Raw genomic sequence first — 72089 nt, forward strand, 5'->3', positions numbered from 1 at the left:
TCCATAAGTCATCCTGTATACGGGTACTCGTGAATTTACCACCCTGACCATGACTGGTCTACGATGAGAATTGTGTACTATCATTTTATTTAATTAGTTATTTCTCTAATCGCTGTCGACAAGTTCATCAATAAGTTCTCGATAGATGTGAGTATCCATGATGCCGCCTTGAAATAATCGCTGACAGATATCAGCCGCTTCATTAATTATTTCTGGTGAGTTATTTCCGGCACGCCTTCCTCCTAAGAGAACTTCTAGCCGTGATACATCATTGATGATATTATCAGGACAAGTAATGTGACCACCAAGACCACTACCTGTAGTACCGGGAGGTCCCCCTTCTTCAAATTCCTTAGCTAACTCCCGCCGTCGTTTTTCTAATAGTGGCCGAGGTGTAGTAAGTTGATATGAAGACGGTACAGATGTATCAAGCTGATGTAAAGGCTGCAGGGATGGAATACGTTGAAGTGAAGGCGGTAGCTGTCTTTCTACTGATGGCGGAGGTGACTGAGTGGATAGTTGTTGTTCTGCTTGTTTCACTTTCTCATTATAAAGTCTCTCTACTTTCTCAAAAAAAACTCTGAATTCTAAATCATCATCTCTGGCTTGCTTTTTATTTTTATATATACGATATATCCATTTGATAAGACTATCATCGTTTATTTTTTCAAAGCCAGGCTTTAAGATACTGGATTTATTAAATATACTAATTAATGTTTTTTCAGGTAGTTCTTCACTTTTAGTATTTCTAATATCTTCGACAAACCCTTCTCTAAATTTTTTAATCGTTACAACATTTTCTTTTATTGGTTTAGGTGTAAGTTTTTCTTTTGCTCCAGCTACTTCAGTACGAATTTCACTCACCCCTTCAAGTATTTCTTCGCCGACGGGCGGAGGCTGAGCTGCAGCTATATCAGTTGGAAGATTTCGTAAAATCTTTTTTGTCTGTTTGGTTCTTCTTGCAATCTTTTCAGCCTGCGTAGCGGTTTGTTTTAGCACTGGAAGAATACCCGGTTTTGTTATATCACCTGGATCTCCCAATAAAGCTTCTTTGGCGACCGCCGCAGCTTTCTCAGTAGCTGTTGTAACGGGTTTAAATAATTCTTCTGCACCTGTTGCAAATTCAACTTGTGCTTGGTGCCGTGCTTGTAATTTTTGTCTTACAGAATCTCTCACAGGAAGAAATTTTTTTATTGCTTCTAGTCGCTCTCGAGCTAGTCTAGCAGAATGTGCTTCTCCAATGTTGGCCATTATTGTTAACTTAAATTTTCAATCCTAGAATTTTTAAATCAATAGCAGCAGAGAGACTGAGCCACCAAGTGTTTCGTCTACCCCCCCCCCCGGAGTCAAGAAGTATTTTTATAGTTAGTTATTCTTCATGAAATAACTCTTCTAGTCAGCAGAGAAGGCTTATTTATCATAGTTTTCTGAATAGAGGGTTTATTTTGTGAAATAAGATTATCTATCAAGAGTGTTCTCGATAGAGTGTTCTGTTGGACGGAATAGTTGGTGGGCTCAGTCTCTCTGCTGCTATACCACATAAATATTTCAATTTTAAAACTTGCTTAAAGTTGTTGTTTTTTTTATAACAATGTATGTGTCTGACTGTTTTCTCCATGAGAACCTGTTTCTCTTCCGTATTTTGATCATTAATATGGGATACAATTGTACTTACATCCTTAGGGTCAAAAGTTGAAAGAGCAAAGGCAGTAACAAAAGTAGCCTCAACTGAAATCATGTTCACAATAAATTTAATTTAAATAAAATCTTTTCAAACTAAATAATCTTTTGAACTCATACATCAGCATTGCTGTTGTTCTTTTTTTGTGGAGGGTGCTCTCTCCTGTTTGATCTTTGCAGACCAGGTAGGGAGGCCCTCCTGGCCTAATTGTAGATGATTGCTATATATTATTTGTTTTTGTGTTGCATGGTTTTTCATATTGTTTCTCAAATAGATCGATTTATTTGGTAATTTATTTATTTTTTTTTTTGTTTTTCTTTTATTTCGCTTTTTTAATATATATTTGTTATAAAAAAAATTTGTCCCAATTTTTAATCTAACCATTCATCATTCGCCAAGAAGAATTCTTCTGCCATCCTTGCGTTTTCTTCTTCTTTCTGCCTTCTTCTTTTCTCTTTCCTCCTAATTCTGTCCTTTTCTCTTTTTTGGAAAGAAGTTTCTGTAATCGTCGTTGCTGATAAGTCGGGTATCTGCTCTTTCCTATTTTGTTCGCCTTGTGCCATTCTCTTCGATAATAGTCTTTCCGTATCTTGGCCCTGTGTACTAGTATGTTGCTTTTGTTTTGCTATATCTTTACTCTCTGTCATTTTTCCTGCTGATTTTGTTGATGTTCTTGGTTCACAGTTAGATTTCCCTGCTGTTTCAATCTCTATTGTTGTTGTTGTTTGTGGGCCTTGTGCCTTTTGTTGTTTCTGTTGTTTCCATTGTTGGTTATTTTATCTCGTTTGCTGTTGTTGCCGTTGGTTCCCTTGGTGTTGTTGTTGTGAGTGATGTATTTGATCTCTCTGCCTGGTTGGTGTTTCTTGCTCTTGTTGTAATCCAGGTTGCTGTTGGTGTAATGGATTTATTGCTTGTAGTATTCCTTGATTTTCCTCTCCTGCCGTCTGTATTTGTTCTGAGATTATTATTGATGATTGGGCTTTTAAAGTTTTTCTTTTCTTTGTTGCTGGTGCTGTTAACATTGTTGTTTTGGGTATTGGAAATTTTGCAGTTTTGCTTTTGCTTGTTGTTCTTGTCTCTTTTGATTTTCTTCAGATTGTTCCTGTTGCCGTTCTACTTGTTGTTGTGGTTTCCATTGTTGGGGGTTTGGTTCTTTTATTTTCTCTTATTGTCTTTGTTGTTGCTGTTGTACCTTCTGATTTTGATTTGAAGTTGGTTTTTCTTGCTGCTGTTGGATTTGTACTATCTGTTCAGTGTGGGTTTGTTTCTCTTTTTGTTGGTGGCTTTGTTGTTGTTGTTATTTTGGGCTGTGCATTTCCTCTATTTGTTCGTCTATGGATATTTGTTGTTGTTGTCGTCGTCTTTGTATTACCTGTTCATTTATCCTTGTCGTAGTCTCTCGGTTTTGGGGGCATTTGTGTGTTGTATGTCCAGTTTGTTGGCATCTGCTGCACTTTCTGTGATATATACACCCTTTGTACCACGATTTGGTGAAAAAACCACGTGGGAAAAAAGTTCTTTTTACTTCCGTCAATTCGCTTTTTCTATTTCCAGAATTCTTGTGCCGTTGTATATGGATGTCGAGAGGATTGTATCCATCTAGTCGTGATGAGATAACCTTTATCTTCAATTTTTTTCTTAAATTTTTGGATTGTAGCCTTCAAATGTATTTCTAATGGAATGTCCGACAGGTGTAGCTCTCCAGTTTGCTTTTTTATTTTACGCAGAATTGGTGTAGGTTCTTTAATTACAGCTTTTTCTCCAGCGATCTGAATTTCTCCATAAGGTAGTACTGGTTTTGTCCCTTTTGGGCGTACTATAAATACTTGATATCCCTTCGGGTTGATCGAGTAGATTTTTTTTCAAGCTGTCTGGACGTTGAACTTTAATCGCTATCATAGCTGAGGCTGCTTCCTTCACTCTGTCTCTCGATAATCCTAACATGTCTATCTCTTGGGCTCCTTTTTTGTACGTACATTCCAAGAAAGATCCATCATTTGTCTCTATCCGTCTAGTGTTGAAGTATTTTTCTAGTTCCTTATTTCTTCGTTTGCTCGGTGTGACACCATTTTTTCTCCATTGCTGTTGTTCAGGCGTTTTAATTGTTATGCAAGGGCCGGTGCAAGGATATTTTGCGCCATAAGGGAACATTCCATATTGAGCACCACCCCACTCATCTCGAGGCATCGCTTATTATAAACTGTTCATTAGTATTAATGCACGTTTGGCTTGATAATTTATTGATTTCATTATTTAGTCTACTTATTTACTGATAAGAAATGAATAACCTGACAGTGTACTTAGTTTTTGGCGCCCCCCAAATCTTGGCGCCGTAAGCGGCCGCTTAGTTCGCATATTGGGTTAAAACGGCCTTGGGTCATGCCCTTGACAATCATCTGAGGTGTGGCATGTTTTAAACTCTCTCCTTAGGTTAACGAAATCGGACGAGATCTAACAAGACTTGCCCACTATATCGATGCTACTGGGTTCATTAATTGTCCCGTAGAAAAGTATGGAAAACGAAGATTATCCCCGTCAAAAATTGTCGAGGGTTACTTTCATAAATGAAATTGATCTTAACGAAAGAAAGAAGGAAACGTAATTTTGCATGCTTCTTCGAGGATGGGAATTGCTTCATGGCCCTTACCAGATCAATGAAGCCAACTCTATCGTTATCCGTGAGTCGCATTCTATGGAAATACTGTTCGTAATCCCTATAACAACAAAAAATAATTTGCCTTAAGTTCATTCCATAAAACGTCATCTACTAATGCTTTATTTCAACCCATAAGCGGTGCCACGTTGTGGAGAAAATTTTCTAAAGCTTCATGTATACACATATTTTCTTATAGTTAATTCTTAGTTAAGAACATATGGAATAATGTCAATACGTATTATGTAAGATTTCTACTCTAAACCCGATTCTGGACACAAAGAAACTGCCTGTCTATTGTTTATCCATTACGCAACAACCCATTCGAGATAAATTCAAAGGGAATTCTACCACCGGACCGACAAGGTAGAGACTCATCTGTTTGTTTTACAATCAGTCAATGATGTCACGACGGGCTTGGAACAAGTTCTTGCTTTTGGAGACCGGACATCCGAGAGAAACAAAAAAGTGCTAATTACCCCAGGGCATTTTTCTTCAAGACCAGACCGTATCCAATCAAAACTGAGAGATTCAAAATCTAGGGCGAAGTCTCAATAAGCAACCGCTTAGGTTCGGACCAAATCCATTTTCAATCAGTACTTGTGAACCTCGCCAAGGGTGGATCATGGACAAGTTGAGAGGTATTAGATTGTGCTCGTAGCAGCCGAGTTGTGCGCTCGTTAAAAGGCGGGAAAGAATTCTGGCTGTTCCCCCCCCACACACACACACACAAGTTAAAAGGCGGGAAGGAATTCTAGTTAAATTCTAAGTTTGGATTTGCGGACAAAGGCTTCTTGAAGTTTTCCGAGTGGGTGTAGATTCTTCATTCGAGGATCGGAGAGAGGGAAGACACCTGGAGAGCATGTGATGAGCGTTAGTATGGCGTCAGCAGTTTGTGTGCAGGCTTGTGATATAGAGTACCGTAAGTGTCAGAAGAACGGATCTTTAAGTACCAGGAGAGCACGTAGTCAAGGGTACCAGAAGTATCAAAAGAGAAACAAGAGGCGGACAGATGAGTAACAGAGACAACACTGAAAGGAAACACTCTCGCTTAGGACCTTTAATGCATATGATGAGATAGTAATTGGCAACTGAAAATAGGTCATTGACTGTTTTTGTTCGAAATAAATTGCGATTAAGAAATTTGTCGATGAACATGTTTAATACATTTGACATATTTTATTAAAGGGTTATACCTTTCACCTTGAGTTATTTATACACCTAGACCGTCGGCATTGCTAACTGGGGGCTCTGGGCTATTTCAATTTTAATTGTCCACCTTCTCTGGTATTAGAAATAATACCGTAGGAGGCACGTGACAAGCGGTTTGCCGGGAATATCTAGTGCTCCGTGTTTCGTAATTTGGACAAAGTGTGTAGGTCTCGTTAAGTTTCATTTAATTTCGTCACTGAAAAAGAGAAGTTAAAACAGGCTCTACGTCTGAGGAATGGTCATGGGCCTTACCTATTTCGTTCACCTAACAACAACAATGCCGGTGTAGAAGTCTGAGAACACGGATTGAAAATACTTCTTTAAATTTAAAACTACTTCCTTTACTTTCAAAAGACATTTTAAAAAAGGAAATTGAATTTATTTAAATTATTTATTTGAATGTTTTGACTTCTAGAATTTATTTGTAAGCATTGTTGCAAATGAATTGTCGGTGATTAAGAATCTTCGTGGAGTAATTTTTTAAAAGGTATTTAGTTTTAGCATGTTGACTTACATCAAATGCCATTGAGTACGTTCATTTTAATCCAAGCCAAGAGCGGCTTGTGGCGGTAGATCTTTATCTCCATGGTACGTAATTTGAACAACACGCATACGTGTGCGGTAAAGAGCAAGAATTTACAACTAACTTAATAAAAGTGTTAAGTAAAGCCCTGTGCCATCACATGTTCCCACAGTATACATTATATTGTCTTATGCATCAACTACTTGTCACGGTTCATTGTTGCACACACTAACTGAATGTATACACTTTCTTTCTCTGTTTTTGGTTGTTGTTGTTTAATGCGTGCTTTTTTTTTTCTTCTTTAGTTTCCCTTGTAGAGGCGGATCAAGTAACAGTATTTGAATTTGAGAATGGGTGGTTCGTTTTAAGGAAAATGGACACATTTCTTTTTTTTTTACATTAAATATACTTGGGTTTGGGTTTTTATTACTGGAATAGGCGAATCTTCTGAACCATGTTAGAATGTTGAAAGGACTAGGAACTTAGATGAAAAATTCTCATATATCAATAATTAATTTCAATGTACCATACAATATCATGGTAGCTTTAATTTATTTATTTATTTATTTACTGGCATCTGCCAATCTTTATTGACATTCTAATAATCATCCAATTTGCATGGATTGAATCACAAGTATAACATCATCGTAAAATTAAGATCATTTGGAAACGGCTTATGACTTTAATGAATGCCATAATTATGGACTCTTAAATCCGTTTCGCCTCCGAAATGATCTTCTTATGGTGTCTCTATGCCTCATGATACAGCTTTGTGATTTATTTCGCAATAGATTTTGTCTCATCTAAATGCCATGCATATTATGAAATGTAATGGTGATGTGCGTTTTGTTTTAAATGAAAGTAACATTTACTCTATGACAGATAGGCAACTAAATCTTCACTTTTAATCTTTTTGTTGACTGTACTCACAAGATGAATGACGACTTTGGCTTGATTAATCCAACAAGCATGACACGGACACGAAGCCAGCGACCGGTAAAGTGACTGTAATATACAATAACTGTGCCTGTGGGCCATTGTCAGTCTTCCAGTCTTAAAGACTCGATGCACATAAGCTTTCGTAGAGCAAGCCAGCTACTGAGATACCTGTAACGATAGTGAATATCTCTAACTATAGTGGGCACTATGTTCTCGCCTCGTGTTTTGACTACTTTACTTGTCATCACTTGCATTCAAGTAAGTATTTTGTTTTAAAATTACTTTGTCCTTATATCGATACATTTAAACAGGATACAGTCTTGTTCATCTGGGACTGAGGACATGCTACAATGCGAATGCCTTGTCTTCATGTTGTTGTAATAGGTCGATTTATCATATCATATACGAGGGAGGTAAATAGCCTCAACTGCCGTACATTCGATGACGAGAGACTATGTCTAGTCTTAACCTTATATTCTCTAAATTACTGTCTGCTCTAGTTTTTGTTTCACTCTCATGAGCTCTGTAACCACGGATTTGAAAATTTCAGGTCATATTTGGTCTCTTGGCACAAGTGGAATTGAGCTAATAATAATAATAATAATAATAATAATAATAATAATAATAAAGAAAGAAAGTTTGAAATTGAGCCATTCTGAAACTATTCTGATTAAAATTTATGAAAACTGATGCAGTGGCCTCACTAGGGATGGTGTCACCCAGTGCGGTAACGCATGGTGTCACCACCATTGACCTCCTTCCTGCACAAAAATTCAAATTTTTGTAAACACATTCATTTTGGTGTCATCCCTCTGATTGTGTCACCCGATGCGTTCCGTACCCCTGCCCCAGTGACGCCACTGAACTGATGTTCATAGTGAATTAGTCAATGGTAAACGTTTGTGCTTGGTACGCATTTTTTGTTTTAATGGAGAAAAAGATTGACGTTAATGGTAATACTATCGGGAAATTTCAGATTTACGTTGCAGAAGGTTGATTAATTGATCGCCTTTATCATCTCCTATGAGAGAGTTTACATACATACATACATACATACATATATATATATATATATATATATATATATATATATATATATATATATATATATATATATATATTCTTATACTAATTTGATTTTAAAGTCGCCCTAATATAGTGTCATCGTAAAATAATTTAGTACAGGAACTTGTACGTGTACAGGATTGTGCGTTATAGCTCTGGCGTTCAGTTTCTCTGGCAAGCACAGAATGGTACTACTTTATCTGGTAAGTTGCCACAATCAACCACGCCGACCGTAATGAGCAACGAGCTAAAATGTAATAAAGACTATGATTCTAATGAGTCGTAAGCAGATTGAAATATAATAAAGACTATGATTCTGCTGAGTTGCAAGCAGATTGAAATGCAATAAAGACTATGATTCTGCTGAGTTGTAAGCAGATTGAAATGTAATAAAGACTATGATTCTACTGAGTTGTAAGCAGATTGAAATGTAATAAAGACTATGATTCTGCTGAGTTGTAAGCAGATTGACATGTAATAAAGACTATGATTCTACTGAGTTGTAAGCAGATTGACATGTAATAAAGACTGTGGTTCTGCTGAGTTGTAAGCAGATTGACATGTAATAAAGACTGTGATTCTGCTGAGTTGTAAGCAGATTGACATGAAATAAAGACTATGATTCTACTGAGTTGTCAGCAGAATGACATGTAATAAAGACTATGATTCTACTGAGTTGTCATCAGATTGACGTGCAATAAAGACTGTGATTCTGCTGAGTTGTAAGCAGATTGACATGTAGTAAAGACTATGATTCTAGTGAGTTGTCAGCAGATTGACATGTAATAAAGACTGATTCTGCTGATGGTAAGCAGATTGAAATGTAATAAAGACTGTGATTCTGCTGATGGTAAGCAGATTGCTAAACCATTGAGAAGCATATGTAACACCCAGAAAAAAAAGATATTTCTAACGTGTTGAAAGCACAGAGAAGCCACATTATTAATGTCAAAACCATGTCATGTAGCGGACAGTGTCCTGTTTGCTAGCTATGCAACCAGTGTGAAACACTGAAACAAATGTCAAGCTTGGTTTGTTCTTGTGGGATTTAACGTCAATTTTTAGCACATGATAAGGTATACTTGACGGTCAATATATTTTTAGCGGAAACCTGGGAAGAAGGACCGATACACGGAAGCTACTTGCAAGCTTTTTTCACATATCCGCGTTGAACGAGTCCAGATTTGAAATTACGGTGACAGAGATGAGTTGTGTGAGTGATCTGCAATGAATACTTCATTAGGACAGGTTTTGCTGCAAAATTTATAATATTCTGCATTTTGTTAAAAATTTAAATATAATATTTCATATAATTTTAGAAAGTTACTAGTCAGCCTGAAAAACGTGCCAAAAACACTGCGGCAGTGCAACCAAAACACTGTTAAACCGGTTTCCAGCCCAAAGTCTATGCTGTCAGTTTCCTATCTTTAAATACGCGAAATAAAATCAGATATTCCAGTTTTATACCCCACACTTCCAAAAAAATAATGGTCTTTATTTTGGGGTAAAAATACCAACTAAAAAACACTATTTAGTAAAAGAAACTGAACGTTGTGGACGAGGAGATCTTAGAAATATAACTGCATACAAAGTTGTGGATTTGGTAGAAGTTGGCACACAACCATTCTTTTAAGTGTAAGAGAGGCAAGAGTTGTAATAATTATGAAACATGAACCGTTTTTAACTCTAGCTGGTTTTTACAACCTCGGTGTCATTGAAAATAAAGCAAACAACGTAGATCTTGAATGTTTGAAACGCAACTCAAAAGTTTTCATTGCTCCGAGTAACGCATGCACGCTGTACATTGTAAACTACAATGGTAAATTGTTTTCAGTTCCGTAGCCAAAGGTCTATACAGACTACTAAAGCAATTACAGTCTGGAGATTTTTGAAAACGCAAGATTGATACATTTTCCTTGACCAAACCCACGACACAAAAAAGTACTTAGATCATACACCCCTTAAAACTTTGTTAATAGTGACTTTGTTTCTTACAATGTTAATAGTCATTAAAGGTAATACAAAGAGGTATAATATACATATTAAATATTACCATAAAGGATGAAGATAGAGAAGTAATTCGATTTTGACAGTGTGCCATTGGACTGAGTAGATGGTAGGGCCTATGCATAACATGATACGGTGTTCGTAAAATGTCCTGGTGATTATATTCTATCTGAAGAGATATAAGGAAAAAGATGCAATATTAGGTCCATCAATTGACAATGACGTATTACCTATATATTATTCACTTAAATGACAAGATAAACAGTGTTAAACTTCAAGACTTTTATAACGAGCTACATACAATACCGAAATAGATCAAATGAAAACAGACACAAAACAAGGCAGGTTGTTGTTGTTGTTGTAGGGTTTAACGCCATTTTTCAGCACACGATAGGCTATACATGGCGGCCAGTATTAATGGTAGAGGAAGAACCCGGGAAAAAACCGGAAAGAACCACCGACCCACCAGAAGCTACTGGCAAGCTTTCTCACATACCCCCATTGGCTGAATCCAAGACTCGAACCCACGCAGACAGAGGTGAGATGGCAGTAATCCGTAACGGAGAACGCTTTAGACCACTCGGACACTCGGGGCCCCCAACAAGGCAGGAATCAAGAGCTAGTTCATAATATTAATGAGTCAGAAAGCAGCTAAAATATATAAACTGAGAAGAAAAAAAAACATTTCAGTCGTTTGGAGCAAATGTTTACAACGGAAACAGGGGTAATATCAATTTTGTCAAAAGACGTTTGCATTAAGAGAGTAAATCTATTGTGAAAGATTGACTTTAATGAAAAGACACAAAAAAAAGCAAACAAGTGTACAATTTGTAATATGATTCTCATATCACGAATGAAAAGGAAAATAATTTATACAGGGCAAGACAGGCCAACTATCAGATACGCACACCAGTCAGGTATGCTGCGGGGAAATCCGTTGTAGAGTATTCAGCTAATATGAACAGGACAAAGATACGAGAAATTTTTATCTGCCAAAGGCATTAGTTATTTTATTGATGTGATCTGTAATATTTATAAAAACGATGAAAAAAAACTTTCAGTCTTCACAAAATGGAGTTGGTCGTGGGTGGGGGTGGTTTGGGTGAGAGATAGTTTAGGACGTTTAATATGGACCCTAACTGATCACAGTCTATATGTATTCTATTCACTTCATTACTTGCGACGATCATTCACCACGACCCCTACCAATCCACCACTCCAAATAAGATCCTGTTTTAGATACGTACGTGTGTATGTAGTGGAGTTTAACGGCACGTCAGCACATTAACGGCTTTATGCTGCTGACATACATATCTTAAATATGATCTTATCAGTAGTGGTGGATTCGGCTGTAAATTATTTTAAAGACATAAAAATGGAAATATCGACAGCGGGCGTTGGAACGCATTTACGACGAAACCTGACTAATGGGTTTGTAGCATGGGTGGTCAGTTAAATTACTGAACCAGAGAAAAGACATCACTGTCACTGTCTTTCTAATGGATTCTCCAGATAATGCAGGTGATAATTTGAGTGGAATGAAACAAGATTCGCACAAATTTTGCACACAAGAATTCGACTTGGTTGTTTTTTTTTTATTAAACAACGATCTTTTCAAAGACCATTTGCCATCGAACAATTGATGTTTCTGCGGTGAACCAGAAACCACGAAGCATTTTCTCTTATACTGTAAAAATGTTACCCTTAGAAACCAAACAATAGGAACTTTGCCTCATATTATAGATCTAATTCGTTTTTAATAGATAATCACTTATAATCGATTGAGGTCAACCAGATAATCCTCAATGCAGACCATATTTTCATAATTACAACCAAGACATTTGCATTTTCACTACTTATGTCTTCGCTTATGTATTTTGTTATTAAAAATATATAGTTGAAGTTAAAAGTCTTTTATTCATCCCCCCCCCCCATTCATTGACAGCGGCTTCAAATTTTGTCGTTCTTGTGTGTGTGTGTGTGTGTGTGTGTGTGTTTCTTTGTTTTTTTGTTTTGTTTTTTTTCTTTGGAAGTACATAGTAACATGCTTCTGCTGTAAATGTGTTTAAAGTAACTGTTTGACATTATTACAATATTGTATGTTCAAGTTTCTTGTTAGTACCTTGTTAGTTTTTAGTACCTTATTAGCATGTTTGATTGTATGCAACATTATGCCTTAATTAATCACAACAGCCAGATTGTAAAAGTAAGTATTATTGTTAATTAGGAGAGAGAGCTTGAAATAACCCTATACTTGTTACTCAGTCCTCTGTATCTCCTTTTTTTATTGATGTACTTTTCACGATGACTTATGTAAATTAATACCGTTTAAATCAGGAAAGCTGGGTTGTAATAAAGCAGGGCGTCAAGTAAAGTATAAACAACGAATATAAGATTTTAATATTTTAAAGCAACTTAGAAATGATCATTAATTCCCTGGTACACTTCAATATTCTATCATAACATTAAACGATCGCATGCAAAGGATGTCATGTGTTTTTTTTGGCCTGTCTTTATGAATGTGAAAATAACGGACCTATTTATTTCAATTTGAGTTGTATCTTCATCATGACTGTCGCGGTCTTTTACTTGTCTCCATTATATTGAAAAATCTCTATCCGCTTAAAACTTTTAAAAAAATAAACCCACGAATCTCAAGACATTACACACAGATAAAAAGGTGGCTTCACATAGCTTCCTCCCCCTCGTTTTCTTCCAAATGCTTGGGATGGGGAATAAAACAATGAAAATAATGACTAACATCAAGTTTAGTGTAGTCATCATGTGATGACATATGTATCACATAATCGCCCCGGGAAAATATTACATGAGGTGAGTACAAGACGAATGTTTGTCATTCATCGAAGCGAGTTTCCAAACCCACATACTGATTACTTGATCCATTCATTCGCGTCACATGTTGCCAGCTCATGACTAGTGACCTCGTTTGCAATAATGAATAATATCAGTTTGTTCAGTTGTTTAGGGTGAACATGCGGATACCAGCAGAAATAGGATATTTAATTTGTAATGATCTGCTGAAATTAGCATAATCTACGTTTTTCATTAAATTACTGGCATGTTTTCGGTTTATTTCTGTAGCATGCAGCAGTCGTAAGACGTGATCTACATAAATATCATTGAGGGCGTCTTTCATTGTACGACAATATTATGCACAATAATGGATGACGTCTTATAGTGTTCATCCTATAGTTATGTGTGCAAACTCTTTTTCAGTTGCAATGTCAGTTGGATTCATCTGACCATATTGTCCAAGACATACGCGTTATTTTATGTTTGAATGCATTTCGATATGACACTCAGGTCATAGTCTGTTTGATACAAATGCCACGACCATTTTCAATTTTTAAAATAAAAATATTCAATGGTTGGGCATTCAAATAATCATGAACCTATATCCATGCATTAATTTGTTGGCAAATTTCATTCTGAAAAGATATGTACAGTGTCAAATAGTATAATGTAGCAGATTCAATGTATGTATGTATGTATGTATGTGTGTGTGTGTGTGTGTGTGTGCGTGCGTGTGTGCGTGCGTGCGTGTGTGCATATATATATATATATATATATATATATATATATATATATATATATATATATATATATATATATATATATATATATAATGCAAGCGTACTCTACCATACTAATTGACGTGACCACTCACTGACCTTAGAAGAAACCATTTAAAAGCACTATCCTTTGTTAAAACATGTTTGCCCGTGGGCAAATCCATATCTAACTGTACCACCATTTAGAACAATTTTTAGAACTGTTTTTCAGCTATATTTTGATTGTTCGCCCAGGTTGTTTTATTTCGTTTTGTTTGGACTTTCCTGCCTTGTTTTCGATAATTATTGTCTGGATATTGCCATCATTATTAAATTATTTTATATGTATTCTCGTTTAATATGTCATGGTCAAGTTTATGTTGTGATTCATGTTTGCTCTGAAAATTGAAATTATCTCTTCTGTAAGGATCATATACTTTTAGATTCATTGTTTTATTCAGAAAACCTATCGAACTTTTTTGTTTTTTTTAAATAGCAACGTGAGTGTTATGGAAGACAACCGTGTTATAGTAAAAGTCATACAGTTCATGTAGGTGTGCAGACCCGACCCGACTATTTCCGTAATGATATTTATTAGAACTTTATTACACATACCTTTAAGTGGAAAATATTCACTTTTCTTTGATCCTTATCCAGCCATGTTCCTTTGAAAGGTCATTATTTACGCGCCCAAAGAAATACATACAGAAATCAATGTTAAATTTGGTAGACACTTTTGGACCATGTTAATTAAAAACTGTGATCACAGGTTGAATGTCGGGCGCTGTGATGTCACAATGAAAGCAGCGCGGGTTGAAAATAAACTGTTTATACCCTGTTATTTGTTATCATAGACCCGACATCATATTTTCTTGACCCATCATAACCGGCCACCACTGTGTTAGTCCACAGCGATCAAGTCCACAGCGATCAGGAATTTTATCTGCACATTTTTTTAATGACATTTTAGGGGCAAGACATTCAACAATCAGGATTGAATAGATTTTTGGTTAAACTATTTTAGTCTTAAATTTAAGAAAAAGAATTACTAGTAAATCTACCAAAGTGACCACACTGCCATTAACTTTAGTAGAATCCATGGTCCGATGAGATATTAACACTAACGGTTTGAATATTTATGTATCCTTTCATTGGAAGTTGGATGGCTCACTGGGTTCAATCTATAAGAGAAAACGTGAGAGAAATAATTTCACATCTAGTTCTGCTGGATTTAGTAGAAAAGTTTATTTTCTTCAAACTCTGTGATGAAAAAATGTATGTATGTATTGTATGTATGTATGTATGTATGTATGCATGTATGTATGTATGTATGTATGTATGTATGTATGTATGTATGCATGTGATTAAATGGCATGTCAGCACTGTCGTTTCTGTGTATCGACGATTTAAGGTTTAGCTCAAAAAAAATGTAAAGATACAAACTGAGGGAAACACATTAGGAACATAAACCCTTCCAGATAAAATCTAATATGTAATCAAACAATATAAATGATTAAAGGTAACGATGCTACAAATTTGGTATATAAAAAAAGATTAAGGTACTATATATATATATATATATATATATATATATATATATATATATATATATATATATATATATTATTTTGTTCATAAACCGCATTCTTTGAACCGTATACCTTCTGTTTCACATAGTGTAGTCAACGTACTGGACAAGAATTACATAATTTTATTACATTTAAAAATGTCGAAAAGAAAGTGATTGTAAATCGATAATAGCAAGTTGTATATCGGAGTCGAGGGTCCCCGTTCTGGGGGTCTACATGGATGTGCGTCCTATATAGAAAAGAAGCAAATTTAATATATGCTCAGGTTTGTTTTGTTATTTAGACTGCGGAAATGGCTTGCTTACACAAAGCATTTGCAAATTATATGCTACGTGATTGCCTTCGTCAGTTATCATTACAAGGATCACTAAGAGAATTATTGAATTTCCTGCCTGGAAAAAAATCTTTGCTACTTAGTTAATTGCAGCAGACGTGCTGTCAATAAGGTCACAAATCCGATTTTGTTGGAAGGACAAACTATTTATTTAATAGGAGATGTGGTTGCTCAGTGGTTAGCGTGTTGAACTCAAGATCACTGCGTTAGGGTTTTGAGCCTGCTGAGACCAGCTTGTGTTTGTTGCAGAGTGTGTCTTTATTCGGGATACTTAGTTCATGTATATCCAGCATCTTCGCTAGCCAAGGTTCCGATAACCGCATGTAGTAGATAGGGTTATTGGAACCTTGGCTAGCGAAGATGGTATCTACAGTACCAGCAATTCATTCATACGTTATTGTGCCGTTAAACACCAATCAATATGCACTAAGCAGTCTGAAATATCTATCAATCATTGTCTATAATTGATTTCTTTCTTCAGAATCACTTTCTGCGGATATTTATGTCTCTTTATTGTAAATTTGTGCTCGGAAAGGCTTTGACAATTCAGCCTGATAAGTATGAACGTAGAAGTTTTTATCATGTTCCATTGCTGACTAGTCTGACACTTTGTCCATCTATTTTACCGTTTTATTTGTTCATTCGAAGCAATTTTTGTTTGATAGTAGTGGTGTTGATAGTGGTGGTATGTGTGCGTGTGATTGGGGATAATAGCACATTTACTGCCTTTTTTTAAATCGATTAAACTAATTTAAACCTATATTCATTCACTTCGCCCTTATACGATATTTCTGCATATTGTCTATTGCAGAGTCTAACTGTGACAACACAGTGTTACAATTATCATATAGTTTGCATTCGTAAATGTCCGTCTGACCAGTGGTACAGAAACAGAGCCATTGTGGCGACTTTGCGCTTAATCGCATATATTGCTTTTGTTCCCGCTATGTTGATTTGCCCCATCGATAGTCGCGTGGTTGTTGTTGTTGTTTTACCGCTTTGTTTATTTTGTATCTGTTGATAAGTATTTGGGTTGATACGGTTGTCCTACCATTCTGCCCTCCATTCATATATTGGTTCATGTCCTCCTTACAATACATGTTTGTGAACTTTCTTTAATATTTCACGAATTATGTTTTCGTTTTATTTTATTTTTAATAGCCACTATAGTTTTACTAGTTCTTCAGGGCGCAGAGAAAGAGAAGATTGATGTTGTTCTTTTGCCTGTTATAATGTTATAGTTGAAATCGTACCTGAATTTCCTATGAATTACCGTTTGACTGTGGAAGTCTACTAGCTATATTTATTTTAAGTAAAAACACCCCAATGTAAAAGTAGCCCTATTGAAGCAAACTATCGCGTTAGTATTCTCTTATATATCAGATAAGGTTAAAGTTGGAAGCATTCCAATTAATGTTAAATTTCACTTAATCATTAATTACATGACTGGGTTTTCCAGATGATGATGATAAAGATGATGAAAGCAGCAACAATTTGTAGAAGCTTGTTTCTATCTTTTCCAGAAAAATGCTGTCTAATGTATTTGCAAAACGAATTAAACTTTTGATAATTATTTTTTGTATGTAGAGTCTCTTATCCAGTCACCATCTTTTTTCCCTTGAAATCTTCAGGTTGTGAATGGTGGTGGTAAGCTGGAGGTGAAGTTTGTGCGGTATGTAAACCCAGGAGGTTTGGGAGACAATGGCAATTGTTGTGATGGCTTCTCCGTTTGTTTCTCCTCTTGTGACCACGAGTTTACCTTATGCATTGATGACGTATCTGGGTAAGTACGAGATTTACCATAAGCTGGAAACCTATTTTGATTTTTATCAGGTCATTTCAAAGCTGTATCAGGTAATTTCAAAACTGTATCAGGTAATTTCAAAACTGTATCAGGACTTTCAAAACTGTATCATGACTTTTCAAAACTGTATCAGGTCATTCCAAAACTTTTTTAGGACATTTCAAAACTGTATCATATCATTCCAAAACTGTATCAGGTCATTTCAAAGCTGTATCAGGTAATTTCAAAACTGTATCCTGACTTTTCAAAACTGTGTCAGGTCATTCCAAAACTGTTTCAGGACATTTCAAAACTGTATCATGTCATTCCAAAACTGTATCAGGTCATTTCAAAGCTGTATCAGGTAATTTCAAAACTGTATCAGGACTTTTCAAAACTGTATCAGGTCATTCCAAAACTGTTTCAGGACATTTCAAAACTATCATTTCATTCCAAAACTGGACCAGATCATTAGAAACTGTCCATCACATACCTATCGTATCAGTCTGTCTTTTCTCACATGCCTATCGTATCAGTCTGTCTTTTCTCACATACCTATCGTAACAGACTGTCTTTTCTTGCAAACTAGTTTTTTTCCGTTTCATTTGCATTATGAATATTTGAACACTTTGGTATTTGCCATGAAATAAATTACACGACAGAAAAAAAATACGAGCGCTATCACAGTACATAAATTGATTCTCTACACATAAATTTATGCAGGCTAACATTAGTGTACCGCCCTCCAATGGATGTAGAAATTGATGTTCAATACTAATTTAAATCGCGTCTTTCTGTAATATTGTTAATTGTGGGAAGAATTTGTTTATATCGCATTTCTCGACTGAACACATTTCTGCAGACAACAAGTAAAGTCCAATTTAGGCGGCCTCACAAAGCTGAAAGACGAGTGTAATACGAACATGTTTTTATTGAAGGATTCCACCATCGAGGGAACTGTGTACTCAATGTAGTATTTAATATAATATTTCTTGAGAACTGAATTGTCATCGTCATTCAGGAGATCATAATTGGAAACAAGCAGTCAGTCATTATGTGAATTTAGTAGGTAGGCACGCCGATACAAGTCCGTTCATTGATTTGTATCATTACACGAGCTTTTGATAGATTGGATAGTTTTAATACAGTCACTTCCTTTGATGCACTGCCGTGGTGTGTCCTTGGATAAGGCACTTTGCTCCAATTATCTCAGCACTACTTGTATTGCTGTGCCGTAAAGCACCAAAACCAAACCAAATCCTTTGATGCAAGAACAGGTTAAATGAAATGTTATTATGTCAAAATGTTTTAAATGATAGAGAAAAAACAAAGTTGTATTATTCTCAAAGATTTGTTTTAAAATTATAGGGAAATGTTCTTCGAAAACACGTGACTTTAGCTAAATCCATTGTCTTTACAGTCCGGATTCAGTTAGTATTTGCAAGTATGGTGTCAAGAGATCAGGGGAGATAAGCGAGGCCAATACTATAGACTTCTCTAACAAGGTTGGAATTCAGGACAATCCGATGGTTTTCAGTTTTTATAGCTGGCCAGTAAGTATAGACTCGTCAAAAATATGCAGGCTAAGCAAATTAAATCCAAAGTAAAAAATGATGCCAAACATGCTCGTTATAGGCAGACTGTCTCCTTCAAGTCTCAAAGAACATTTTCTTTACATGTTAAGGTTATGAATTTATTTGCGTTAATAATTTTTGTAAAGATTTTTTTTTCTTTAAAAATTTACGAATATCACTGAATATATGAACGATAACTACTCCAAAGTAATGCAAATTTTGTTGGCAGTGAGTAGTTTTGTTATTTATAATGATGAGCACTCTTTCGGCGGCCTTATCCGTATTTGTAGGCTGTGAACTTTATAAGATTGTATATATCATTTTATGATACACTTGTTGTTTTATTTTGTTTTTGTTTTTTTTGTTGCTGTTGTTTACTTTAATTTGTCAGAATTGTGCAGTATTGTACGATTTTGAATACCTTGATACTGCATGCAAGTGGACGACAAGTGTGCCTAAAATAGAATAGTGTCTTAGGAACTACTTTGTAAACAAACCATGTACACTCATGTAGTAGACGGCTTAGGTTTTAGTTTATTAGATTTGTTTGTGGATGAACTAAGGAAGCTGTTTCGTCTATTTGAAAGTCATGATTATTAAGTGAACAATGTGTAGGTGTTTAAGAGTCACAAATGAATCTTTGAAACAACCAAATGACTGAACATGATATTCGCAATGTCCACAACAAACGTGAGAGACGTGGTATTGAAAATACCATTCTGATCGTTTAGACAGTTATTTAGGAGAAATGTTCGTAACTTTTGGTTAATGGAATGGTTCACACTATGACCAGTGCTCTCTGGGATATACAAAAATAGCATAGAGAAACATAACGAGGTCAAGAGCTATCGCACATCTATCAGAGAAGTACCATTTTAAAGGTGAAGGTACTAAATTCGTGGGGAAAATGCAACTAGAGGTTTTCGTAGAAAAGTTAGGGCCTCGGAGCCAATGAGCCATATCGCTTTTTTGATAATTACAATTGAAAGAGTTCATATTTTTCCAACATTATGATTCCAACATTCAATGACGGAACAGAAACACACATGCAGCTGAGTCAAGACGCGTCCCTCCCCGCCAAAATCAGAGACACGTGTACTTTGTGTGGAATTGATAAAGTTAAGAAACCAGGCAATCATAAGCGGAATTGAGTATAATCGACCAAAAAAGATTCATTCATTCCAGACCAACTGGAAAAGCTGTTGCGATGTTCATTCATGCACAATATGACTCTAAATTTCAATTTTAATTAGACCAAAACGACAATTCTATTTGAAAGTGATGTCGAGTGCGCGAACAAACCTTACTCAATTGACCCTTGCATCTGCCCTCAGAGAACATGCTTTGTGTAAGGTTCCAAGAACAACAGTGTGTGCATTTTAATACAACAGTGATGCTTAAAAATATGTAGATCAATGAAAATGAATCTGTCTTAAACATAGTCTTCAAGATTGCCATGACTTACCGATTGATCGGACAGAGCATTTCTGACCACCCTTAGTAGTGTGTCAAATTGGCAATAATTTCCTCTACTCAACCACCAGGATCCTTGTCTCCACCAACACATGGCATAACTGACAGGAAATGGGTTGCCTCCACTCAGTTACCTCTTATGACACGCATGATGTATCGGGCTTCTACAACACCGAACCATTTCTCAATTGTTCTATAGTTTTACAAGTGCAGCTTTTTGGTCATATGGCGTGATATCTGGTAGAGTTGCGTTGTCCTTTTCCAGGTTTGCGTGCATTTTGGCAGCAAGTCGCAAGTTTCCCACAGTTTACTGAATATAGAAAGGCATATATGAAGGGATGTAATACTTAAATATTTCAATACTTAATAGTTGATATAATCTGGTCCTGCTTAAATGTCACTGGCTCCTTCAGTACAGTCCTTCTTCCCTGAGAGTGAACGTTTTTTTTAAAATTATCTTCAATGTTGATAGAATGAAAATTTAAGGGAACTTTTCTTTACAGTTTTAAATATGGCTGAATTTTCGGAACATTTTTCTTGTAAAGAATGCTTTAATGCATGTTAATGCCAATTTGCTTCAAATTCCTGACAGTACGGTGATTAATTTACGAGATTTTATTAACTATGTTATATAGCTGGTTTTCTAAAAATAATTTTGCTGTTTATTTTTTTGTGTCATGTAACATGCTGGTTTAATAGAAGAGATAGAGTTGTAGCTAGGAAATTATGATCTCCTTTCTTCCTATTGATGTCCCTTGTTGATATACAATCAAGCCATTGGCAAGTTTACATCTTACTAAAGGTCATGACCTTTCAATCTAAATATCGTCTCCCCCGTCGCAGGGATTAGATAACTATCAAGACAGTCATCCATGCATACAAGCTATATTTCAAATATGAACCCATTTTTTCCCCCTCATTTTAAAACTCATTTTAAGCATATCTGTAGTTGACACTTCCAACATGCTTTCTGGTTGATCTATATCACATCTGTAGTTGACACTTGTAGCATGCTTTCTGGTTGGTCTATAGCAAATCAAAAAGTCATCCACGTAAAATGAGGAGTCATGCCCCGAGTTAACACACTGGTAACTCATGTGTTGAATAAGGTGACTGAGGATAAGCTGTCCTGAGGTACAGCTTTCAGAAAGGGTGGTACCTACATTAATTCTGAATTTTGGTCTGTTCAAACAAATTTGATACATCATTATACAGGCAGTCTCTCCTCAGACCTCAAGGTTATTTATTATGCCAACTTTCATGCGGTGTCACAAGTTCTTTTGAAGTCAACAGTGATGGCAGCTTTATAATCTTTCTTCATGAAAGCTTCTATAATAATCACTTTAAATATGATTAGATAGCCTATTGTGTGTCTCTGATGTCTGGAGTCATACTTAAGGTCTCTTTGCTGTCTGAAGGATATGCATCGTCATCCACAAATAACGAGGAGTCATGCCCTGTCCTGAGGTACACCGATATCTGAGGATAGCTTTCAGATTTCCCCCCTCCCCCCATTTTTCAGTTAAGAGTATAATATTTTGCCTGGAAAGGAGAAGTTAACGCCACCACTCTCTGGATCTGGCTCTGCACACAACACGTGTCGATCTTATTATTGTACTTTGTCACTGCAAATTCAAGCAGCTTTTGTTTTTGTGTTTTTCCTTTCTTTCGTTCTCTCGTGTTAACATTACTATTTTTTCTAGGGTGCTGTCAAGATAAAGGTCGATGTTTGGGACTTAGATGACAGTTCTAGCCATGACTTTGTAGACTCCCTCAACCGGCTGTTTGCTAGTAGCCCAAGCCCTGACGCCAACAGGGCCAAGTGGTACGAATTCGAATTAAAGAGAAGAACAACGTAAGTTAAAAATTCCCTTTTTTTAAATAAGAAATAAAAGGGGATTTGCAACATAAATTGAAAATCACCAGCCCCAGTTGTACACATTTTCATCAAGCTGTATGATTATTCAATATGCTATACAATTAGCCCCTTAGAACTAATTACCCATTGCTTGTGAAACAGAGCAAAACTATTTTGTGTGGTCAACTTTAGAGTCTGTATTTACTAACATTTTATAAAAGTGGCCAGGTTAACTAGAATCAGAATGTAAAATACTATTAAAAATAAGATACAACTTTCAAACGAGAAATCTTTTGTTTATATTTTCTGTACTCTATAACCTGAAGGGCATTTTAGATAAATCCCAATTGTTGCAAATATAAATCTTAAATATCACTTGCTACGAGTTTACCGTTTGGTATGGGCCTGTAAAGTCTAAAGGTACGTAAAATAAGATTGTTTTTAAAAAAAAAATGAACAGTTTTAAGCCAAAAAGAATAAAATAAAATGAATGTGTTGATTGAGCTAAACAGCAACATAAACTGAAAATATGTATGCCATTTTCTTTACCCTAGTAAGCCGTCGCTTATACTGAAGCAAACAGACACACAGATATTTGGTTCTGGTGCCCTTTCGAGGAGAGTCAGGGCCCTTTTGAAAACAAAAATCAACACTTGACCTAATTTGGCCCTCAGGTATGAGCAGATCATATTTGTATAGGATTAGGGATATGACCCGGTTGTAAAATTTAACGTTTTGTAAAGCTTTCACTGTTGAAAGGGATTCTGATGATAATGAATAAGCAAATATAAAATATATTTTGCGAAACTTTCATTAATCAAAGGAGGTAATTTCGGATTATAAATTCAGCAAAAACGATTTTTGTTTTGCCACTGATGGAGAAGAATGTTTATGCCAAAGCAAAGGTTTCTCATAAAACGAGAGGTCATTTGACTCAACAAATAGGCTTTCTGAAGGGTCATTTCTAAATACTCATAGATGATGTCTAAGTCCCTGATTTATATCATCTCAAGAATCTTCAAGTGAGATTTGCGATCTGATCTATACATAGTCCATACGTAGTCCAGTTTATATCTAACTAAACTCCTGTATAATCGGAATATGACCTTGCAGTCTGCTAACCAATATGTGTTCACGATAAATTGCATCAAATACAGAGCTTTTCTATATGTGTCCCTGGGGTAACGAGCATATGGAATGAAAGTTAGACTACCTTTATTTAAAAAATTCCCTAAAGATTTTGTCTCCATCACATCAGGAATAATAGAACTGTGAAGATAGAGTTTGGGCTTATTGTGACATTTTTAGATTTCGAAAACTATAAACCATTAAGTTGTGTCCATTCTTGAACACTGTTCAAGCATATCTGTTGTTGACGTTTAATAGCATGCATGACCTTTGATCTGTAGGAGATTAAAAAGCCATTTATATACAATGAGCAGTCAGTTCCTAAATTAAGAGATTACGCAATATTTATAATTTTGATCTTGAAATGGTGATTGACAATATGTTTCCCTGATGTATACCAATATCCAGAGGATAGCTTTAAGACAGGTGGTTACCTGTCTTAACTATGAAATTTCTTTCATAAAGTACATAGTTAGGTAGACCTAGGTTAAATAGTTCTTTCATTATGTCATAAATCATTTGAGGTGTCATAAGCTTTCTCTAAGTACAAAAAAGGTGACAACTTTTTTTCATTCTTTATGAAAGATTATCTGATCATTTCACATCTAACTAGACGGGCATGTGTTCATTCTGGCGACTGAAACCATGCTAAAAGGTGGATGTGTGATACCTGAGAAATCTCTCATTTATCATTTGATGCATAGTTTTGCAAACAAAGATTGTTAGTGATATCGAATATTGCGTGGACGGATCGGGATGGTCTTTTACAGGTTAGGTACTGGTAACACTGTTGCTTCTCCCCTAGACGAATGGAAGTCACCAGTTTCCCAGCTTTTGCCGGAAATATTTAGTAGTGTAATTAGAGCTTTATCAGATAACTGTTCCAAAATCTGATGGAGGATAATACATAGCACTGTTGAAGTGCAGTGGAGTTGACGAAGAGCCTCTTGTCACTCTCTTAGAATCCGATGGAGGATAATACATAGCCCTGTTGAAGTGTAGTGGACTCGACGAATAACCTCTTGTCACTCTCTTAGAATCCGATGGAGGATAATACATAGCACTGTTGAAATGTAGTGGACTCGACGAATAGCCTCTTGTCACTCTCTTAGAATCCGATGGAGGATAATACATAGCCCTGTTGAAGTGTAGTGGACTCGACGAATAGCCTCTTGTAGCTCTCTTAGAATCCGATGAAGGATAATACATAGCATTGTTGAAGTGTAGTGGACTCGACGAATAGCCTCTTGTCACTCTCTTAGAATCCGATGGAGGATAATACATAGCCCTGTTGAAGTGTAGTAGACTCGACGAATAGCCTCTTGTCACTCTCTTAGAATCCGATGGAGGATAATACGTAGCCATGTTAAAGTGTAGTGGACTCGACGAAGAGCCTCTTGTAACTCTCTTAGAATCCGATGGAGGATAATACGTAGCCCTGTTGAAGTGTAGTGGACTCGACGAATAGCCTCTTGTAACTATTTTAGAATCTGATGGAGCATAGTACATAGCCCTGTTGAAGTGTAGTGGACTCGACGAAGAGTCTCCTGTAACTCTCTTAGAATGAACTATTTATTATAATCTTCATCATTAGGAGATTGGAACCTTTCCTTTCAAGTGATTTTGAGAATGATTTGGTCAGTATATCTGAGATTTCTGGTCTGACTGACAATTTCATCAAATGTCTTTAAGAGTTCCAAACAGCTGCTTTCTATTTTTTTTGCTAATTTATTGTTTCATACCATATTCAATATTGATGTAAAAAGGATCAAACAAACGTTCAACCTAGAGACATATGTACTCCATGTTTTCTTTAATTTTACGACGAGCTTTTTGTTGGTTTATACAGTATTAATTTATATTTTCACTTGTTGGACTGGCATTTAAATTTTCCAGGACTCTTTCCATTCCTGGTGGTATCTTGGCATGCATCCTTAAACCATGGGTTGGGACACATTGAGGAGTCACTGAGGGTTTTTTGTTTGTTTGTTTTTAATAGAAAAATGCCTCTTGAAGTTAGACAGCTAAGGCGCATGCTATTTAAGTATAAAACGAATTTCATCAATATTTGCTGAAGGTTTGCATTTTATTATGGTGGCAAGCATATTTATGGCAGTGGTTGAAGTACTGGAATTCCAGGAGTTTGCTCTTGCGTGGTATCAGGGTTCTCTTATATGCTCTCTAGACTTCCAAAGTTATTAAAGAGTTTGATATAAGTACTAGATTCTTTAATTCACTATTTTGTTGAGAGTATTGGTTGTCATTTGCAGATGGTTTGAAACTTCGCATCACACTGTTTATGTGATCAATGGGGCCAGTGGTTATCAGCTTCACATCACACTGTTTATGCGACCACTGGGGCAGATTGTTTACAACTTCTTGCATCACACTGTTTTAAGTGATCACTGGAACAAATGGTTTGCAACTCTTTGCATCCCACTGTTTCTGTGACCACTTGGGCCAGTGGTTAGCAACTTTGCATCACACTGTTTAAGTGATCGCTGGGGCAAGTGGTTAGCAACTTTGTATCACATTGTTGATATGATCACTGGGGCTAGTGGTTAGCAACTTAGCATCACACTGTTTCTGTTAAAATTGGGAGAAATGGTTTAAAACTCTTTGCATGGGATGGTTTGTTTATTTGCTACATGGTCACATTGATTTGTATTATCTTCTTCAATCTTTGTTTTGGTGGCTGCTTGCATGGATTTTGGATGCATTCCGACTTGGAATATGGGTTAACTTTTTGGCCATGTCATAGTGGAAGGTTTCGTCTCCACTTTAACTGTGCCGACGAAGGATTTGTCAACTGTGTTAAATGGAGCTGTGGCTTCCATAAATATCCCGGTCTCAGAGAAACTCACACTTTTCTCTTGCTTCATTCATTGGATCTTGTTATCATGTTCAAAGTACAAGAAATTGCCTCCCTGGCAATCTGATTAAGATATTTTCTCAATTCAGGACCGTCCAATATGACATTTCTGCGCACACCTGTGGCAGACAAATTTCTTCTTTCAGCTAGCTTTGTTGTGGGCCATATTTCTGAAGATTAAAGCACTGCAAGGGATTGAATGCTAGTATCTTGTGCTCCTTGTTCATTTGGCGATTTTTAAATATCACAATTGTAGATTTTATCACCTGTATGTCTTGTAATAGTACAGTTTCAAATATCCTCAATTACACTTTCAATATAGCTCCACCATCAGTCTGGTTTAGTGTAACTTTCAAATTAGAGTCTGAAAATATAAGTACTTTTTAAATTTGTAAAATAATCGCTTGGAGTGGTTCTGGCTTTGTTTTTATTTATTGGTTTATTTTTAAAGCTTGTGCGTGTGAAGGAGAAATGTTCAGAAGCAAAATCACACTCTTATACAAAACGATAATACAAAAAAGTGAGTAGTAGAGTTTGGTTTTAATTTGAGTTGTAAAATATCATAGAGTCTTCCTGGTCTATAATAAATCTTTCTATTATTAGTATTCCCGCGCCTATGCAAGAACATTAGAAATGAAAAATAAAAAGATGTATGGTCCAAAAATGTCATACTGATACTAAGACCAATTTATTTTTCAGACTGAGCGCACAGATTAGAGTATACTGTGATACCCATTATTATGGCGAATTCTGTAACATATCCTGCATCCCAAGTGCCAGCGATGAAAGAGGACATTATTACTGTGACAGTGAGGGTAACCTGGTGTGTAAAACTCATTACTTTGGTAGTAAATGCACCAGGTACTGTGAGCCACATAATGACAGTAACGGACATTATGCTTGTGACACAGATACTGGGGATCTTGTTTGCTTAGATGGTAGGTTTTATTTTGTTGCCCTTGGAAATGTTACTTGAAGCTCAAAGAATAAGAATGTTCTGTTCTTTTCACCGTTTTCTGACTTGTCACATGTGACAAGTTTGTTTATATTGAGAGCATGATCATGTTCCAGCTTATGCTAAGGGTCCCATTAAAAGTCATACAATTCTATAATGCTTTTCAAAAATATTGGATAAATTATGCAAAACTTATAAGAGGTTAATATTTGTGTAGTTGTCAAATAAAAACATTTTAAATTGCTTTGCAGTTTTTAATAACTCAGCAAAATGTACCTTCTGCAGTTCTTTAAACTTGTGTTATTTCCTTATAGGTTGGGAAGGGTCAAACTGTCTTGAAGATATTGATGAATGTGCGTTTAATAACTCAACAAACAATTTCACTGAACATGAAGCAACCAATGGCATTGATGCATGCTCATTTCATGGAAACTGTACCAACCTTAATGGGAGCTTCAGCTGTACTTGTGAGGAAAATTATACAGGTATACAGTACACGTGCATATAATTGAATTCATATCAAAAATCATTGTTACCATGTTATCATCAATTTGTTGGGTTTTTTTTACTTTGGGGTATTGGTTTGAGTCTAGGAACTGGCCAATGTGGGTATGTGAGAAAGCTTGCCAGTAGCTTCTCGTGGGTCGGTGGTTCTTCCCGGGGTTTTCCCGGGTTCTTCCTCCACCATTAACACTGGCCACCATGCATAGCCTATTGTGTGCTGAAAAATGACATTAAACTCTACAACAACAACAACAACAACAACAACAACGGGGTATAATAAATTCTTATGTAAAATCATTTGATTTAAAAATTTGGATATTTTATGAATTCAAAAGTTTTAATCTTTCACCAGTCTTCAAAAGATTTTCTAAACATTAGGTATCAATCAAAGTTAAGGATGGAAAGTTTTGATATGTAAACTGTTCTGTACAGAATTGAACCTATAAATTTGATATCCTCCACAAAAGTGATAAAATAACCGCCAAGACAAAGTTTTTGGGTCATCATTAATTTTATGTTAGTGTCAAAAGTGCAAACAGTTTTAGACTGTGAAAATTTGAATTGCTTCCTTCTTACCATTACTAGACTCTTTTTTTATTATTTGAAATTGATGTTTAATAGAATGCACATTTTGATTTGTAGAAGATAAAACTGTCATCAACATAAAAGTTGCTGTTAAGTCCTGGATGAAGTCATTTTACTATGCTGCCAATTTTGATATTGAAAGGGTAACTGAAAATATGTTGTAATAAGGTACACCCATTTTGTTTGGATAGCAGTCAAAATGCATGGTACCTACCTTTACCTCTGCATATAAAAAGATAAATGGTGACTCCTTCAGCAGAGGTTAAATTCATTATAGTTTTACTTCCATGTGGTGTCATGAGCTTTCTTTGAATTGTAAAAGATGGTTATTACATGTTCATTCTTTTATGAAACTTTTTCAAGTAAATATATCTGACTAGATGGTCAAATCTGCTTCTCAGAAATTCTTAAGTACTTGAAAGGTGTTTGATGTTTTGGTAAAACAGCATTTAACACTAATACTTGATTGTCCTATTAAAGTGTCTGGAATTTTTGTTATTAATGTTATCATCTGTACTGTACATTATTTAAATGGCATTTAATGTATTCATTATAATGCTTCACAAATTATTTGAAACTTGTTGTTTGTAGTTTTAGCTTTTAATAAAAATAAAACACACCAATTTGCTTTTCTCCTGATGATTGGCACACAGAATTTACATTTCAGAGAACAAAATATTGTCTTCCTAACACAATCATGTTCATCTGTCTTGTTTGATTCCATATAATAAACAATTTATTGCCTTTGTTTTGGGGAGGTATGATGATTTATTGTACCTTTAAAAGTAAATGTCAATGATTGGCACTCAGAATGTCATCTGTTGGGGAACAAAATATTGTATCTCCCACAACTGTTCATGTTTCCTGGTCTTGTTCATTTCAGTATAGCAAGCATTGTTTTGGCCCTGTTTGGAGAAGATATGATGACTTGTTCATATGCAATGCCATGTTCCACTTGGGCTTTGCCCTCATGGAACATGTCATGCCTGAGAGAACAAATCTTCATATGTTCCCATTACACTGGCAATAAACGGATAATATACTGAGTACCGGTAAACCAGAACAATTTCAGTGTTGACATAAGCCTATGTTTTTTTTAAGGTTCTAAACTTAACAGTATAGGTTGTCCTCTGTTGAACTGGAGACATTTAAAAGGTACGAGCCATTTGTCCTTGACATAGTCTTTAGAAGTCTGCTGATTAATCAACTAGGACCCTTCTGATAAAACATATACCTGAAGCTGAGGCCGAGGTTAGTATATTGCAGTGGGCTGTCAACAGTCTGGCTTATCTTCCTTTCAGCTATCAATATTCTCTCCTCCACTGACACCAGAGACAGGACTTAACTAGATGCAGAAGGACAATTGGGTTCTATTCTACGTTGCGGAACATGTGGAAAGTGGTTGGTAGATGGAGCATGTGGATTAGTTAGTTAGCCGTTCGAGAAATATGAGATGGAATTCAAAATATCATGCAGGTCAATAATGTCACAAAGTAGTTTTAAATGTGACAAGCTGTCAAAACTCAATTTTTCATATGAAAATATAGTCTGGTTGTGATTAAACAACTATATTTTACCTTTTTTTCATTGACAGGTGAAACTTGTGCTGAGATCAAGTTGTATTGTTCCAACACAACATGTGCCAACAATGGAACCTGTGTGAATGCCTTAGGAGGTTACATGTGTCATTGCAATGACAAATGGACTGGTGAACATTGTGAGATAGAGTTGACACCCTGCACTTATCACACCTGTCATAATAATGGAGTGTGCAATATCCAGGGAGATAGCTATAACTGTACATGTGATGAAGGGTTCACTGGTGATCATTGTGAAACAGAAGTGACTGTCACTACCACATCAGAAAGGGTACAAGTTGCTTCTGAAGGTAAATGCAGAAATACTGTCAGTTCATTTAAAAGTTGGAATTGTGCATAGCTTTAATTTTATTTAATTCTTGCTGATCTTTGAAGTACAGTAATGCATCACAATAATAGAAGTTGTATAACCATAAGAGCATTTATTTTAGTTCTTTCTTTCATCATATTTGCCATTTGGGGTCCAAGTTGACCATTTACATTTAGGAAATCATAAATGGCAGGTCTTTATTTTAAACAAGTATGTCACCACTGTATTAAAGATTCATTTTGTGTCATTGAAAAAATAATCAAATAATAAATACCATTGTTTTAGTTTAGAATCAGTTAGTGTCCATAACTTTGTTTCCAAAGACTGAACATAGTATAAAATAAAATATGTGACTGGCTGTCATTCTGTCAGCCTCATTGACTGGCATATGTCTGTCATTCTGTCATCTTGATTGACTGGAAAGTGTCTGCAATTAAGCATGCCTGATGATAAAGAAAGTTTTGAAGCAAGTTGTGAAAAAAAAGTTTGAAATTTTGAACCATGCCAAAAATTCCCAGTCCTTGCATGTATATTCCATTTTTTTTTCTTCTTCCAGATTCCATAATTGTTTTTCTGGTAGGATATCTGAATGACAGTGACAACAATGTCCTCATAGAAGGAATCAAGAATCTGATACAAGAATATGGCAATTTTAATGGGGATATTACTCTAGAGGTTGTCAAACACAAGGTCACATTGAAAGATGGGTATGTAGACTTTATAAGTAATAATAATAAGTTATTGGAATTACACAGATACTTGGACAGACTCGTCAGATGTGTATAGTTCCATGAATTTCAAGTTCTTATTCAATCACTTTATGTATTTGCAACTGTCAAAATGAAAGTTATCAATTACTGTATATATCATGTGTTAGGACTCTATGATCATAAGTTAGGTAACATAAAGAAGCAAAACCAACAAGTTCTGTAAAACTTAAATAGTTTAATATCAAAGTTTTAAAATGATAGTGTAAGAGGAACTTACAGTATTATGAACTGAATCCAACTAATCCCCAAAAAATTATATTCGAGTCCAAAGGAATCGAAAGTTCTGAATGAATTTCAGATCCTTGAATGTATCACAATTCCATTATGCAGAACTCCTTAGAATAACTCATAACAGTTCCAGAATATTGTTCTAGTCCAATGATCACTTTTTAATTCCAATGAATAATCAAAATAAATGATTCCACTCAAATAATATCTAAACAAAACATTAAACATATCTGCAGACTGACTTTAACATATGAAACAAGATTCTGAAGTAGGAACGAATCCAAAATAGGATTGAATTAATTGCTCAGTTCTCTCCTTATATACATCACTAAGTATCTATTATGTCACAATATGCCCCATGTGACAGACCTTACTACTCAGTCTCATATTTTAAAGTATCTACTCATGTGACCTAACCCATCCAATGAGAAATAACTTAATTCTTCTAATAACCAACTTGACTCTACCAGTCCATGAGAAGGTACCCCAAACTTGTCAACAGGTTCAATAAATAGTTTGAATTTATTTTTTCAAGACCTATTTATAGTTTAATAACTATAATAATATAATCTATACCCATGGACAAAAGATTAACTAAATATTATTTTGTTATTGAAGACAACTACAGTTTACAATCTTCAACAAAATTTATACAAATGGTAGGCATACTCATGTGCCAAAAGTTAAAATTAATAGACAGATAAATAACAGATAAAATGAATGTATAGGAAATAATGGACAGGTAATAAAGTTGAATATCTATGTACATGAATCCAAACACACTGTGACTTGGAGGAATGTTACAAAAATATTCCATAGCTTTGTGAAGAGAAACGTACAGTGTAGTTTTATGATGGGAGTAATTGCAGTTCATTATGAGGTTTATTTAGGATTTACAAATTTAGAATTTTTTTAATTTATCATTGTTTGTATTGCATTAAAAAAATAGTTTTTGACAGCATGTCATGGGTTTTACTTCAGCAAAGAATTATAAAAGCACCTTAAATTGCCAAATTCTTAGATTTCTTGTAAGTTGGTTAAATTTATAGAAAGTTCCATCAATATATTGAATATTAAGTGTCAAATAAATTGACTGGTACATGAATATATGATATTCTTATCTGGTCTGATTCTTATGAATTATATTTGCATGGAAACTATTATTTTTTCTTGAACTGCTTGCTTTATATGTATATATTAATTAACCTGATTAAGGGCATTATCTGTACACCAACATTTTGTTTCACTTTATTTAAAATCTCCACATAAGTATGCTTTTGAAAAATGAATATTTGAATACAAATAAATAGATATTAGCGTTCAATGGCACCTCAGCACAATAATGACATTATTATGCCATATTAAAGTAATGTTCACAAAATGTAAAACTTAAGAATTCCACAAAAACTTTATGAAACCCTTTCAATTAAATGCAGAGATGAAGTTATACAAGATAGAATCTAAACAGTTATGTCAATATTCCATTAAATGTATACAAAAGAAATATAAAGGCAACAAGTCCAACATGCTAGTATATGGTAAAAACTTGTTATATAAATTGTATTCCATCAAAATGTCCACTTTTTCAGGAGGTCCATCATCATAAAGTATTTTAATAAAACATGTATGAATATACAGGAGGAGACATAGCTATGATGGGAGACTTATGACATGTATGAATATAAAGGAGGAGACGTGTGAGACTTTTGACATGATAAAGATATTTCAAACACCATACACATGATCAGTTTTTTCAAGCGGGTATTATTTACCATTTTTGCCAGTGTATTATGCATATCTAAGTCCAAACAGCTGAGACCCAAATCTGTCCTTTGGCTATGCTCTGGCAAATTAGGTTCTATCTTGTTCATTTGAAATCATTTTTAAAAGAAATATCATTATAGACCCTGACATGCCTGCACATTATGCAGCAGCAGATTAGAGTAGACACTGTATGCAGTTTGTTGCATGTTAAATACAAGCGAATAGGTACACTATGACACACTATGGTACAATCTCCTGTATCTACAATACACTGTTCTGTCCCTAATTTCAGAGGAGAATTGACGCAGGTGGAAATTACAGCAATATGTACCACAGCGAATATCGATGGTCTTTTGGCAAGAATATTCAGAGAGCATGCCCAAGAAGAGCTCGATAGATACCTCCCTCTTCAATTGTATAATGGCAATGTAGTCCCATACACACCTCCCCAATACCAAGAGGTTTGTATACTCATCTTTGTACCTTTCTTCATTGTTGTGGAAGCGACATATTGATATTTTATATAACATGATCATACATAGCAAATTATGAATATATGATTTCTTAATATTATCTTTCATGTTTATATTATGTAATGCATATTAAATGCTTGACTTCATAATTGATATGTACTGTTTTCTTTAAATCTGACCTAACCATAAACAAAATTTTGGCTGTGAAGAGCCAATGGTTGCTTAGGGGAAATGTAACACATTAGTGTTTCTTCAGCCAGTTTGTTAAGATCTTCTATGAAAGAAGGATATTCTTCTCAATCACTTAGCAGCTTTTTATTTTTCATTCTGAGTGCCTGATAACAAACTTCATGATAATTGCTGATTTGTAATCGTTTCAGTAAATGACTGATTAAGTAAAAATTGAAATAACAAAATTTATCATAATTGCTGATTTGTAATTCTTATATACATTTTTGAGGTTTGAAACTGGGAAAATAGAGGCCAGGCTATAATTCATTCTTCTAACAAGTTTGGAAGCCTTCCTCTTTTGTTGATGTTTGTAATGAAAGGTTTTTAAAAACTCCTTCACCCATCACAGATAGAATTGAGCAAGTTCTACATTTAGGACTTATGGAAAGGGTTAAGGACAGTTTTAAAATCAGTATCTACAGTGATGATGCCTTATTAATATTAAACTAAATTTAATGGCCAACATAGGATAGCTGACTGATATTTAATTAAATTTAAGGGCCAGTATTGGATGGCTGATTGGGTCATGTTTGTATTATACAGCTTGACCAACATGACCTGTCTATTTGACCTTTCATTAGCAGAGTTATTAGTGACTAGTCGACATGAAAAGGTGGTATAACTTAGTAGATGCATGCTCAATGTACACAGGAAACTTCCTCCAAAGCATGCCTGCAAATTGAATGAACTGCGATTCTTACATTTTTTACGATTTTTTATAATGTTCTGGATAAAGATTATATACACGGGTCATTTTGGTTTTTAGTTTATATCAAAATGATCCTGAACAGTTCAGATGGACTATTGCCTGTATATAATGTAATCTCGGCATGCTTTTTATATTTTATAGCAGCTCTCATAAATTTTCATTTCCATCTTTCAGAAATCTTGGGTATCTCAGTATTGGTGTGATACTTATCATAATTCTGGCGGTTTTGGCCATTGTTGGGGGAGTGGTAGTCTTATTCTTTATTAGAAAAAGGTGTGTATGTTTAATATTTATTAATAGAATAAACTCATTGGAACCTTCTTTATTGTCTGATGAAATTAGGCAACTTTAGTATACTATTCTTAAACTTAAATTATGTGCAATCATATATATATATATATATATATATATATATATATATATATATATATATATATATATATATATATATATACTTCTGTTAGTACGTCCTTTTGATAAATTATGTAAATGTCTTTGAATATTAAGTGATGAGAAATGGATTAAATGGTGTTTCAGATAAGAACTGATTCTGGAAATTGTATATGTAAAGCAAAATTGCTATTCACCTGTTACAAAACTTTCTTGGATTATATTACCTTGAAGCTTAAATAATGTTGAAACCTGATGAACATCTTAACTGTTAATACTTAATTTATGAATTTAGTGGTAGGTGAAACTTGATTCACACAAGCCACAATATGGAGAAGAATTGGATGCTTTTTATTTTTGGTGTTGTTGTTCTTGCAGACGACATGATACCTATAAGAACAAGTTAGCTGGAGATTCCTCTGGTGTGGATGAGATCAGCCCAGACACAGCAATTGGTTTTGACAACAGTCTATACTTCAATGTTAAGCAGCCAGAAAGAGTTACTGGTTTACCTGGGACCATACATGGAGAGCAAAGCTGATGCAAACATATTGCTCTAAAAACTGGAATGTTGTCAGTTTTCCTTATTTTTATAAACACAAATATATATATGCATCTCATGTCATGAGAATTTCATGTTAGATGTTTGAGTCACTCACTCTTATCACTTTTCTAGCATGATCAAACTTCACATGTAAAGTCTGAATAGTTCAGCTGGACGCCATGAGCTTGTACCTATGTGGTCTCATGTTTAGTAACATCAACCATTTCTAAACAAACTTGTTCAATTTTGTGAAATTTTTATGACTTTAAAAATGAAAAAGCTTCTAGAAGGTTGTTTCTAAAAGGTTACAATGACATGGAAAGGCACAAAACAACTGTCCATTTTATATATTTTTCTATTGTAAATAAGATTTATATCAAAATGTCCCTGCGAAATTGTAGCATTACTCCATTACAGTCATGACCAAATTCTGGCAAAAGGAAAGCTTAATTTGATTTGACAGACCATTTTTAATACAGTTATAAGAAAATGAAATCAAAGCCAAATGTGACAATTTCAAAACGACTGGTTTGGTTTGTTTTAAAGTACAGTAACACTTATAGGTATTAGTGCTGAGGCAAAGAATTAATTTTATTTAATTTATCTTTGTACTGCTAAACACTGCCAAAGGACTGTATATGTCTTGCTATGGGCATCACCATATTACTTATTTTGTACAGAACCAAACACTTTCCAATTGGTTAATTGGCATGATTTCATGCAAGTTAAAATCCCTTTAAAACATTCTGTGTAACTTAAAATAATCAAATCTTAATCCAAAATGTTTTTATCCATAAAGTCTTTATGCTTTATAGTGTACAGTTATTATAACCCTAGGAAAAATTGGTATTTCCATTAGCTTTTCATTAGATGTTTGTAAGAGTTAAGTTACTTGTTATCTTGTTGAGAAACATTTTGTAAACAAAAGCAGAGATTATACTGTATGCTTGACCTATGTATCTAAACAGTCACCTGTAGAATGATTACAAGTGGATGAATACAAACTACGAAAAGCAAAGCATAGTTGTTAATCACAGGTAACAGGAAGTGTCAGTCTGTAAAATAGTGTAATACCATCCTATAATCATAGGTAACAGGAAGTGTCAGTCTGTAAAATAGTCTAATACCATCCTATAATCACAGGTAACAGGAAGTGTCAGTCTGTAAAATAGTCTAATACCATCCTATAATCACAGGTAACAGGAAGTGTCAGTCTGTAAAATAGTGTAATACCATCCTATAATCATAGGTAACAGGAAGTGTCAGTCTGTAAAATAGTGTAATACCATCCTATAATCACAGGTAACAGGAAGTGTCAGTCTGTAAAATAGTGTAATACCATCCTATAATCACAGGTAACAGGAAGTGTCAGTCTGTAAAATAGTGTAATACCATCCTATAATCATAGGTAACAGGAAGTGTCAGTCTGTAAAATAGTGTAATACCATCCTATAATCACAGGTAAAAGGAAGTGTCAGTCTGTAAAATAGTCTATTACCATCCTACATTTGTTAAAATCTCATCTTAAATAAGCAGATATTGATATTTTAGCAAGAAATGTTTACACTACTGTTGGGATATTAGATCCATCAAATGGTGAAAGAGCAGCCTTCAATTTCTGCATTCCCAGGCTGTTTCTCAAACTTCAATGGCTCTTTATATTTGCTAAATGGTAAAATAAGAAATTTTCTAAAGAATATAAAGTAGGTAATTTTAATATTTAAAGTCTATTAATTCATATCAATATGTTTTCTATGTATATCATCCTTGATGTATTCACCTGTAATATAACACATTATATACATTATATATATATATATATATATATATATATATATATATATATATATATATATATATATATATAGACACACACACACAGTGACATGCCACAAATGACACAACTCACAGTGCACAGTGGACGATGTATACGCCATGAACACTTTATGTGCAATATGAAAACATGCTAATTTGAAAAACTACGATTAGCAGTTGCCTTGAGGTATTCAGTATTTTATAATATTACTTACTCAAAAACAAAGAGTGGCATTTTTTAAGTGGAATTTTTGGTATTTTGTGATGTGGCTCTGGATATTATAACATCTTCAGTCTCCTGGGAATGGCTCTTTGTAAAACTTTAATATATTTTTTAGTGATCGATGTCTAAAGAACCTGCACCTCCTTAACTAGATCTTGTCAAGAGTTAAATGCTAAGTCTGCTTTTTAGAATATACAGCACATTTTCAATTATGCTGAGGTCAGGTGAGGTCTTAATGGTTGAGGTCAGGTGAGGTCTTAATGGTTGAGGTCAGGCAAGGTCTTAATGTTTTGGTTGAAGATAAACGTAAAACAAAAACGATTCTTTTCTATTTATTCATGAGCTATGTTTGTGACATGGGAAAACGTTGGATCAATTCTGGTATGTAACCTTTAAGTTCCATTAGCTAACAAATTATATATTATCTGAGTAAGATAATTTTGTAAATATTGAAGGTTGTGTGTATTAGTTGGATAGATGTTCAGAATTTTAACTTAATGAGATTGTATCCATTTAACTGTGTTTCCATTCATATTGATTTACTGTGTAGTGCATACAGAGAAGGATACTACATAAATTTTTTTACATTAATAAATGTGTGCTATTAGTATGGTAGTATTTTGCAAATCTGACATTTATTTTGTGATGCAAGTTTTACAGTCATTTTTTCTGCATGCATATCTAATATCGATTATTTGTTTTTACTAATTTTGCCTTGTAAACAATAGACTTATTGTCATGTGAACTATTTTGTATGAGAAGTATTTTGTGATCACTGTATATTATTTTTCTTTGCGTAAATAAAGTCTAATAAGTGTGTATGTGTTTCGTTGATATATTTAGCTAAGTTTAGTAGCATTAAATTGGTCAACTCCAATTCCAGTATAATCGACTAAATTTTATTATTTGACACATTGTTGTGTTAGATGCTATTTGCATGAAAACTAAACTCAAATTCGATCCACTTAGGACATTTTGCACTATGTGTAGGAGGATGTGTGTGTGTGATTTTGATTTTTAACGTAGCTGTAACAATTTTTCAGTCATATTGCTTCGATGTCTGCAGTGTGGCAGTTTATAGTGATATCTAGCACTGGAGCATCATGCCACAGACATGTAGCATGATGTCCCACCCAGTCACATTATCTGGACACCAGGCCAACCAGTCCTAACACTAACCTCTTAATGCTGAGTGCCAAGTGAGGCAGCTGTTAGTACCAATTTTATAAGTCTTTGGTATGACTCGGATGGGTGTGTAGGAGGGATGGCACTTGCTAATGATGAGTTTGATGTTACGAAGTTTATGGAGCTTTAATGCCTACATTCTTTCAAGTTTATGCCAATTTATGTAAAATATTTTAATCTTTTAGAAATGGGTAACCAGCCCTACTCAGCAGTCTTGGTGTGTTCCTGCATAAGGCACTTTATTCCTATTGCATCAACCCTGTATAGTCACTGATGTGCTGATGTGTGTCGCAGAACATCAGCTAACCAACTGCTTTGGTGCTGAGCAATTTAGCCACCGTACCTAATTCTGAAACAGCATTGTGCCATTTTGTAACTCTGTAATTTATCTGTTCATGATATTCCAAGTTGTTTTGCGACCTGTACCATGTCCAAATTCCATATTTATGAGCATTTTGTATGTTAAAAGGAACAGGGAGTAATATTTTGAGACCTCTCCATTAACGTTACCATAAAAAACTGTAAAGAAATATGAATTTTAATGTATAACTTCATCAAATACAATATTTTTTAAAAAGTGAAATTATACAGTAAATCACACACACACACACACACACACACACACACAGACACAGACACACACACACATAGGCCTATATATTAATGACAGTATGTAATGGCAGCACAATGTACAATCAATGATAACAAATTACAGAATGCAATGGATAAATCAGTTATGTTTGCCCAACTGCACTGTGATCTTTACAGGATCTGATAAAGTGAAAGAAAAATGTTACAGAATGGCACAATGCTGTTTCAAGCCTCAAGTGACCATAACTAATCCCAAAACATGAAATGGAACTATTCTGTACTGTTCTTGGCTGTCCAATCACACCAGCATTAAGGGTCATGAAGGGGCTGAAATAGAAACCATTGCTGATATGCAGTGACCCATTTATGAATGGAAGATTCCATATATTAACCTGAATTATAATATAAATCAGCACATTCTATAATCTGCAGAGAAAATTCTGTAATCAAGCTTTCGATACAACAAACGCATCAGTGGAGAGAGGAATCTCATCTTACAGATTGAATTGCAGAGATGTAGTGCTTTTATACATTTAACATTTTGGACAGACGTACTTGCTTCAAATATAATTTTCCTCAGAATGCCTCAAGAACTCAAAACTGTTCTTTGTATCATGACTTCACAAAGTTTTACGACAAGGACAACTCAACATGACTGATTATAGCCTCCAAGTATTTTGGACAGAACAATTTGGTAGAAACAAAATGTTGCTTTGGAATTTCCAGTCTGGTTTACTTGTAACAACTGTCTTTATTTATTTCATCAGTCACATGAATGAAGAATTGATTACTTTTTGTCTAATAATAATAATTCAATCTCTCACTTGGACGGACTTATGAGGAAATGGAAAGTGGTGCCCTCATACTCTCTCTGGGCAGGATTGTAAAATCTGTTTCTCCTCATTATCATCTCCACAATCTCTCACCCTCATCAATAATCACCTTGTACTGCTTAAAGTTTTGAAATGTACTCAATCTGTTGTGATCATATATATATATATATATATATATATATATATATATATATATATATAGTACAGAATAAAATTTAAGTTCTAAACATTGTTGCTTTCTTTAACAACAGCACATTTAAAATATCATTGGCTGCATCATGCCGACACAGTGGGAGATAAGTTACTTTCCCAAAGATAAACAGGCAGCCTCTCTGGGCAGGCTTTGCCAGGTACTAAACCTGCAACTTTTGGATTACCTATCCAATGCTCTAGGAACTAATTTTCCATGGCTGTCCAAAAAAAGGTGAACATTAAGTACTACAGGATAAAATATGATTATAAGATGTTAAAATTTTGTACGAGGTATATAAATAATAGAAAAAATACAATCCTTGAAACATAGGATTAAAATTGCTTATGCAGAGCACATTCTCTCAAAATGTTCAAGATTTCTTATAAAAACTTGTGTCTCACAGAGCAGAAGTTAATACAAGAATGTATTCCACTGTGAGTAGACACTGATAGAGTATGCACACCAGTCAAGATTCAACCTTTACAAGGTAAGTACTAATCAAGTAATTGTCATTTGTGTCATTGTTATAATACTGCCTCGTTTTAGTGTTCAGTATGATGGATGACTCTCTCCAATGATGAGTTTAATATTCCAAAGTATTTTTGTGGAGGTTTAATTCCACAAATTTTGACAAGTATATAGAATATGCTAATTTATATAATATTTTAAGTCAGTACCTGACCCTTTCATTCAGAAACAGTGACAGCAAGTAACTTTGGCCGTGATAACTAAACTTAACTAAGCTTGATTACACTTAATACCAGTATAACTAAGTAGCCAATACAGGACAGAATACATTTTCCTATAGTCTGATACATCATCATAAAGTTCCTTATCTGAGTTCACATTTAAAAAAGATCTGTCTCACAGGGTAGAAGTCAATGTACTGGTCAAGAATTTTTCACTGTGTGCTTGTGTTCAAGATTCACATTTCAAGTAGGTATGCATGATTCAGGCAAATTTGACATGGACACAATCGGCACAGTACCACCTCATTTTATTATTTATTTGTCTTCGTTCAACCAGACAGAGGAAGATCAAAAGAAGTGGAAGACCGTGACAGATAGATTCATGCGATATTTCATTCCAAAGAGGAAGTAATTTTTGAAAGGGCACAATTTAATCAAAGAAAACAGGAATGGGAAGAAACAGTGAACAGTTTTGTTACAGCTATCTATGTGTTAGCAGATAATTGTAATATCGGGTCACTACATGATGAAATGATCAGAGATCGACTTGTAGTTGGACTGCGAGATTCAAAACTGTCAGAAAAATTGCAGTTAGATGTGAATCTAACTCTAGAGTATGCCATTAGTCATGCTCGACAATATGAGGCTGTGAAAAAGCAACAAACAACTATATGAGCAAGTAGAGAAAGAATGACTGAAATGGATGCAGTAAAATCGTCTACACTGAAATATGGGAAACAGAAACATAAAAAATTAAATGTTCAACAGAATAATGTCAGCAGTAAAGGATGCATGAGATGTGGAAAGAAAGTTAATCGTTCTCGAGACCAATGTCCAGCAACAGAAGCAGAATGCCACAAGTGTAAGAAAAGAGGACACTATGCAAAAATCTGTCTGCCAAAATCAGCAGTTCGCACAAAAGAATCGACAGTGGAACCTGGATTTCTAGGGACTATTAGCACAAAGAAGAGTCAGACATGGATAACGCATGTGAGATTGAACACTTCACTTTTATTCAAGATTGATACTTGAGCTGATGTGACTGTAATTCCTGAGAGTGATTTACGAAAAATCAGAGACCAAAAACTATCAAAGTCTGATCGAGAACTGTGTGGACCTGGAAACTCAGAACTTAAAGTGCTGGGAAAATTTACATGTGGACTGGAATCAAACAATGCGTTCAGTGTACAAGACAAATTTGTTGTAAAGGGACTGAATCAGGCACACTTGGGCAGGCCCACGATTCGAGCTCTCAAGATTATTGAACAGGTAAATATATCCTCAGTCAGTGGCATCGCTAGGGGGGTGCGGGGGGTGCGGACCGCACCGGGTGACACCATCTCAGAAGGGTGACACCAAAATGAAAAATTGCAAATTTTACAGAGCACACACTGCTAAGTCTAGTCGGATTTCATAAGCGGATAACCGATCATAGTTAAATACATGACTAGCAGGCACAGCAGTGGCATCGCTAGGGGGATGTGGGGGGTGCGGACTGCACCAGGTGACACCATCAGAGGGGGTGACACCAAAATGACATTACTAAGGATTCTGTATGGTCTGTTATGGAAGGAGGACCATGGGGGTGACACCATGAGCTACCGCACTAGGTGACACCAACCCGAGTGACGCCACTGTCCTCAGTAAATGCCTCAGATAAAAGCTCACAAAATGCAAGCAAAATTCACGATGAATCCAAAAATTTAGATAAGGATTATCGCGAGAAATATCCAAATTTGTTTAAAGGTCTAGGGGAAACGAAATGGTTCAATAAGATAACTCTGGACACAAATGCCAAACCTTATACCTTACCTACCCCAAGAAAGGTTCCTACCCTTTATTGAATAAAGTTCAAGAGGAGTTAGATATAATGGAAAAAATTGGTGTTATTTCAAAAGTAGATTAGCCAACTGATTGGTGCGCGGCAATGGTTGTCGTTCCGAAACTAAACGGTCTGGTAAAAATTTGCGTGGATCTAACTAAACTGAATGAATCGGTTAAAATAGAGAACCACCCACTACCATCAGTTGAAGAAACCCTTGCAAAACTAGCAGGTGCAAAGTTTTTCACCAAACTTGATGCAAACTCAGGCTTTTGGCAGATAAACCTGTAAGAAGATTCACGCCGCCTTACAACTTTCATTACTCCTTTTGGTAGGTTTTATTTTAATCGTCTTCCACTCGGAATTAGTTCCATGCCTGAATGTTTTCAGCAAAGGATGTCAGAAACGCTGGAGCGACATGACGGAACACTCTGTCACATGGACGATGATCTTGTTTTTGGGGAAACGCAGAAACAGCATGACGAAAGACTAGAAATGGTCAAGAAATCAATTCAAAAGGCCGGCGTCACTTTGAACGCTGAAAAGTGTGAATTTTCGAGACGATCCATCAGGTTTCTTGGGCATGTTGTTGACGAAAATGGTTGCCGACCTGATCCAGAAAAAATCAAAGCTATAACTGAAAGATAACGATTTCTCGGTATGGCAAATCAGCTTGGTAAATTTAGTCCAAATTTGGCAGAAAAATCAAAAATACGTGAGCTTTTGAAAGGTAAATTCTCGTGGACTTGGGGTCCAGATCAAAAACAAGCTTTGAGAGCTTGGAGATATCAAGCAAGAAATGATATCTTCACCAACTTTAGCACATTATGATCCAAATAGAGAAACAGTTGTATCTGCAGATGCATCTTCGTTTGGACTAGGTGCTGTGCTACGGCAGAAGCATAGTAGCACTCTGAGACCGGTGGCGTTCGCATCGCGAGGTATGCCAGAAACTGAACAATGCTATGCTCAAGTAGAAAAAGAGGCCCTTGCAATCACATGGGCTTGTGAACGCTTCAGTAGCTATTTAATTGGGTCAAAATTCAAACTTGAAACTGACCATAAGTCATTAGTACCACTAATGAGCACAAAAATCTTGGGAGATTTACCCCTTAGAATTCAACGCTTTAGAATGCGTTTGATGAGATTCAACTTTTGCATAGTTCATGTTGCTGGCAAAAATCTATTAACTGCTGATGCTCTAATGAAGAGCACCTTTAACTTATCACTCTGAGAGTGACAGAATTTCAGGCTGAAACTAACGCCTATTTTGATTTATTAGTTAGTAATTTGCCTGCATCAAATACTCGACTTGAACAAATAAAGTATGAATATCGAAATGATTCGATTTGCAAACAACCTGTACAATTCTGTGAAAAGGGGTGGCCAGAGAAATCCGCTATTGACGGAAAACTTCAATCGTACTGGGCAGATAGAGGTGAATTTACAATTCAAAATGGTCTTTTAATGAGAGGTACACGCCTGGTCGTACCAGAATCACTTTAAAGAGAAATCCTAGAGAGAATTCACGATGGTCACCAAGGCATAGTTACATGCCGAGAACGCGCCAAAACGTCAGTTTGGTGGAAAGGACTAAGTACTCAGCTAGAACAGTTGGTAAAGTCCTGCCAAAATTGCATCGAAAACTCAAGAGATCAAGCTGACCCAATGATACCAAGTGAATTTCCAAGTCGACCTTGGCAAAGAGTCTCTTCAGACTTGTTTGAACTGAATGGTCAAACATATCTCTTGGTGATTGATTTTTTCTCATGATACATTGAAATAGCAAACTTGCAAGGCACAGGTTCAAAAGTACTTGTAAATCATCTGAAATCAATATTTGCGCGACATGGTATACCAGAAGTATTAGTTTCAGATAATGGTCCGCAATACACATCCGCAATACTCAAAGAATTTGCGACAAATTATGGGTTTAGACATATTACAGGTAGCCCAAAATATCCACAGAGCAATGGTCTCGCCAAAATAGCTGTTCAAACAATTAAAAGAATGTTTAAAAAAGCAAACGATCCTTGCATAGCTCTTTTGACATATCGCGCAACACTATTACCAAATGGATACAGCCCTGCCGAATTACTGATGGGAAGAAAATTACAAACTACTTTGCCAGTTGCACCAAACAACTTAGAGCCGAAATGGCCAGATTTAATGAAACTGAAGAAATCGGAAAACTACCAAAAGCAAACTCAAAAGAGAAATTATGATCGTCGACATCGAACCCCAAAATATGAAAAAACTTCAGGTAGGGAATAAAGTATGGATTAAAGATAATTTTTCTTCAGGAATTATTAAATCTGAGACTTGTACTCCTCCTGGTAGTAACTGACGAGGGAGAGATACGGCGTAACAGGAGAAATTTAATTCCCACGCCTACTACATTATCGGAGCCTCTTAGAGTGATTGTTTCAAACCCTGATACTTTGACTGACTCAGATGAAAGCAAAGCAGTGCCAACCAGTCAAAACGGATATTTCACACGTTCGGGAAGATTGTCAAAACCACCTGAGAGACTAAACTTGTAAAAATGAAGCTAATGTAGCTTGTTTAGAAATGTGGTCATCAGATCACGTTTCGTTTTAATGTAAACTTCTCAGGTTGGGAGATGTAGTGTAAACCTTAATCTAATTAGCTTTGAAATATCACTTGACAGCAAAAGTAATCAGATAGTCCACACTGGACTAGAACTGATACATACCAACAGCTGGTTTATGTTATACATTCACTAGGGTTTAAGTTCCATGGGAAATATACTCTCAGGGCAGTCTTTTATCCCTTCCCTAGCTGTATTGATATGTTGTATTCAATAAATAGTATAGAACTCCTTCTACGCTTATTCTTCAATAACAAATAACATTAGAATCCACATCCTGCCCCACCACCTACGTCTTTGTTTAGGTTGAAGGTGAGTCTGATGTGCCTTCATGCAACTGTAAAACAATATACGAGTCGCCAGATATCATCCTTTGAGTGGGTTGTGACTGCTGGAATGTCAGCAAATAGGAAGTCCCTAATTCATTTCACTTGAACTTTCATCTTCAACTTAAGTCTGGAAAGGTTGAAAGGCTTCCCGACTGTTATAGTGCGAAGGTAGATACCTTATGTGCCTGGTCCAAAAGCGTGCTTGAGCAGGATGGAGAAGAAGATACCGAACATCGTGGGGGCAAGGACACAGCCCTGCTTCACGCCACTTCTTACGCTGAACTCTTCTGAGATGGAGCCATGGTACATAATAGTCCCCTACATGTCTTCGTGAAAGGACTTCACATTCTGCGTAGGGTGCGTGGACAGCCAATTTTTGCTATGATCTTGAAGAGTCCCTCCCTGCTAACACGGTCGAAGTTCTTGGTAAGATCAATGAAGGCGACATAGAGTGGTTTCCCCTGCTCTCTACACTTTTCCTGAGTGAAAATAATAATAATAATAATAATAATAATAATAATAATGAGAACTTTGTATAGCGCCTAATCTTTAGAAGCTCTAGCGCTTTACAACTTTAAAACAACACCTATAAGATAAGAAACATAATAATCTTATTACAAAAACAAACAACATGAAATTAGAAAGAAAAAACATTAAAAAATATAATAAAAACATGCTGAGAATATTTCAAGTAGGAAAAATTATTAGGTCTTTAAGTTTGTTCTTGCTGTCGAAATAAGTGAGTTTTGAGAACCCTCTTGGATGTGATCACGGTGTCTTTGTGTCTAAGTTCAGTGGGCAATTCATTCTACGTTGCTGGGCCCTGGTATGCAAAAGAACGCTATCCATATCACTTTGTTTTCATATCTGGAATAATGAGTATACGATTGTCAGAAGAGGAGCGTAAGTATCTTGCTGGTGTGTACACTTGGGTGAGGTCAGATAGGTATGTTGGACTAGAGTCCGACAGTGAAACGTAGCACAGAAAACAAATTTTGTGTTTGATTCTGGATCGAATGGATAGCCAGTGTAGGGTACAGAGCAGCGGGGAGGTGTGCTCTGATCGTGGTACTCTAAGTATGATCCGAGCAGCTGTGTTTTGAACTTTTTGAAGTTTCTGGAGTAGATATTGAGATGAACCAGACAGAATTGAGTTACAATAGTCCAGTCTTGAAAGTACTAATGAACAATAAGTGTTTTAGTGGCATCAACTGAAAGATATCTGCGAACTGAGCTGATGCGTCTCAGCTCAAGTTATGCAGCCTTGCATATGTTCATGACATGTTGGTGCAATGTAAGAGTACTGTCCAGAGTAACACCTAGGTTTCGTACTGATTGTGTGAATTTAATGTTGGCGTTGCTGATATTTATTGTTTTAGGTAAAGGATGTGACTGAGAAAGTCTTTGTGTTGTGATCAGAATGGCCTCAGTTTTATCATCATTCATCTGCAGCTTGTTACAAGTCATCCATGATTTCACATCAGAGATCCACCTCTCTACACCTTGGATGGTAGCATCAACTTCATTTGGGTGGCTAGATTTGTATATTTGCGTGTCATCAGCGTACAATTGATGAGACACTGGATGATGATCTATGACACTTGAGAGCGACTGAGTTTACAGAATGAAGAGAACAGGTCCAAGAACAGACCCCTGTGGAACACCACAACATAGATCAACTGGATTGGAGTGTATTCCATTTGCAGATACAATTTGTGTCCTGTTGACCAAGTAGGACTTGAACCACAGTAAGGCTGTATCATGAATGCCAAATACATGCTGGAGACGGTGAAATAATATATCATGGTCTATTGTGTCAAATGCTGCAGACAAATCAAGGAGGGTGAGGACTGTAATCTTTCTGCTATCCAATGCAGAGAGAATGTCATTAACTACTTTTAGATGTGTAGTTTCAGTACAGTGGCAAGGGCGATATGCAGATTGTACATTCCTAAAAAGACTGTTTGAATTCAGATGAGATACAAGCTGGGATAGAACAACCTTTTCTAAGATTTTTTAAATGAATGGGAGATTAGAATCTGGGCGGTAGTTCTTTAAATCATTATGGTCTAGTGTTGGTTTCTTCAGCAGAGGCTTTACAACGGCAGTTTTGAAAAATGATGGGAATTCCCCAGATGAGAGAGAGGTATTAACAACATCAGTTAGTGAAGACAATACTGGATCTAAGCACTCAAGCAGCAGTGATGTTGGAATTGGATCAAGTTCACATGACTTTGGTGCACTCTTCATCACGATTGTACGTACGAAATCCATAGAGACAGGTTCAAATGCTGCTAATGGTTGCCGCTCAAATTCTGTATCCCAACTGTATGGTGACGACGAGTCAATTGAAAATGTGGTGTCAAGTTTATCTCTAATGGTTTGTACTTTGTCACGGAAAAATTTGCAAATATGTCCGGAAGGTCAACTGGAGAGAAGGTAGTTGGAAGTGGTGTTGATTTGTTCCTTGACATTAGCTTGTTAATAATCTCGAAGAGCTCTTTGCAGCTGAAACTTTCCATGATCTTAGTAGTGTAGTGGGCTGATTTCGCTGCATGGACTATATCTGTGACGTTCTTCTTAGCGACTTCATAGATTTGCTTATGAATAGTGAGTCTGGTGGAAAGCCAGATCCTCTCAGCTTTACGGCGGTCTCTTTTAGCAGTGCCAAGTTGGTCCCTAACACAGCTATACCACAAAGAACACTTTTGAATTGATACTCTGCACTTGGTAGCTGGGGCATGTTTGTCAAGTAATGAACGCAGACATTTATCGAGTTGTTCTGCGGTAGGAGGTAAACAAGTTGTTAGGTTAGCTTGGATGTCGTGCATTAATTTGGTTCTATTTATCATACGGAGGTTTCTCTTAGTAGCAGATAAAGGTGGATGGTTAGGGACTGATACGTCAAGATGGCATATAATAAAGAGGTGATCTGATGCAAGGTCATGGGATACCAGGGAGGACCGTAGAATATTATCGTCAGGTCTATGAAGAATCCAGTCTAAAATGTGACCATGTTTATGGGTGGGTTGGTTAACTGACTGTTTGAGGCTGAAAACATTAATGGAATCTATGAGTTTTGATGTATTTGAGTTTCCGGGACAGTCAAAGTGAAAGTTGAAATCTCCAAGAATAATCAGGTTGCCACCTATCGAATTTCCATAGTCCAGGAGATTCGGAAACTGCTCCAAAAAGAGAGTCAGCCAGCTTCTTTTTTCTACTAAGAGGAAGGCGGTATAGGCAGAAAAAATGGACGGACCTTTGCTCCAGTGTGAGTGTGGTTTGGACTAGTTCAAACGATGTGTGGTCGAAATTGCATGTAAATACCCCAAAAGTAAATGGACTCAGTATCGTCATAGTACTGGCGTGTGTCTGTAGTATGTCTATGTTGATTCTGGACCACATCAATAAAAATCTAGTAGAAAGAAAATTGTGCCATCTATGATGTTTTTGTTTTTATTGTTTTATGCAACAGTTTATTGTTTGCTGAATTTCTACCCAAATATTTCGGAGAAGACAACATTCTCGCTCGTGTATTACTCAACGGATACTTGCACTATTAATTAGATTAGGAGTGAAACCGTAGTACGTGTGCCTTTACGTAGTTTATATTTCACAGCTGTAGACTTCAACTCTTACGTTTTTCCTCGTCTTAATGTCAAGCCAATGAATATGTTTTTTGAAAAACAATTTAAGCAACTCTATACAATATACTAAGTAAACTTAAACTCTAGTAATGACTTCCATCTAAAGATATGGGTGTACTCTAGAGCACCTTTTTTCGCTCACCCGATTCTAAATTGGAATTAGCAGCTGAATGAAATGCCTTACTCGAAAAATCGACTTATTATCATATGTCCACGACTTTTATATCTGTTATCGGTCATAGACTACGCATGAAATTTAATCTCAGATAAACTTACACAGAGTTCAGAAATTGGCAGTAGAACACGGGCCCAAATTATCGAAATTTAAAATTGCTCGCAAGCAGGTCTGCAAATTACATCGAACTGATGATGACCCAAAGCTCTATCGTAACGGGTGTCTTATTAATGCTGTTGATGAGACCAAATGTTAAAGCTTATTTTCCACCTTAAGCTATCATTCAGTCCACATGGAAATACATGTCAAAAACCTTAGACATCGCTTATACATGCCATTACAAGATAACACTTGGCTATGGCTTCTTTTATGTATGAATCATCTTGTACATTGTCCTTGCTTAGCTGTCTAGTCTTACTGATGTTAAGGTTAACGAAAGGCAGATAAATCAGCGAAAGCTGACCCTGAGTCAGCCTTTTAGGACTGGAAGATACTAAATATTGAATTTACTATAAATCGGCATGTTCAATAAACTTGGTAACACATGTAAAATAAACAATTCACAAGCAAACTTCCTAAAAATAAACTTCTCAATGAAGAGTGCTATCCCTGGTACTTAACAAATCGCAGATATGGGATGGTGTCATGCTGTTCGTCTATCGAACGCATTATCCTGCTGCCATGTGCCTCGGTAGCGACGTGGAAAATTAGAATAGAAGGGAATTGAAATATGAAGCCTGTAAAGTGTCAGATTTTTAATTCTACTTAACCTTAAAGTTGAACGCATTGAGCATTAAAACGGTATCACATTTAAGCCAGAAAAGTCTTTGTGAAGAGTCACTTTGACTTTTCTTCTTTTCTCCCCCCCCCCATGTCAGTGTTAAATTTGAAAGACTAGCATCTCCATATATTGACCATCAAGCAAGAAAAGGTGACCAGGTGGCTGTCTTATAAGAAAAGACAGGATTTAATACTAGGACGCACACTTTTTGAATGAGAACAGCATTATGGTATGCAATTTTAATTTTTCACGTAATTTTATAGGGTTATATGAAATAATTTCCTTTGTTTGTTAGGACGATACTGATTGTTGTGAATTTTATGCACTAGTAATCGAGTATGTAGTATCGTAGATAAAGACATACGGTAATGTTAGATACACCGCTCACAAGTTAATTTATGGTCGGTCGCTGTGAACCGATGGTGATGTTCTGTCGGATTAAGTCAGAATGTATGAAGTGTGGATAGCTAGTGTGCTTCTGAGTAACGTAAGTGAGGGATTTTATGCCTGTGTAGAAAGTGGTACATATAGAGATTATGGGGTAATTTTGTTCTTTAAGGAACAGCTTTCTGGGAAAGACAGGACAGTGTGAAGACGGAAGTCGGAAGTCCGGAAATAGATAACGTCTTCAGAATAAAGGACTAAGAAGTCCAGGAAGGGATGAAGTGTTCGGAAGAGGAAGGCTTGAGGAAATAGGAAGACGTTGATACACGGTCGAGGGAGGAAGGTGATGCAATCAGTCGTGGACATTGCGCTCTTTTCACCACTCGTTATTATGGAAATGCAATGTTTTTGTTTGGGGATCCACACTCATAGCTTGTTGCCTTGGGCACCGCATGCTGCCTTGGTCCCCGGACATCCAAGGGTCGCGCCTGCCCATATCGTCCCAAAAGTATGTTAGATTTCTCATAGATTCCCCGTTAGACTCCTTATCGACCCTATTCTGACATAATGGTAATTCCTACTGGACCAGTCCGCGTTAAATTCCCGTATGGCCCCATAAAACCTCGACAAATTTTAACACCGATTTCCCAAAGGACGCTATGGTGGCTCCTATACGAACTATCATGAAAATGAACCGTCGAGAAATGAACAAAATATACACTGACTGTCAGACGATCTTATAATGCCTTCATTATTCATACAGTACATTGGTCAGTTATTAGCGCCCTTTTCAACAACATGCTGAATATAATCCCATACTCGAAACTTACTGATCTCGGAAAGTACTCAACTTTCTCCGAACACACAGTTGGCAGCATGGTATACAAAACAGAAACGATGTTTAAAGCTAGAACACAATGACCAGTATGGAGCTTGAGCAAATGTAAAGTTCTTCCACCGACAAATTTGTATCATCCTGTGTTGTTTCATTATTGCCACAGAAAATTGTCGTTTCTTTTATGTTGACGTGTGCTAAAACGTGTGATGACCGCCACCATCGTCGTCACGATGGCCATGTACGTGATATGGCAGTAACGTGGTAGAATTGGTTTATGTTTTAGATCGTTAATAAAAACTGATCAAAGTACTAAATATACCACTTTCGTACCAAAGAACAATGCCTAAAAGACAAAGATTTATTCAGACTACGTCACCGAGCTTCTGAAAATGAAACAGCCACCCAGCGAATATCTTTCCTATTCTATTGTCGCACACCAGAAGGAAAAGATCAATTCAAACAAATATACCAAACTCAAAAAGGCATAGCCTAGAATGCAATTAACAGTCTAAAGTCATACTGAATTGTTTGTAGAGAAGGACTCAAAGTCTGATATTGCCAAAGACCGAATACGTAGTAGACTTAAGCCCATACTTTCAGCTCATCGACGATAATATAGAACTCATTAAACACGCTGAGATAATATGTGAAAATTTGATCTCGGTCAATTACAAAGAGGTCGTGGAGTTTGTTCCACCCGATCATATTGGCAATGTCATTATTGCTGTATACGTGACATGTCATGTTCGAGAAATTATACTCGGTGTTAGAACGTTTACGAGATCGGATCAAAGGTCACACCAATCGTCACGTGTACATCGATCATCCCAGAAGCTGTCATCCACACATCGAAGACAGTCGTTTAGACGCGTGATCTGACGAACATCCCAAAGAGACTATTTTCAGTTTTGCTAAAGGTTGACCCAAACGTTACTGCCACCAGCAATGAGACCAGGAAGAAGAACTTCATACCAAATGTAAAGTGAAAGTACTGGCATTTAATTGTTGTTGGAGTCAAGAGTTCAATTTTGACGTATAAAAAAAAAAAAAAACTTTTATTCAGGACAAGATCAATACTTTCGTGTGAAAACTAATTACCCTCGCAAGATTGTACGTTAGTCATCACATCAAATCATAAATAAACTCAGGGAAGAAGTGTATCAGATTATCTGCGAAAAATGAGCGGAAACTACTTGATCACAAAATGGTACCGTCCTCTAGTATGCAAAAAGAGTCCCACGACATAAAGATCAGTGTGACCAGAGACTTCTACAAAGAATGATGAATTAATTTCACACAAAAACAGTCACGACCTCACTGACTGCACCATGAAACCAAAGTGATAATGTGCCCTGCCACATTAGAAATGCAGTATGACTATGCCTAGCTACGATGTCGTAGCCTCAACTTGATTTGTTGTGGTTGAGGCTACGAACTGATCCCATATCATGTAATGGAGCAAAAAAAAATCATCATAAAGTCAGAAAAACAAACAGTGTAGAAATCAACTACGTAAGTATAATATGTTGTGAATGAAGTTTGGCTTATTTTGAATGTATTAAGCCCTTGCACGATAAAATAAATTGGCATGGTTACTCTAACCTTATCCTGTCCGCCATGACAGATAACGCGAGACTCTCGCCGTGACCCCTTTTCTACGTAAGGCTTGCCAGACCATATTTTGGATATTCTACGCTATATTATTATCAATCAAGTGCGAATAATCGCTTCTTGGTGATAATTTCAAAGTTGCCGATAAACCGTATTTACTTTTAATGCGCAGAATTTCTGACCCAAACGGCGCCAAATTTTTACTACGATTTGTTTACATTTCCAAATAAGAAGTCAATGTCCTTATATGGCACACAAACAAACGAGGCTGAGAACGGAAGTAATCATTATTTGAAATAATATGGCGGACGATCTAAACAAAAATATCGGCTAAAAAAAGGTAAACGAGATTTTAGAACTATTTCTACAATGATTTTCGTTACTTCCGGTATTAAATAAGAGGACTACTCAATTTATTGTATTATATGCAAAGAATATGTTTAAAGTGTTATTATAAGGCTAAAAGAGCGCCGGGTGTGAATCACACCCGGCTTGCTCCATTAAGACGTATATGCTCATGTTAGTACCCTGTCCACGAGGTACGAGTAAGGGTACTAATATTATTACTAGACTATGCCGCTCTTTTATCGAAATCGATGCCATCCATGTGCCATCTTTGTATGTCATCCATGTCCTAATAAATCACTCTGAATACCACAAGTTCGTCAAGAATCACCAATCAAAGAATAAAACATGTCTTCCGTGGTTTTGCCTGGCTATTTTGATTTTGCCAGTAAATTTCAGGCGTTCATTGGGAAGCACCTACTCCCAAATTTTTAGCGAGAGAAGGATTGTTTACTTGGGACAAAAAGAACATGTGCAATATTTCATTTGTGATATGAAACTCCACGAATGGAAGTATAAAGACACAATTCGTCTTGCAAAGTCTAGATCAGGGGTGGGCACACTACTAATCGCGGGCAGCATGCGGCTCAACAAGGGCTTTCATGCGGCCCGCCAAGGGTTTTCATGTGGCCTAGGAACAAGACATCATTCGCACTGACTCTGTTTATGTTACTCTGTTTATCAAATAAATGTGCTTCTTCTGAAGTTTAAGTTTTCAAATATTAACAACATGTTAACAACTGAAAATTAATTATGATGTTATTTAGAAAAACCTTTTGTTTTTTGCTATTTCAAATATTAATTATTTTACTTAATGAACTATGCGGCCCGCGACAAGGTGTAAATTTGTGTATGCGGCACTTGCACTGGAATGTTTGCCCACCTCTGGTCTAGATGGTATCCGTACTTTCACTATCTTCCCGTGGTTGGTTCAGCTTATTATCACCTGTTTACTCCCTTAACGCATTTACGGAGATTTTGGACAGATTTAAATGAAACGCAAAGAACCATTCGACTTTTTACTTTGGGACATAGTTATGAACGAAAGGTATATGAGCGCTATAAAAGACTGAGATTGAAGAAGGATATGTATCAAATTATGTTTACGTTTCGTGACAAACACGTGATAAGATTCTTCTGCGAACAAGTTGTTAGACTTGCCATACTACAACAATTTGCTATTACTGTTATCAGTTTTACGCCAAATTCTTTGGGATGGAGTCAATGACACCATTCAAGAATTAGTGAATTCTCAAATATTTTTAAATAAACTGATTCTAAAAGACGATACGATTCCACTGAATTTAAGACATTATGTTCTGTATGTGTTGGTGGCTGAATTTCTTAAATTTCATTTACCGGCAGATTCTCTGTGGCAAATTTATCATCAGTTCATGATATGTTAGGACAGCCAATGTACGAAAAGTTCACTATTTTAATTGTGCTGCGATTAGTGATAAATACGACTTTTCTACCATCGCGTGATTAAAATTGTGTTTGGCTAGTTGGATACACGAACAGAGTTACGACTGGAAGAAATTACGCGACTGGGTAAATCTTGATTCGTTACTTGGAAACAGGACCCGGCTGACAATTCGATAGACGAGAAAGAAAACTTAATTTGAAAGTAAACAGTTCAGTTGTACCAACAACAACAACAGCAACAACAAAATAACAGGTATAAAAACGTCTTTAGTTCCTGGTGATTGTCTCAGAAATTTCAAAAATATTCGAGAGTTATAGATAATAGACGCTGAAAAGGGATACAAGAGAAAGAGAAAGGAGAGCACTCCGAAGAATATCAAATTCCACCTGCTAAAACACACAAGTTCACACTTACATCAAGAACTGGTTGGATCAAAACGTTAATGTCAACGCCCTCGCCAGCCGAAGAGAAAAAGTAGTGAAGAAAGAAGTACAAAATAATTATTTACTCCAATTGCTCGTCGGACACGTAAAGCATGCGATCCAAAAAGATATCATACAATGAAAGGGCATTCGTTGTCGGTTAAATTACTTAGCATAATCAATATGGACACTTCTGGCCAGGATTTATTATTGATAGATTATCAATAGTAGTGAATGGGGTCACCCTACGTACAATGGGAATTAGCATTACAGGGACCCCTGGGTCACTCTACGTACAATGGAAATTTAACATGGCGAAAAATCGTGGGTCACTCTACGTACAAGGGGAATTTAACATGGGAATAAATCGTGGGTCACTCTACGTACAAGGGGAATTTAACATGGGAATAAATCGTGGGTCACTCTACGTACAAGGGGAATTTAACATGGGATTTTTTTTAAAATTTTAAAAAAAAATTTTTTTAAAAAAGGGGTAGGCAATGGAAAGACTATCTCTTTTCGAGATATATGGGGCCCTGAAAAGGGCCTTTGGGTTTTCTTCTTCTAATTTCTTCTTTTCCTCCACCAACTTCTTATTTTATCTCCAACACTCTTTCTCTTCTTTTTTTTCTCCTTCTCTTCTTTCTTCTCTTCCTCCTCCTCTTCTTTCTTCCTCTTCTCATTTTCCTCTTCTTTTTCAATTTTTTCGTTCCATGTTCTTATTCTTATCTTTTCCTCTTCATCCTCCTTCTCCTCCTTTATTTCTTTCAACAGATCACTGATGATTACCTTCATTTTTCGTAAATTGTTTATCTCCATCTTCACTCGATGGGGACTATATGAATAGTGATCCTCGTTTAGGTTAACCAACATTTGCTCTATCATTCCTAAATTGTCGAGGACGTTTTGCAATTTTTCCATTTTGTCCATTTGGTTAGAAGCCATCTTCTTTGTATTCTTTGCAGAATGGTTTGAACAACGAGCACTGTGGCTTCTTATACGAAAAGCGCGAACGTGAAGGAAAACATCCCCCTAAAACATAAAATGGATCTTACCTAGATGATGACCCAACATCGCGCGAACGTGAAGGAAAACATCCCCCTACTTTCTCATTTCATATAATAAAACCCTAACTATACTCTTCACATACGCTAAGAAACCGATAATCTACTATTCACACTAACATACCTGAGCTCTTACAAACACAAACACACAAACACACAAACTCATACCCTCATACTATCTTAAAAAAGAGTTAGTGTTTATTTTCACACTACTCTACCTACTCACATTGGCAAATTAATAGTTATTTCTTTTCTAGACTATTGGGTAGCCCTGAAAAGGGCTGTTTTTTTAAACTCCAGATGCACCTATCTAATGGTTGCACCTTCCTGGCCTGGCGCCGCACACGCATCTTCTTCCCCAGTCTTCTTTCACCTTTCTTCTGGGGAGCGCAGAGGGAGGATGATTCGCTTCAGCACCCCAATCCTCTGTTTCAGGAATATTAAACGACATCATCTCTTCTCTTTTCTTTTCCTCCTCTTCCCTCTGTCTTCTCTCCTCTTCTTCCTTCTTTATTCTTGCTTCTTCTACTATAGCCTCCGCTGATAGTTCGTTTACTATCCGCCTGGCATATTCCAGGTGCATCTGGAGTTCTAACAGTTTCACTATTCTGCTAGTCATTCTTCTGGCTGTGTTGATCAATCAACAAGGGTAGCTGGACTGCCGAACGAGTTTCAATTTATACTGAAAGCGCGTACGTGAAGGAAAACATCCCCCTAAAAACATAAAATTCATCTTACCTAGATCATGACCAAAAAAAAAAAAAAACAACAACAACGCGCGGACCTAAAAGAAACACTCGCTCACTTTTTTATGCTACCCATCACTTCAATAGACTATCCACATACTCAAAGCAATCCAATCTAACCCCAAATATACACCTCAAACACCAAAAAAGACATAATTTTAATCTACTATTCACACCATCCTACTTTATCACTTACAAACACACAAACACACAATCCTATACACAAACACATACCCTCACATTTTTTGAAAATGATTTATTGTTTATTTTCACACTACTCTACCTACACACATTGGCAAATTGATGGTTATTTCTTTTCTAGAGTATTGGGTAGCCCTGAAAAGGGCTGTTTTTTGGTTGTTTTTTTTTTGCTATGGCATTCTTTTTTAGTTTCTAAGAATGCGATGTCCTCTGAGGATAGACTTTCTGGCAATAGGTCTGCTTCTTCGGAAAGAGAAGAAGAACTCTTTAGTGTCGATACGGCAATCGACAAAGCCTCTGTCAGCTTCAGGTTGCTGTTGCTGCTGTTGCTGTTGTTGCTGCTGTCTCTGAAGTCTGTACTTCTCTGTCCATTCTTCTTTCTCCCTGTTCATTTCTTCTCTGAAGAGCTCTTCTATCAGGTCTTCAGTGATTTTTAACATTCTCACATTCTCTATTTCTTCTGGTTTCGGTATCAGACTGTGTCTGACCCTATGCAAATTCACGTAGGCTTCGTTGAGCTTAGCTAGTTTGGAGCACATCTTCTTAGGAGGATGAGTCGACAATGGATGGCTAGACTGGGAACAACCCGGTTCTTAAAGTGAAAGCGCGGACGTGAAGGAAAACATCCCCCACACGGTTTTCGAGCCGCAACGTTCATGAGAGGGATAGTAAGAAATGAAAGAGCATCAATCCAGCATTCTTATAGCTAAACAAACCACAAAAGCATTTTTTCAAAACACAACATTTTTTATTCAAAAATCACTTAACACTAAACAACAACATTTTTAACAATAATCCAACATGATAACATGAAACAATTTTTTTTCTAATCACAAACATTTTCTTTCTTCAAATACAATCTACTTTAAACAAGGCTGACAACGTTGTGAATGAAATTGTGATTTCCACTGTTGGAAATCATTAGGCCATTGATGGACACTACGTTTCCTAGCTTGAGACAAAAGATAAGCATAATGGTCACAAAACCACCGATCTACTTTCACATCGTTTCTAGCAGAAGAACGAGGATCGAAATGAGTCACTAAATGTTCTAAGGAATAGCCCAGGCTGCGATGATGCAGAAAATACACACAATATTGTCCACACACCAAGGAATCTGTGCCTTGTAATTTCACGTTATTGAATCGGGTGGTTTGAGCATTTCTTCTCATAAAGTCGATGATATCGTCTTCCAAAGGCGGCAATCCATACGAATCGAAATATTCCACACAGCCTTCTTGAGGAAAGTAGACGGCTACCCAGTGGGTTCCTGGGAGATGACTGTCGTCCGTGTTGATCACGTAAGCTTGATGGTCTTTAGGTTTGCGATGAGGGAGTTCATCTTTAGCACAGACGACGGGATTCCAAGAAGACGTATACGAACTGTGGTTCAAAAGGTAATAAAGTTCCCAGGTATCCATTGTTTTTGTGTTTGTTTTTTTCTTCACAGGTAATAATAAGTTGTCAATTCGATCCTGACTTTTTGCTTGAAAATGTCTGACGAATAAACGGTTATTCGTTCTGTTTCCTCACTCTGATTCAGGAGAGCTTCGATACGATGGATCTCTTGAGTGGTTAATGGTGGACAAGAATGATCACGCAAGTCTTTATACCACTGGTGCAACACGTCTTCGTTCGAGATGAGACTCCAAGCTTCGTCCAGATACTCGTCCAATTTTTCTTCTTGACTTAACATCAGGCATTTATCGTGTTGAATTTGACTGGGATGATCGTTTTGACATCCATAGCAATTTTTCTTGATCAATTCCGTCATTTTGTCGACCAAGTGTTTGGCAAAACAGGAGACTAAATGGGCTTCTTGTTCTGGCCATCTCGACTTCATCATGACAATTTCTTCGTCTTGGGATTCTCCTTCCACGGTCTCCTTACATTCCATGTCCAAAGTTTCTTCACTTTGTAAAGAGGGATAACAGTCTTCCATGGCTTCTAATAATCCAGAATGACTTCTCTCAAACTGTTGATTTCTATGGTATTATCGAATTCTGCATACAGGAGGACGTTCACTGTCTCTGGCAGAGGATTTGCAAACTGAAGTTCCACACGAATCTGGCCGGATTTTATAGGGTGGAAATGTCCCTCGTCGCTGCCTTGGTCTGGAGTGAAATCAAAAGCCCACAAAGCGTAGCCTCCTGCATAATCTTCGTACGTAATGCCGTGACTGGTGTTGGTTCCTAACTGTCCCGTGGCTTCGTACAGGGACAAGTACGATCTCAAGTAATTCTTGTTTTTAAAGTCAGGTTCGAAAGGTCGGGTACACAAGGTCTTGCCATCGCGACTGACTTCGATCTTAGACACGTCAAAGTGTTCAAAGTTGAAAGGATTTTTTTCGACAGCTCCGTTGAAGGCTGTATTCTCGACCATACCAACGATCAAACGTTTGGGTAACTGTCCTTGAAACAGATGATCTTCGATCATGGATCGCTGTCCCTTGGGAATGGTGAAGGTTTTCACTTCCACGCGTCGTATGGGATACTTGGCGGTCGTTCTGCTCAACGTCTGACTGATGTCGTTTCCCACTTTAGGTAACACTTCCACACGGCGTACGTAGAGTCTGGCTTCTAGGATTTTGGTTTTGTACTCGTCAGCATTACCCAATAAATGGAAAGCGGAACTGCTCCGATTCAGTCTCAGGCGAACATTCACTCCGTTTAGCAAATATTTCTCTTGCAACCACATGTCCAAATGCAAACGGTCCATCAGTTCTAAACTCTGTCCATCTTTGATTCTTTCTCTTCGTTCTATAAATCCCGCATTGTTTTTTTTGGCTGCTGGATCAGTATCGAATGTTTCAAACTCGCCTGTTTCGTCAGCTTCCCATACTACACAGGAATTGAGATGAGTGTTCTTGGCATCTATTCCGTACGTCAAGAGATTTTCCAGGTAGGCACGATAAGGGTAAGTATCCATGCTGCTACTGACCAGTTTGTTATTCAAGTACAAGTCCACTCCACTGAACAAGGAATGCATGAAATTGTTGACGGGAGCTACTGCTTCAGTGTCTATAGGACCTCCAGTCTTATCTAGAATTTTGACTTTCAGGTACAAGTAACTGCTATTCAGATCGATGTAATCTTCGGGCTGTCCTTTGATTTCAAACTCGATGGGAGCGGAATCGGTCAATGAGGAGACGGGGTGAAATTCCACCCACTGAGATTCTTGCATGGTCATCATGGTGGGGGGCATGGCAAACAGATCCAGTTCCGTCTTGGAACAAGCGCAAGACTCTCGGTGCATCATTTTTTTGTTGCTGTGTCTCAATAATCGAAAACGTCTAAGTCTCGAACGGTTCTTCTTTTCTTGGCCTTTCTCGCTTGAAGTCTGGTGAAAGGGTGTTTTTTTCGTCGTCTCTTTCTGCCTTGTCCTTGCTGAATGCCTGACTCGGTAGCGTGCAGGGCATTTATAGGTGTGTCTCGTCGGCCCAAAATGTCTTTGCCCGTTTGCAGCAAGACATTTTTGCCTGCCCTCATGAAGGCTTCTTTAGGGTTCTGTTTGTCGATGATGACATTTTGGAGAAATTCTTTGCCTTGCGTCAGTGCCTCATCTTTCAATGCGTGCAATCCGCGTGTCACCATCGGTTTCAACACCGGGGCCACCGAACGAAAGGCCGATTTTAACATGTCTCCTAAACCGTGTCCTCGCTGTCGAGCCACCCCTCGGTACACTGGATACATGACTTGCTTACGAGTCGTGAGAGAACCGTTTTCGAAAATGGAGTTTCACCGTGACTTTTCCTTTGGTGAATGGAATATTTTGTCCCAGATCTCCTTTTATAGTAATGTTGACCGTGTCCAAATACGACTTGCTTACCGGCAAATAGTGAGGATGGACAAATTCGCGGTGGACGTGGTAAGTGTTTCCACCTTCCTCGTCAGCGTTTGCGGCAGAATCCACTTTGAAAGGAATGACACGCAGTAACGGTACGGAGGTGTGTCCCACCACGTTGTATTCCACCACATCGGAATACACGAACATCAAATTCTGTCCTTGGTTCAGTTCTACCGGGGTACGAAAATACTGGCCAAAAGACTCGTTGTCGTAAATGATTGATAATTCGGGGGGGTTTTTTTGTTGTTCTACTCTCTTCCTCATCTCCATGTCACCGCCCAACATGTCAAACAATTCATCACAAAAATAGAAACCCATGATTTTATCCTCAGGAAATTTTATCAGGAAGCGACGAGCTGTTTTGTGGTATTCCAGGGTGACAGTTTTGTTCTTGACATTCTTAAAAGCTTCCCCAAACACGCCATTAAACCTGGTGGCTATGGTGTTGACCAAATGTTGACCACTAAAATAATACCCTTGGGGAATGAACAAGTGATAGGTGGTGTACTTTAGATTTTTTGTGCTAGGGCTTTTATGCTTATATTTGCTATGGGTATCCATCCACTGTTGTATTTGTTCGTCATAAACTTCCACATCAAATGTATTTTGATTGACAACGACATTGAGGACTTGGGTCGGGTGAATCATTTCTACTAAAGCCACTTCCCAATGGGCTTCGTGATCTAAGGGGATGGCTTGAGGTAATTTGGCCGTGTAACAGCACAACGTGTTGTGGGGAAACACCTCCATGGAACTGTCACTGGGTAAGGTTAAGTAAAATTGGTTTTGGTGACTCATAATTCCAGAGTTCTGTGGCTGTCCGAGGGAATATTAGTGGATGTCAGAGGTGTGTCTCCGCCCAAAATGGGGTTCTGGTTGTGGTTGTTGGAGTGGTGACTGGCACTGGCACTGGACACAACGTTCCCGTTAGAGGAGAATTTCAGGGAGGGATTGGGAAGCAGGTAACCGATGCAACTGCTCAATAAAATGGTCCACAATTGTTTGTCTCCTTGTTGCAAACTCAAATTGGCGATGGCTGCCCCGATGACACAATACACCACGAAGATTTGGCAGAAAAAGACGATTTGCGTTTTAGGCACACGTTCTCCACACCACACCCACAAGGGTTGTTTTTGTAAATCTTGCACAGAAGAACTAGGGGAAGAAGGACTGGTCGACGTAGCTGCGTCTGCTGTGTGAAAGGGCATGATGGTCACTTCTTCTTTTTATAGTCGATGACTTGCGAAGCGTCGATCCAAGAATCGAAACTGGGTGGATATCCTTTCCAACGTACTTTGACTTCTTTGACACGTCGTTTGCCCACTTTACGGGTTCTGCGTTCGAGAATGCTTTCGATGTCGTACACGTCGTCTTCTTTTTTGGTGACACGTTGTAACTCGGGCAAATAAAACGTTCCTTTGAGTACTTCTCCGTTCATGTCTTCCAATTTATAGACGGCAGGATGACGGCCATGTACTCGTCCAGTGACGCGAAACAGTTCGGTCGTCCAGTTAGGTAAGTAACCTTTGTCGAAAGTGCGTTTGGTTTTGCCAATGCGCACCCAATCTCCTACGGTCAACTCTCCACTTTTCTTGGGGACAGCCCTCGTCGGGGACGTACCGAACAGGCGCTCGAACACCAGCACTTCGTTGTCGGGAGTCACGTTTTGCGGGGCACGTCCGATGCTTCGATGGTAAGATTGGTTGTACGCTTGCACCAGGTGCGGTAAGATGTCGATGTACTTCAGAGTGTGGTGATGCGTAAAATATTTCCACATGCGTTCTTTCAAAGTGCGTTGAAAACGTTCCACGATGCTGGCTTTGGTTTCGGGATTCTCGGTGGTAAAAAAATGAATGTCACGTTTCTTTAATTCTTTTTGGAAAGCTTGGTTCAGAAATTCGGTGCCTTTGTCCGTTTGCCATCGAAGAGGGCGACGGCCACTTTGTTTCAACACCCGTTGCAGGGCTCGCACTAACTCGCTGCTCGATTTGGAAGTCAAAGGCACGACCCAGGCAAATTTGGAAAAGACGTCGATGACACAAAACAAATATTTGTAACCACGATTGTAGCTGGCCAAATGAGAGACATCGGCTAAATCGGCTTGCCATTGATGATCGATGCCTTCCACTCGGGTGCGACTTCTGGCAAACTTGCGTCGAATGGGTTTGTGTAAAGTGTAGGTAGCTTGTTCTTGTAACCATCGTTGCACTTGAGGTAAACGGAGACTTTTCAGTCGCGTTTTGGCAGCACGATACAATTTTTGAACTCCTGCGTAACCTGCAGGATGGGAGGGATCGTAGTAAATGCTAGCTAAGACTTTTTCCATTTTTTGTGTTGATTGGTGTCTTAATAAGGCACCCACTCTTGGAAGAGGCTACTCTTTTTCTCTTGGGGTATTTTCTTGGATTGCAAGGCTTTGCGTGTGCGGCCAGCAATAGGTGTCGAAGAGGAGGAGGATGTCTGAGCGGGGGATATCGGTTCTTGTTTCACTTCTGTTTTCACTTCTGTCTTCACTTTCTTTTTCTCTTGTGAGGAAGAAGGGGTGGCCATCATCTTTTTAATCCATCCAATTCTGGAGGTAGGTGGTGTTGTTAACTTGCGTACTTTTTCTGGTGGAGTTTGAAATCCTTCTTCTTCTTCTTCTTTTCCTTTTTCTGTCTTGGTCACGGGTACTGGTGGTACTGGTACTGGTACTGGTGATGGTGCTGGACTTTTCATCAAGGTCTTAAAATCTTTCAAAGTGGGTAGAGCTGTTTCGTCTAAAGCTTTCTGGTGAAAGAGTTGCAGTCGTTGCAAGAGTTGACCGTACTTTTGCGATTTTTCTGTTTCGGACAAATCTTGGCGATCCAGCAAGGATTGCAATTCGTGTTGTAACTGGGACATCTCGCTCAAATTGGGATTGGGAGGTAAATGCGGGGTGCGTTGTTCTTGCCACCGATGGTATTCCATCCATCGTTTGTAAGGCACTAAAGCTAGTTTTCGTCCTTCCATGGGGTTGTCAGGGGTGAATTCTGAGATCTTGGGACTTCCGAAGGCCTTTTTATCTTGCTCCCACCAGTCCTCCCAACATGGTTCCCAAGACTCCTTTCAGTATGGGGCCTAACAAGAGAGGTAAAATGCCTCCACGTTGGACCAACATCTTCTTTTTTTGACGAATGGGAATTTTCTTTTGAACCATTTTCCGAAGAACGTGACGATGTTTGCCTAAGCATTGTTTCTGGTGTTTGGACAAAGGGATCGTGCCTTTCAAAACGTTCAAACAACATTCGCACACGGTATCGATGACCTCTTTGGAGGCCGTTTGAATGAGTTTTTTTCGTAGGGGTGGAGAAGCTTTGGACAGGACAGATAACAGGTCCCCATGTTTGGCTAAACGTGGTGGTAGTCCTTTCCTTTTCTTTCCTTGGGGTTTTCTGGAGGGTGACATCTTTGAGTCTTTAGGAGCACCTAAAAACACTGATACCCTACTCGGTCACAGGCCTTTTTTATACTGGAACGCGTCGCCACTGATTGTCTTTACGTTTTATCAGTTTGAGGACAGGCATGACACGTCGTGCAGGGGTACGTAACGGACTAAATCGAGCCAGTTCTTGCTTGGACAAATCCAGTAAACTTTGTAACATGCCCGATCTTTCTTGAACTTTGATTTTGGGAGAAGGTACTTTGTGAGCAGCAGCCACTGCCGCTAAATGGGAAGGTCCTGCCACTGGGGAAGTTCTTTTGGGGGTCATCAACGGAGAAGTTCTTGGTGTAATCAACGTCTCCAAGTACTCTTCAGTTCCTGGTGACATCAACGGAGAAGTGGACAAACGTGAGGCTGCCGGAGACGTTGTGGCAGGTCGTGGCTTGCGAGTGTAAGGTTGCGTCCTGGCCGAAGTGCCTCTCTTGCGACTAGTTTTCTTCTTCTGTGGACTTTTCTTTTTTTGAGGACTTTTTCTCTGTTTCTTTTTCTGGGGGCTTCTTTTCTTTTTCCGGGGTGATGGTGGTGGTGTCTGGTAAGAGGAGGGTCCCGCCACTGGAGAAGTTATTCTTCTTGGGGACTTGGTCTTTTTCTTTTTCTTCTTGGGGCTTCGTTGAACTTTTGTCTTGGGGATAACTTTGGGGGCATTAGGATCCCATCTTAAGAGTGAGCGAATGATGACCCCTCCTAGAGTACCGCTCCCTCCAGGTTTCAAAATGATTTGTTTTTTGGTTTGAGTGTCGATGCGGGGATCGGCCAGTTGGACCAAAGCGACTTTGTTTCGATCGAAAAAGCGTTGGGTTTGATGAGGAATCTGAATGATTCCTTGGAGTAATTGACGTGCCGTCACCGTGAACCATCGTAAGACTTCTTTGAGACTAGCTTCTAAGACACGAGCTCGTGTTTGTGGATCTTTTTCTCGACTGATGCCATACAAGGCACGAATCAATTTGACGGGAAGATGTGACTGAAGGGACGTCATGTTCACACTGTGTGAGACAGACGAAAAAGGGTCTGAGGTTTTTATAGATTTTTTTCATGGGGAGTGAAATGAAGTCGAGGACGGAGACGTGTACAGGACAGGCCCTCCGTCTTGGCACCAGTGGTGAAACAAGTGGGTACGAAATCGCAAATCCTCGGGAGTCGTAGGTTTCAAATCGACGAGTAAATAGGCGTGTGGCGTTTGAGTGGCATCGTCGTACGCCTGAGTCAGCCAAGGCGTTCCTAACTGTTTGGCTAAGACTTGTACTTGCGATTTATCTCGAGGGCTTTTAAACAAGACCACGTAATGCGCATTGAGACTGATGGTGCGATGGGCTTTACTTTGTTGAAACAAATTTTGGGTGATGTAAACGACACTGGCATTACGGTGATGCCCTTTGCGCGTAAACCACAATTTAATTTCTTCTTCGTCTTCTCCTAACATGTCGTCGAAAATGACCAAATGGGTTAGACGGGAGTCAGAGACGATGCCATCGTCTTCTTTAGGAATGCCTTCCACAAACACGATGGAATCGCCTTGACTTTCTCGCAAGAGGTTGTACGCCGATTGCCACTCTTTGTAACACCACACGATCCGTTGAGGGGGCCGATCGATCAAATGATGTTTATGTTCGATCAAACGTTTGACGAATTCGGTTTTGCCTGAACCGCTAGGTCCAGCAATGAGCATGTTAAAGGGATGGCGAAGATACAAAGCCTCCCAACTGGCACGATCTAAGTGTTCGTCGATGACTTTGACAGTAGAGGAAGAGGGAGCAGAGACAGCAGAGGTAGCCATGGTATGAGAAATGTCACTTGTGACACTAAAAACAAACAAGACAAGAGTTTATATACTTTTTCAGAACACGTTTATTGAATGTTTCAAATATGAACACGAAAGACAAAAATACATACAACCCAAATAGTGATGTACAGGAATATAAAACACAGCAAAGCGATCAAAGTGGAATATAAACAAGTGTCTGTACAACATGTTTTGGTTAACCAAGATGTCCTAGGGACAGTGTGTAATGTTCTTACAGTCTCTACATGAGGTATTGTCACACAAGTGTCCTCCCGGAATGACCTTTCAGGCATGTCCATGACAGTCCTGTCCTGAAGCGAGTGGTTGTTCTCGGTGACGGGTTCTTCTGGCACCGTCACTAACACAGGTTGAAAAGTAACTTTTTTCCTTGAACAACTCTTGTGCATACTGGGCCACTTCTTGGGTCCAAGCCTCAAAACCCCCTTTTTTCCAATCACGAACATCTGTCCAATGAGGGTGTAAGTCACAAGCTACACACACATCGTCATACACGTCTTGGGTCGCTAAAAGTTGACGAATCTTTTTTTCCTGTTGAGGTCGAGAAGTATCCAGATGAAAACGCAAGGCTTTGAGCAAAAGGAGTTTTTCGTGACCATTTAAGGCCATGGAGGTGGTAAGTACTGATCGTAAAGAGTCCACAAAGAATCGGCTGGTAAACGAAATCCCAGAAAACAAGTCACTAAGACACACACCACTTGTCGTCCAAAATTGAATGGATACAGTTCTTGTAATAATTGATGGTAATGATCCACGGTTTGAATATGGTCATTGAGTTCCTTCCACGGAATCTGTTGGATGACATGTGACATAAACCGTGGCATGGCAGCCTCTTTTTATATTCTCTTTTTTTCGGATGCAATAGACGTACTTTCTAGCCAGAGATCTTCGTTCTCCAGTAGGGAATCTAAATCTTGCATACTGTAACCGAAACGTCAGAGTTCGTTTAGGTGTTTCCTCTTCCTCTAAGTAGATTCCACGTAAAATATGTTGGTAATCCTTTAACTTGTCTTCCTCAATGTATTGCTGTAGGTGAATCTCGAAGTAACCATAATCATGAACATGTCGATCATTAGCGACCTCAAAGTTTTGAACAATGTCTGACCATTGAAAGAATTTCTGACGAATCAGTTCTTTTATACCATTCAAGTACCAGTGGTTAAAGATCTGGCGACGTATCGGATGCAATTGTTCTTTACGTTTCACTTGTATTTTCACCAGCTCTCGGTAAATGCGTTCTCTCAACTCCACAGGCAAAGCACGAATGTTCTCTTGTAAAGTATCCATGAATAGGTCATACTAAATCCTCTTTGGTCTGACACAAGAAATGTACTCTTTGCACAAACATGGTTTCACTTCAGTGTCGAATTTAAATCGTTGAGTCACTAATCTACACATTACAATTCGTTCAGAAGTTTCCTCTTTCACCAAGTTGACATTGTGTGAAAGATGTTGGTAATTCGTTAACTCTTCCTCTGGAATTCGATGCAATACGTTTACAATGTAGTAAATAGAATCGTCAATACCAAACCATTCCTTTTTATAACCAGGAGGTCGTTGATCAATGTCTGTCCAATGGAACACTTTCAATTGAATCAGTCCTTGTATAGCCTTCAGGTACCAGTGGTTCAAACACCGGTGACGTATCGGATGCAATTGTTCTTTACGTTTCACTTGTATTTTGACCAGCTCTCGGTAAATGCGTTCTCTCAACTCCACAGGCAAAGCACGAATGTTCTCTTGTAAAGTATCCATGAACAGATGATTATGGTAAGAAGTTACTTCAATGTCTCGGTCCCACTAAAGGTAAGTAATGACAATTCGGTGACCATCGAGCATGTTCTACGTAGGCCGAATCTTGCGGTTCCCAGTGGTGAAGTGACACACCGCAACTGAAGCACTTGACTTTATCTCCTTCGCCCAAGTAGAAAAATCCGGCTCTGGCTAATTCTTCGGGGGTCGGTCCTCCCAGATACTTTGGCCATTTTCCTTTGAACGATTGAAGACGATTTTCAAAGTCGCAGTATTCCGACGAACGCACAGGAAACGAATATTCGTTTTTCACAGGTTCGTTTCGATGAGGGTTGAGTGAAATGGGTAGGAGTTTGCTCAGGGCTGGATGACATCCGTAGGGAGGTAAACGTGAAGGTCGACATTCCCCTTTAAAACGAAACCCAGTAAAATGTCCAAGAGGACGAGCAGCATCGCTTTCGCATCCCACAGGTTTGACACGCACAGCATCACTTTCCATGACAGGGGTAGGGGCACTAAAGTTCCCATGATGCTTTACGGCATCGCTCAGGTCACAAGGTACAGCATCGGTCCCATCGCAAGGCTCACAATCGCACTCGTCTGCAAACTCCGTTACGCAATTACAATGGTAACCACATGGACAATCGCAGTTTCCTTCCGGACATTTTCCGTCGCAATGCATGGGTCTTATCCATCCAGTATTAGTCACACTAGAGGAAGATACAACTTTTTTACAATCCCCAAACTGAAACGATGTCTTTTTCAAAGTATTCATCTTGTTCGCTCGGTCTTGGTAGTCACAATGAACTATCGATCTTGACCATAGCCCCCTTTTTATACTAGTCTCAATGCAGTCTCCAACTTGTACATCTTTCCTTTTTTACGTTTTTTATGTCCTGTTCTGGAAGGTACCGTCTCTAAGGTACCGTCAACATTGTACCGTAGTGTGATGGGTGGAAAGGCCATAGAAAGGTAAGGGCAGTGCGGAGACCATCGAGTATGCTCCAGAATAGCTGAATCTTTATAGATACATAGATCCATTCGTAACTTCAGTCCGCAAGCGAAACACTGTACCTCGTATCCCAATCCTGACTCAGGTCCCAAGTAGACAAATCCTGTTCTAGCTAAAACATGCGAAGAAGGTAATCCTTCCCTATTCGTAGGCCATTTCTGAAACGTGTCCAATCGACGGGCACAATCACAATAGTCAGGTAAGAAGACTGGAAAATGGTAGGGTTTGAACTTGGAGTTCTCATCGGGTTTCTCACTCGATTCTTGCTGTGGCGAAGTCATCTTTTCTGGTGGGGTAACTATCCTCTTACAACCAATGTTTTATACCAACGTGTCCATACGGTAAGGTGAAATGATTGGGAAGTCGAACTCGCTTCTGGTACACGATTTGATAGACTTTTTCCAAGGGCCGACTGACGATGTGGTGAGTGGGTAAACGTACAATCTTGTTCGGTTGGTAGGTGGTCACTTTAAAGTTTCCGTCCTCTCCCGATTGCAAGGCTTCTTTCAATACCCCAAAGTTGACCACTCGACTGGTACGATAATTCAGAGTCAGTCCTTTCACTTTGCACGTCGTGTGCACTTCTCCTTGTTTGTCACGGTATTCGTAGCCGTAATTTTTGGGACCGCCACTGACGAAACTTAGAATCTTGTCGTCGGGATGTTCGTCTGTCCAGGCTCCTAAACGGTCTCCTTCGATGTTAGGGTGATGTTGAATCGGGTGATGGATGTAAATGCAACTGTCCGTGTCAAAGTACAGGACGCGTTCTTCTAACAGTTCTAAAGCTTCGTACAATTTTAAGCGAGCATGGGCTGTCACGTAAGCCGCAATGATGACATTTCCAAAAGGGTCGTCTTGTACAAAGTCCAGATCTTCTTCGTAATTGACCAAGATTAAATTCTCTCGAACGACGTCCACGTGTTTCATGTATTTGGTTTTATCGTGAATCATCTGGAAGTAGCGGGAAGGTTCTGTCAAATATTCCGTCTTGGGTAAACACGGTCGTTGTGCCATTTTACCCCACAAGCAATTTAACATCACTTTGGCAAACGATCGCCTGCCTTCGTTTTTCTCGATGTGGTCTAAAATGATGCCTTCTTGTTCCCGGTATTTCTCTTTGAATTGTATTTGGCCTTCGGGAGTGTGACACCAGGAAGGATAGCCGCTGGCTTCTTGCTTCAGTTTCAAAAAGGCATCCACGTAGTCGGCGAAAATGCCTTTCTGAGTAGGGTCACCCTTGTGGTATTGTTGTGTCTTGGGAAAGTGGCAAATTTCGTACACTTCTAACAATTGGTATCCCATGTCCAGAGCTTTGAACAATTCTACGCTGACCCAGGTTCCCGTCAAGGCACGTTCTTCCTGGGTGTGCTGACAAGGTTGGTCTTGGTTGCACGTTTCGGCACAAGTACGGCACAAGGGAAACATCAGTTTGCCTTGACAATGGTGAGGTAAGACGGGATGGTAGAGGTTGGTGGGAGGCAAAACTTTGCACTTGATCAAGCCTTCGTATTGTCGAATGTTTTTCAGGTCGATGTGTTCCGTCAGCAATTGTGGGTGCCCTACGGGAAAACGACAATATTTGCACACGTAGGGATACAGCGAACACACGTCCAAGTATTTGATTTCTTCTCCTTTCTCTTCGTCGGCTTGGTACAGCAAACAGGTGGCATTGGTCCTTCCTCCGTACAAACTATCCCTCGGGTTCAGCGGGTCCATGAACTGGTAACTTTCCACGAGGCGTTTAAACTCGGGATCGGTTTTCATACGGTGATCGTACTCGTGTTCCCACATTTCCACCACTTGGTATCCTTCCTGTTCTAACTTTAGGCGTCGCTGACAAGTGTCCTGGTACAAGTCTTCCATGGTTCGTTGCAAAAACTGATTTTTAGTACCACGGTCAGGGTAACAGACGGGACATCCGTGAAATAAGCAACCGTTAAACTCGTACACGATCTTGGGGTTTTCTAAGTCCCAGCCATCTACTGAATACGTTCCGATGGTCTTTTCGCCCCCTCCGTTGCGGGCATGCTGAATCCACTTGTCTTCCTTGTCGCACAAGTAATGTAACCAACGTAGGGCTTTGACCGAGTATTGACGTTTGACAAAGTGGGTCGTTTGAGGACTGATGACAGCCACGGTGTTTTCAGGCATGAATCGTTGTCGATACACTAAGGAACACGCTTTGGCAATGGTGCAAGCTTCTTTCAAAGGATCGACCCCTCCGTGTTCCATGAACAGTTCTCGAAATTTTCCACAGCAACGCCGTAAAATGTCCACGTCGGAACGACAATACTTTAGCATTTCTTCCTGAAAGTCGAAATGGTCCGAAGCGTGAGCCTGGTACCAAGCGTAGAAAGCTTCTCGTTGTTCGGTACGCATGTTGTCGGGGTCGTAATAGTGAGCCTCAGGTAAATGGGGTAGAACGGCGTGTTGATTGGCTTCCGTATTGAAAAAGTGTGGAAAGTACCCTTTAGCCATTTCTGTCATTCCAAACGTTTTAGGCATTCGACTCAAAGGCATGGCCAAATAGCTCATCGAATCTTTAAACTGTACTTGTCCCACTTGCATGAAAATGATTTTGGCTCCGTTCAAAGTCACTTTAGGACGCTCGGTGCCTTGTTCCGTATAGTACCTCAAAAGAAACTGTCCATCGTATCCGGAGAAATTGTGAGCCATCACCGTGGCATGACGATGACAATCTCCGTAACGTTCGATGTCCTCTTGGCTCCACGTCTTGTCGATGGGGTCTAAGACCCATTGTGCAAAATCGGCTAACGTGTTTGGTCCCCGAAAGATTTTTTCACGTCCTCCAGGAATCTTGCTGCAGTGAGGGCAATGACTGAAGATAGGTTCTTGAATGCACTTCTCGCACGCTCGATGAGCCACGCAAAAATTAGGAATGTGAATGCCGGTCTCTTGCATGCATTCGAAATCGAAAAAGATGAAATTGCCTTTCTTCT

General features: G+C 37.8%; 1 protein-coding gene across 1 annotated transcript; it reads left to right on the forward strand.

Annotated features, from left to right (window-relative positions):
- Nucleotides 1-7057: 7057 nt before the first annotated feature.
- LOC149774316 (uncharacterized) lies at nt 7058-38179 on the forward strand. The gene is made up of 11 exons (XM_089945440.1): nt 7058-7266; nt 17207-17358; nt 18779-18911; nt 22109-22260; nt 26963-27201; nt 27533-27703; nt 29902-30195; nt 30772-30922; nt 33270-33438; nt 34565-34663; nt 35159-38179. Exons 1-10 carry the CDS (start codon nt 7216-7218, stop codon nt 34655-34657), a joined length of 1605 nt encoding a protein of 534 aa, XP_089801566.1. The 5' UTR covers nt 7058-7215; the 3' UTR covers nt 34658-34663; nt 35159-38179.
- The last annotated feature ends 33910 nt before the right edge of the window (nt 38180-72089 follow it).

The sequence above is a fragment of the Sinohyriopsis cumingii genome, unplaced genomic scaffold (genome assembly GCF_028554795.1).
Source record: "Sinohyriopsis cumingii isolate HCF-2022 unplaced genomic scaffold, ASM2855479v2 utg000349l, whole genome shotgun sequence".
Classification (NCBI taxonomy): Eukaryota; Metazoa; Mollusca; class Bivalvia; order Unionida; family Unionidae; genus Sinohyriopsis; species Sinohyriopsis cumingii.

Coding starts and splice junctions, on each gene's coding strand:
- LOC149774316 (XM_089945440.1), top strand. CDS start 7,216: ATGTTCTCGCCTCGTGTTTTGACTACTTTACTTGTCATCACTTGCATT. Junction 17,359..18,778: donor TGCATTGATGACGTATCTGG/GTAAGTACGAGA, acceptor TTGTCTTTACAG/TCCGGATTCAGTTAGTATTT. Junction 22,261..26,962: donor GAATTAAAGAGAAGAACAAC/GTAAGTTAAAAA, acceptor TTTATTTTTCAG/ACTGAGCGCACAGATTAGAG.